The 70,833-nt window shown below is 37.1% G+C and overlaps 7 protein-coding genes, 1 non-coding gene and 4 pseudogenes across 8 annotated transcripts; 5 read left to right on the top strand and 7 right to left on the bottom strand.

Annotated features, from left to right (window-relative positions):
* Nucleotides 1-816, top strand: part of LOC117621942 — a 1,428-nt pseudogene extending 612 nt beyond the window's left edge.
* Nucleotides 817-9,908: 9,092 nt separating this feature from the next.
* Nucleotides 9,909-14,450, bottom strand: LOC117621941 (annotated as a pseudogene).
* Nucleotides 14,451-18,500: 4,050 nt separating this feature from the next.
* Nucleotides 18,501-20,039, top strand: LOC117621940 (annotated as a pseudogene).
* A 463-nt stretch (nucleotides 20,040-20,502) lies between these two features.
* LOC117622650 lies at nucleotides 20,503-24,896 on the bottom strand (annotated as a pseudogene).
* A 4,699-nt stretch (nucleotides 24,897-29,595) lies between these two features.
* On the bottom strand, nucleotides 29,596-31,528 carry LOC117623489 (STOREKEEPER protein-like). The gene has a single exon (XM_034354488.1). It carries the CDS (start codon nucleotides 31,472-31,474, stop codon nucleotides 30,176-30,178), a length of 1,299 nt encoding a protein of 432 aa, XP_034210379.1. The 5' UTR covers nucleotides 31,475-31,528; the 3' UTR covers nucleotides 29,596-30,175.
* Nucleotides 31,529-32,191: 663 nt separating this feature from the next.
* On the bottom strand, nucleotides 32,192-37,275 carry LOC117623536 (formin-like protein 3). Its single transcript, XM_034354553.1, has 6 exons — nucleotides 36,555-37,275; nucleotides 35,008-35,863; nucleotides 34,473-34,923; nucleotides 34,183-34,385; nucleotides 33,566-33,801; nucleotides 32,192-33,416 (listed from the first exon to the last, which is right to left on the bottom strand). The coding sequence occupies exons 1-6, from the start codon at nucleotides 36,711-36,713 to the stop codon at nucleotides 32,565-32,567; spliced, it is 2,757 nt and encodes a 918-aa protein (XP_034210444.1). The 5' UTR covers nucleotides 36,714-37,275; the 3' UTR covers nucleotides 32,192-32,564.
* A 784-nt stretch (nucleotides 37,276-38,059) lies between these two features.
* On the top strand, nucleotides 38,060-38,132 carry TRNAA-AGC. Its single transcript has one exon. It is a non-coding gene; the product is annotated as a tRNA-Ala (tRNA).
* A 148-nt stretch (nucleotides 38,133-38,280) lies between these two features.
* LOC117622040 (putative pentatricopeptide repeat-containing protein At3g11460, mitochondrial) lies at nucleotides 38,281-40,513 on the top strand. Its single transcript, XM_034352548.1, has one exon. It carries the CDS (start codon nucleotides 38,351-38,353, stop codon nucleotides 40,481-40,483), a length of 2,133 nt encoding a protein of 710 aa, XP_034208439.1. The 5' UTR covers nucleotides 38,281-38,350; the 3' UTR covers nucleotides 40,484-40,513.
* On the bottom strand, nucleotides 40,490-43,905 carry LOC117622041 (beta-amylase). The gene is made up of 8 exons (XM_034352549.1): nucleotides 43,645-43,905; nucleotides 43,002-43,070; nucleotides 42,494-42,892; nucleotides 42,236-42,400; nucleotides 41,878-42,141; nucleotides 41,571-41,780; nucleotides 40,943-41,182; nucleotides 40,490-40,863 (listed from the first exon to the last, which is right to left on the bottom strand). Exons 1-8 carry the CDS (start codon nucleotides 43,882-43,884, stop codon nucleotides 40,666-40,668), a joined length of 1,785 nt encoding a protein of 594 aa, XP_034208440.1. The 5' UTR covers nucleotides 43,885-43,905; the 3' UTR covers nucleotides 40,490-40,665.
* A 1,435-nt stretch (nucleotides 43,906-45,340) lies between these two features.
* Nucleotides 45,341-46,227, top strand: LOC117622694 (pollen-specific leucine-rich repeat extensin-like protein 3). The gene has a single exon (XM_034353456.1). The coding sequence runs from the start codon at nucleotides 45,517-45,519 to the stop codon at nucleotides 46,042-46,044; it is 528 nt and encodes a 175-aa protein (XP_034209347.1). The 5' UTR covers nucleotides 45,341-45,516; the 3' UTR covers nucleotides 46,045-46,227.
* Nucleotides 46,228-48,726: 2,499 nt separating this feature from the next.
* On the bottom strand, nucleotides 48,727-50,011 carry LOC117623069 (uclacyanin 1). Its single transcript, XM_034353920.1, has 2 exons — nucleotides 49,662-50,011; nucleotides 48,727-49,533 (listed from the first exon to the last, which is right to left on the bottom strand). Exons 1-2 carry the CDS (start codon nucleotides 49,828-49,830, stop codon nucleotides 48,980-48,982), a joined length of 723 nt encoding a protein of 240 aa, XP_034209811.1. The 5' UTR covers nucleotides 49,831-50,011; the 3' UTR covers nucleotides 48,727-48,979.
* A 1,930-nt stretch (nucleotides 50,012-51,941) lies between these two features.
* On the bottom strand, nucleotides 51,942-54,688 carry LOC117621939 (cysteine-rich receptor-like protein kinase 10). Its single transcript, XM_034352467.1, has 7 exons — nucleotides 53,866-54,688; nucleotides 53,567-53,689; nucleotides 53,244-53,383; nucleotides 52,955-53,165; nucleotides 52,612-52,849; nucleotides 52,383-52,524; nucleotides 51,942-52,277 (listed from the first exon to the last, which is right to left on the bottom strand). Exons 1-7 carry the CDS (start codon nucleotides 54,686-54,688, stop codon nucleotides 51,942-51,944), a joined length of 2,013 nt encoding a protein of 670 aa, XP_034208358.1.
* Nucleotides 54,689-70,833: the final 16,145 nt, after the last annotated feature.

Raw genomic sequence — 70,833 nt, 5'->3', positions numbered from 1 at the left:
TTTCTTGAAGATGCAATCTCAAAATGCAAATTTCTTTTGTGCAATTGATCTAGATGAAAATGGTTGGTTACGGAATGTGTTTTGGGTAGATTCCAGGAGTAGGGCAGCATATGAGGAATTTGGTGATGCCATTACATTTGACACAACCTACTTGACGAATAAGTATGACATGCCATTTGCTCCATTTGTAGGTGTCAATCATCACGGGCATTCAATTTTGCTTGGATGTGGACTGATTTCAAGTGAAGATACTGAGACATTTGTTTGGCTATTTAAAGTGTGGCTGGCATGCATGTCTGGGCATGCTCCTTGTGGGATAATTACTGATCAAGTAGGGCCATGAAAAATGCTATTGAAATTGTCTTTCCTAACACTAGGCATCGTTGGTGCTTATGGCATATAATGAAGAAGCTTCACGAAAAGCTTAAGAGTTATAAACACTATGAATCTATTAAATTTGCCTTGAAGAACATTTTGCATGATTCATTGACCAATACTGAGTTTGAAGATCGTTGGAAAGAGATGCTTGAGAAGTATGAGTTACAGAGTAATGATTGGTTACGAGGCTTATATGATGAACGACGTCGTTGGGTGCCAAGCTTTGTGAAAGGAAGTTTTTGGGCGGGCATGTCTACCACACAACGAAGTGAGAGTATGAATGCATTTTTTGATGACCATGTAAATTCTAAGACTACCTTGAAGCAATTTGTGGAACAATATGAAAATGCATTGATGACTAAGGTAGAAAAAGAGAACCAAGCAGATTATATGTCTTCCTCTGCAAATATCCGATGTAGCACCCATTACTTTATGTAGAAACAAGCTCAAGGTGTTTACACTATTGAAAAATTCAAGGAGTTCCAAGATGAATTAACAAGTAAAATGCATTGTGAGGTGGTTGATACCAAGGAAGATGGTGCGTTTTTAAAGTATCACATATCTGAAGATATGATACTTGTGGGGAAAAAAAGAGTGTAAACTTTACAGTTATATGCCATGAATTTGACAGCGAAGTCAAGTACAATTGTTCCAAGTTTGAGTTTAGAGGAACATTATGCAGACATGCCATTTAAGTCTTGATTAAGCATAAGATGAATTTAATTCAAGATAAAGCAATTGCTCCTCCCAGGAAAGGTTCTGGGTTCGAGTCTTAGCATTCATGTAGCGTGTCTGAGTTTAATATACTATCACTCTTCTCAATAGAAAAGGTCATTAAAAACAAAGAAAAAAAAGAAGAAAGAAAGATGGGACTGTTGTAAATTATAAGGTGGAGCCCACATGTTGGAAGGCTTTGCCTACAAAAGGAACACATCCCTCATTGTAATATACAGAGAATAGAAACCTTCAATACAGAGATCAGTTTCTCTACTTTCTCTATATCTCAATTCTCTCTCTACAATTTCCTCTAGATTTAGAACACGTTATCAGCACGAATTCAATTTAACAATACCAGCTGAATTCTCTGATGAAACCCAAAAATTGGAGACCAACCTAGCACACCACAAGCTCACCAAAGCAGCTAAGCTCTTCCAAGCAAAGAGGCTGATGGCTTTCAGCTTGGGTGAGACACGTTTCGTCGTCACATGCAACCAGTGACTCCCACCTCTTCTCCCCAAGCAAATCTCCGCCTCCGAGCATCAACGGTTCGAAATCGCCGACCAAATGGTTTCCATGATCTCGGCACGTTTCGAGAACAGTTTCTGCGTCCGCGACATTCTTCGGAGAGCTTCGTTGAACAACATGATGTGCTCGATTTTCGGACGTAAATATGAGCTGGGCTCGTCGAACGAAGAGAGAGAGGTCCTGAGACGACTCGTGGATGAAGGCTATGACCTGTTGGGGAAGCTCAACTGGTCTGACCACCTTCCATGGCTCGCCGGTCTGGACCTTCAGAGCGTCCGGTCTAGATGCTCCAAGCTCGTTCCTGAAGTCAATCTGTTCGTCGGCCGAATTCTACAGCTTCAGGTGAAGCTAGTGTTTCTTCCTCTGGCAACCAAACTGCTCCTCCCAAACCCACCACCAAGAAAAAACGTAACTTGCCTGGAATGCCAGATCCAGATGCAGAGGTGATTGCTCTGTCTCCCAAGACCCTATTGGCCCCAAACCGTTTCATTTGTGAAATTTGCAACAAAGGGTTTTAGAGGGATCAGAATCTGCGGCTTCATAGGCGTGGTCATAATCTGCCATGGAAGCTGAGGCAGAGGTCGAGTAAAGAGGTGAAGAAGAGAGTCTATGTCTGCCCAGAGCCCTCTTGTGTGCACCATGACCCATCAAGAGCTTTGGGTGATCTCACTGGGATAAAGAAGCACCAGCTGTGACTGGTCCGAAGGGGAACTGTAGCAGCAGCAACAGCTCAACCGAACTCTCAGCTGCAAAAGCTCAACTATGCTCCATCCTTTTCTCTGCTCAACCGAACTCTCAGCTTGTTAGCACCGAGCTTGACTCCACAATCAACCTCTTAACTATAGCAGAGAGTATATGACAGGACTCGACCCAATTTTTGCTTTGGAATCCGAGTCGAATCCTGTGCGTGTCCGACACCTGGCGAATGTCGGGCACAAAAGACATTTTTACCCTTCTCGTCTCAAATTCTCTTCAAATTTCCCTTAGACTTCTGCCGAAAATTCGGCAGAGTCTCCCCTGTATTTTGACTAAACCCAAAATTTTTCCACCTGAAAAACAAGCAAATAAATCCACACCAACTGCCAGAATATCTCAAATTACAGGTCTCAACTCCAGTTTTCCACTAAAACTAGATATCAGAGCATTTTCTAAGGTTCACAAAGTTTCAGGGATTTTTTTGCAAAACTTTACCTTATTTGGTGGCGCGGAAGCTAGGAATGGCCCGGTGGTGGGTGCCTGCTCTCATCTACGGCCTGTGGGCGAAAAACAAGTTTAAAATTGTGAGTGGACAAAAATACAGTTCTTAGAAACAAGTTAGAACATAATAATCCCCGTTTTGAAATAGCTAAGGATATAAATCGATAATTTAACTATATTCCAATATAAGAAATTCAATAAGCATGAATAAGTATGCTGATGAATATACTTGCATAATTGATCAAATATAAAGATATCAATGCCTGAGAAATCAGAGAAGCTGGTATAAAATAACTGAAAGTCATAATTAAATAAGAGAAAACTCAAAATCCTTTGAAAATACCACCTATTTGTACCCCTGTCATATCCGTCAATTCCCCTGGCAGGTCTCGGGCGCCACGCAGTCTACCCAAGCCGCAAACTGGCGAAATCATGGGACTATGATCAGCCTGATCCGCCGGCAGATTCCTCGATGACACCAAGTCAGCTCGAGTCGCTCTGGCAGGATGCAGGGGACCGTAGTCAGCCTGATCCGCAATCCGGGCAGGTCTCGGGGACACAGAGTCAGCCGAGCCGCAATCCTGGCAGGTCTTGGGACACCAAGTCTGCCGAGCCGCAAATCCTGGCACTCACGGTCCGAGCGTCCACGAAACTCATGAGGCAAAGTCAAGTGCACTGACTGAACTGAAATCGGATTGGATGTCCGTGGACATCGGTCCAACTGCGGGTAATCACCAAAGAAAATGGGTACGAGGTGGTTTTAAAATAAATTCCTTTAGAAAAATATCTGAGTAATAACTGTAAAGCTCAAGTTGTGCTGCGGTCTCAACTGATTCCAACCTCAAACTCTATTTCTATAACTGGTAAATAAGTAGCACAGACTTATAGAACTATTACTGTACTAATCATGTTCGGAACCACAATAAAGCTTACTCAAGATCAAATAAAGAAATTTATTCAAATAAACTCATTTATATAAAATCAATATAAAATCACTTATGAAATCTTATTTATAGAAATCTTCTATATAACTCATTTATATGAAATAATTCATGAAAGAAAGTCCACTCACAGATGGTCCTAGCTAATTGGACCCTTCCAAGGTCCCTCCTGCGGGTCGACTGGACCTCTGGTGCCTGGGTCGACGGAAATGGTGGCCGGAGGAGTGAGATCGGAGGCCTTGAAGTTTCTGTGATTTTGGATGAGCTCCGGTCGTTCTTTCGCAGTTTACGGCCAACATAGGTCACCGGTGGCTGGGGGATCGGTCGGGAAAGGTAGGGGACTCGACGGTGGTTCCAACGCCACCGGTCCCGTGGCCAGGGGTGCTCGGAGGCGGCGCCAGCGAGCTCTGGAAGGCGGCGGCCCGTTTTTTCGCGCGAGAAGAGAGAGCTGCTGGGTTTTTATAGATCCAACTTCGATATATTTACGGTTATGCCACTGAGACTCTTTTGACCATAACTCTTTCGTTACAACTCCGATTCGGGCCCACTACGTGTCTATGAACTCGTTTCGCCGTGCTCTATGCAACGGCGCAAATGGAACTACCAAATTCTTTCTCGATCAAAAAGTTAATTTTTCCCCTATTAAATAATGCGAGGGCAAAATTGTCTTTTTGCTAGAAGATATTAATCCTACTTTTTAGATATTTTGTTATTTCCTTAATATTTTGTTTTGGGTTATTACAGTATAGCCCTCTCTAAAACATGTCTACAAACATAGAGGAAGAAGAAAAAGGCCACAAACCGATCAAGCAAAGGCATTCTGCGCAGCACTCAGACATGGAGGAATAGTTCATAACTGTCGGCAAAACAGTTCATAACTGTCGGCAAAACAGTTCATAACTGTTGTCAAAGATCTGTAAGTCAGATCAGTCAAGTGAAAGCAGTGGGTCTGAGGAAAAGAGATAAGTCCTCTGTTTTTCTTTATCCTATTTTATCTTTAACATTATAAAGATTCATAACGAGATTAGTGCAGGTACACTGGTTATAATGGAAAAGTATAGGCTTGGAATCAAACCTGCACAAGAACCATTTGAATACGACAAGATGTTGGAAACCAGCTTTTAATTTAATATATTATACTAATAAGAAAGTAATTGGCTTGGGGACAGGATAAAAGCAACTGATTTGAAAGCCTGGAGCATGCGTGATATTCCACTAACCACTCTCCATACTTTTCTTATTATATATTAGTATAAGAACATAAAATGATTTGATATATCAGTATAATAATATCATACTATTTGATTGTGGTGTTGATGTGAACCCATAAATAATTGTCTTTGTGTGGTGGTTTTTATCCACACACTTATTTTATTTACTGTATGGTGTAGGTTTATTACCCATACAACATTATCTATTTAAAAGGGTGGTGCGGGTTTATCGTCCACGCCTTTACTTTTATTTAAATGTATGGAGCAGAATTAGTGCCCATACAAGCACGTTTACTTTATCGCAAATTTACTTTTACTTAAAGTATGATGTGGAATTAACCTTCATACTTTATGAATTTACTTTACCGCACATTTAATTTTATTTAAGGTATGGTGCGGGATTAACGTCCATACAGCAAGCAATTTAATTTATGAATTTATTTTACCGCACATTTAATTTTATTTAAAGTATGGTGCGGGTTTATCGTCCATACCAGTAATTTCTTTACCAGTAATTTATTTTATGAATTAATTGTGCTGTATGATGAGTTTTTATAGTATGCAGATGAGGACCAGAAGTTCCTTGATCCTCATCATACAATTACATCAGGACTTGAAGATCCTTGATGATGATATTGATATGAGAGCTGGCAGTCTCTCCGGTACTATACTTGTAAACAAGAGATCGGACAAGATCCTTGATCCTTGACATGTAAATAAGGACTTAGAGTTCCTTGATGATATAACAGTACCATATTGGTTAAAAGTGCCGTACACATGAATAATAAATGTACTGGCAAATGTACTGCACACATAAATAGATATGTATTCATGACTTGATGAATAGTACTATTCACATGAATAGTGACGTATGCATAAATATTAACCATTTTGGGTAAACCGTCACTATATACAAAAGGGAACCTGCAATTCCTTCAACTCATGGATGAGCAATTAAATGAGATGCCATAAGTTACCGGCTCACATGCATAGAAATATGAAATTTGGGGGAGTCGATGTGGTTATTTGAACCTATAAGGCACAAGGTTTCAAAGCGTCATTTTGAAAAGACGTAAAAACCACATGTACAAGTTTAAGAATATGCGCAATTATTATAATAGGAAAGGAGCATATAACAGATAGATTTTTACACCTGCAATGAATGTGCAGGCCCTGTAAAATCTATAAAATTACATTATGTTCTAGAAGCCTCTGAAGGAAGAGGACGGCGCCTCTTAAGCTTAGCCATGAGCCTCTCGTGGTCTCCCAAAATTCTTTCATTTGAGACCTGCAGCATGTCTAGCATTCTCAGTGTATCAACGGAGTACGAACTCACCAGTTTCAACAAGGAATTATTCTCTTCTTTAAGTTTCTCAACTTCATGTTGAGACTCATGAAGCATTCTTTGAAGAGATGAGTTTTCAGTTGTTAGCTTCTGAACCTCGTTTGCTCTAGCACGCAAACGATCAGCCATGTTAGAAACAGAAGCAGCACTCTGAATGCTAAAAGCCATTGAGTCATTCATAGCCTCTTCCTCAGACCTCCTTGTCAACAGCATTTCATCCATTGGAGTAATAAAATTCCTAGCTACTATGACAGCAGTAGCATCATTCATCATCACAGAATCATTAACTGTGAGATGACGATTTTGGGATACAAAGGATGGACTCCAAACTTTGGCGTCACTGGTTGTTGTGGGAGCATCATTTAAATTGAAATAATTTGGGCAGGAAGAAGAGGAAGCCATTTTAAGAAGGTTTCGAAGAAAGTCTTACAAAAACTAAAGTTTCAGAAAATGAAGGAAGTTGAGTTGAAACGCAGTTGCTCAATCAAGTTTTGCAAAGGCAATATCTATAGACGAAAATGTGGCAACATTTCCAGGATCCCAATATCTTCTCGAATCCCCATATTATCTTTTTCTTTCCCAGAGTCCAAAACTTCACGTGGCCTCTAATAATGCCTGTCGGCACTTTCGGCATTTTCAAGTATTATTTTCAAAGCCGATCTTGCTTTACGGATTTCACGGAGCTACTTTTTCAAAAGTATCCCGAGAATCTCGCAATTTTCCTATGGTTAATTTGAAATTCACCGGTTCTACCTATTCATTTTATTTGTGTATAAATGTGTTACTAACGAAATTTTCTTTGCAGAAGACATCCAGTTTTCTCCATACCTAGTGATGCGATATCTACTTGTTTTTCTTATCAGTAAGCACTCAATATGCCCGAGAAGCAAGACTATCTCTGATCATCCATTCAGGAAGCGAGACTATCCCTGATCACGTTTTCGCTACATCAGGGAACTGTGAAGGCGACCTTAAGCTCTAATCTCCTGAGGTCCTTCTAGACTAGGAGAAATGAGAGCTTGTTGTTTGCTCCCACCAGCTTCCTTCCTTGATTGCTTACCTTACCTTGCAATCAATATCACAATTTTTGTATCTTTTCTTTCTTTTTATAACTCTCTGTTCATAAGGGATTTTATTTCTTTAGAATGAACATCCGAAGAAAGAATCCATGCAGTGATCCTAACTCTGAGGGTTATTTGTTTTTGACAGAGAGAAGAATTGTGATTTTTGCTCTTGCAGGATATAACTAGATCATCAAGCGCTACTTTATATTTACTGGGCCGATACGAGCTTGAATGATACTTGAGAAAAGTTTCTCCCACCTAAGGATGTAAGCAATACTTGTGTTATTTTATGCTTATATACTTATTTGATATTTTATCTTGAAAGGTAACCAAATGGGGAGATAAGTCCGTTCCAAAAGAATGGCTTGTATGTATCCATGAATTATTAATGCAAATTTTACAGATTGCAAGTTGGATACATTGATAATACACTGCACAGATTAAAGTCCCATAAGAACAAAATATGGGTATAGCAGTGATCAATATGATGCACGCATGTTGCGTAGCAAATGATGTGGATTGAAGTCCCGAAAGGACAATCCTTTGACATGTCAATATTGATATTGTGCACGCCTAATGCGTAGAAAATTGTATGGGTTAAAGTCCCAGAAATTAATTGACATGTATGTATTAATCTATGGCATGCCTGCAGCATGACAGATATATGGGTTCTAAATGTTCCAACTCCCTAAATGGAGATTATCCACGCCCTACTATAAAATAACGCTCCATTGGAGGTTATAATCCACATTCTCACATAATAAAAGCCCCTGCAGTGGCTTGGGTACCCAAAAGCAAAGAAATGCTTATAATTGATGTATGCGCATGCACATGAGAATGGTGGGATCATGAATTGATGAATGACAAATTTTGATTTTGGAGTAGCTACTCAAATCATCAATGGGCTGTGTTGATTGGAACCACGTTCAATTATTAAATGTCGACAATATCATTAGCCAAAATGGAATGAGGCAATTCCATTATAGATGAGAATGAACGTGAAAGAACAAACCCACAGTACGAACCCCAAAATTTGTTAATACTGAAAGTTATACTTGGGTGTTCGGAATAGAAGGGAATATAACTACTTTGTATGACACAATGTTTTTGGCATAAACAAGGAATGTTGGGTTTTCTCCATATTTACAAATTCAATTGTGCCCCTTATTGCACATTTACGGAGACCAACATGTTATCTTTAAAGGTTATTAAAGGCACGGAGCATATTGCCAGAAGCGATTTCCTAAAGATGTATAAATAGCTAGGTTAAAGCTATATAATGTGTCATAAAGTTTAATCCCTTTAAACAAAATCCTTGAAAGGATTGAAATTGCATGAAGCAAGTCCCTGAATGACATGTGCTTGAAGCACAAAATCTGTACTCAATGTTAATGTACATAAATTGCCTCAGTGAGTATATTGATTATAATGTGTTTGCAACACATTAAAGCTTCTCAAGAGTTCCAGAAATATTTGTCTCGACTTAAAGATCGAGCATTATGCCAACGAGATTCTTGCTTATACTAAGAAAGTATTGAAGCATTTTTATGAGGATTATCTGTTGGACACTTTAAGGATTTTCCGGAAGTATATTGGCCCGAACATCGTATTTTCCAGATAGAACTCAACTCCATCACCATCATTTTGGGATGATTTGAGGCATATTTGATGCTATCTAAGCATAGCAACATATACGGGCATATTTTTGAGTGAATTTCCAAATAGCCCAAGTGTTATTAGATATGCGGACTCTGGAAATCTCTATGGTCACTTACTGGAAAAAGCTAGTCATGAAGTTTTCAGAGGGAGATATTCATCAGGGGGAGCGTGGTATTAATAAAGATCTTCATACACTATTGACTCACAGAAGCAGTGTCAACTATGATATTCAGCAAGCTGATCAACCGTATAGCTTAAAGATATTTTGCCAAGCATCAGGGGGAGCGTGCTGTCAATAAAGACCTTTACACACTGTACTCTTTTTCCTTCGTCCAGGTTTTTTTTATTTTTTTTTATTTTTATCCCACTGGGTTTTTCCGGCAAGGTTTTAACGAGGCAGTGTCGCACGCATGTCAATATACACAGAATTTTATGTTACACATGGTTATGTACTCTTTTTTCCTTCGACCAGTTTTTTTTTGTCCCACTGGGTTTTTACTGGCAAGGTTTTTAACGAGACATATTCCGTATCATTTGTGGTCTCCAAGGGGGAGTGTTGTAAATTATAAGGTGGAGCCCACATGTTGGAAGGCTTTGCCTACAAAAAGAACACATCCCACATTGTAATATACAGAGAATAGAAACCTTCAATACAGAGATCAGTTTCTCTACTTTCTCCATATCTCAATTCTCTCTCTACAATTTCCTCCGGATTTAGAACAGGGACATGGAACTTTATGGGCGCTTTACCCTTTGGGAGCAAGAATTGTTGTAACGGTGAATGCATATTGTTTCTAGTAAAAGTACTTCTAGGATAAAAGTGTTTTCAGTAAAAGCAGTTTTAGCAAAAACGCTTAAGAACAGAAAATTCACATCAAATTGAGTGTTTATAGAATTATTTTCAGCTTTTCAGCTTCGATCAATTTCGGAGGTCTGTAATTAAGAATCTAGTCAATTACAATGAAACCAGTGATCTTTGTCCCTTGTGCTCACGATATATAGGAATAGGATTTGCAATCAAAGAAATTAAACGATCTTTGGTGACCCCAATTGATGTTCCAATACCATCGCCATGTTGAAAGATAGAGTGAGCAGTCCGCGCCATATTGAGTGACATTTTTACAATTGATTTTGGTATCCTGCTAGTTTTTGCACTCTCCTCATTCATTTTCTTCCATGAATAGCAGATCAGATCGTTTATGTAGTGCTGTGCTTTTTCCTCAGATGTGCCTTTTTCTTCCATGTAACACTCTACGGCTTTAGCCACATCACCTCTCTCACTTTCAGCCTTTATAATTTGTGCAAAAAACAGAATAATTAGAAACTTAACTATCAAGTTTGCTAATAAGTTAATTAAGCTTATATATACATTACATATAGAAGATATTAATTATACGAGTTGTGCTAGCATCAATCACGCGTGAACTCGTGATGCAATGTCAATCATTTGCGCGAGTAACAATAGCATTTTTCTTGTTCGTTAGTTAAGTCATACGTTACCTTGGAAGTGCCCAAATCATCACTAAGTCGAGTCATGAGGGATGACCAATATACAATTTCAGAGCCATGCTTAAAGGACTCAAGTGAAGTTTTTGTGAGGTGGCTTCCTAATCCTTGCAACAAATAAGCATGGAGAAGAGCACCAGGGCCACCCACTGAAGTCCATGCGTTCTCTAAGTACTCTTGTAAAGTTGGTGTGTATCCTCTGTAAAACCACCGTGCCTCGACCAAATATGATTTACAAAGATTTACCCACTGCAAACAGACACCAAAAAAAAACAAAAAAACAAAAAAAAAACAAAAAAAACAGAAAAAAAGAAGACGTGTTTACTGTTAGTGGGATACGCAGACTAACATGGCAAATTTAACTTTGTGTGTTTGTAACTATTCTATTAAATTATTGGCAAGTATTAGATTCCTTTTCCTTTATGCATGATATATTATCAGGGGCGGAGGTACTCATAGGCCTGAATTGGCCTGGGCCTTCTACCATCTTCTCACATTATTGACTATATAAAGAGTATAGGCATAGATTACACAAAAAATCTCATAATTTTAAACTTTTGGGTCCCCCAAAACATCAAACTCTACCTCCGCCACTGTATATTTTATATATAAAATATATATATATATCAGTCTCTTTTTATTGAGGAACACCTGGGTCTCATACTAATTTGTTTTCAACGATCCAAACTATCTATTTTTTTAAGTCTGCATTCATAGATCATCCTTGCAAAAAATTGGACAAATTGAAAACTGTTTCGATATCCAATTATGTCCTACAAAATCAATAAATACGGTACTTCAAGAAAGTACTAACATTTCAATAATTCAATTGAGTGATCAAATGATATTGGATTCAAGTGATTTTTTTGTAGAAATGATCTTTAAAGGAGTATATAAAAAATAGACAATTTGGATTAGTAAAATACAATACGGCGTGGGCCCTACAAGAGTGTCCATCAAATAAGCTTATTTGAGGGATCCTTCAACTGAAGCTCTATATATATGAGAAGAGATGTGGATATACTTCCACCGTAATTACCTCTTTCTTAATATAAGGGAGGACGTCCAAACCATTATTTTTAAAAACGTTATCAGCTAATTCGTTGCCAAATTTGAGCATGGCAGCATAAACTGGCTTCATGTATTCCGGAAGCTCCTCCTTTGCTTCCATATTCCATCTGTGTAAAAACAACAACAAAAAGAAAAAAATGAGGAAGGAAAAAGAAAGGTTGAAAACTTGAAATGATTATTTGACTGAAAATTTAATCTAGGTAGGTAAGCTGTAAAGAGTCGGGAAAATGAATTAGAATTAGACTTAAGTCAAGAGTTCAATTATTTTCCATTATAACAAAGAAAAATAAATAATAACTTAGGTAGCATGTGTCTCGATTACCTACTAGTGAAGATGATTTCGTCGTAATTAATTATGTAACTTTGTATAGGTCAAAGAAAGGATTATGTGAAGACAATTGATGATTTAGCTTAGCTACAAGAAAACAAAAGAAAGAGTGTGTGTGTATGTGCTCGCCTCGCAAGCAAAATTCATACAAAAGCGTACAAATACGAAAATATATTATATTTGAATGTGATTGGTATTTATGTATCCCGTGCAGCAATGGCACCATTATTTCTAGGCTAAAAGTCTTTTTGGTCCCTGTAGTTTGGCACTTCAACCACTTTTGACCTTGTAGTTTCAATTTTGTCAATTTTGCCATTATAGTTTCGTATTTGTAGCAATTCAAGGATATGTTAGTATTCTTATCAATTTCTTTCACGATGTAAGAGGCAATTTCGTCAACCCAAAACCCTTGAGCATAAAAGCTTGTCTGAAATTCTCCCCATTTCATATTAGGGCTTGAAATTCAATCACTAATCCCAATGTTTGAAGAACCCTAACATCGTTAAAGAAATTGACAGGAATACTAATTGTCCTTGAATTGCTACAAATACAAAACTATATGGTCAAAATTGACAGAATTGAAACTACAGGGTCAAAAATGGTTGAAGTGCCAAACTACAGGACCAAAAATGACTTTTAGCCTTATTTCTATGATCTATGAATTATTCAGTGATTTTAAAAATTAAAAAGATTCCAAGGGGAAAAAAAAAAACATCTCAACTACATCTTACCGACATACTGCATGTGTAAAGTGCTCAAGCTCATCCAGAAATCCATAGACATCATACATGTCATCAATTATTGTTAATATGCAAACAAACTTGGTGAGGCCAATCCTGCATTCTGAGAATCGGGGCTCATAATTGATCCCCATTGCCCACAAGTAGTTCTCCATCAATCTATCCCTTGAGAAACTTGCCTTGTTTTTGAAATCCAAGTCTCTCCACCACCTGCATCATGCGTTTTGTGGACAACAATCAAATCTGATTAAACACATTCAGTCTAGTTTTTGTCAATGATGCAGTTTGCTTAAAATAATAAACATATATGTCTTGCCTTGATAGCTCCTTTATCTCCATTTGATATACTGATTGGACAAGATTATAATCCAACTTGGCCAATTCAAGCAAAGCCAGGCTCTTAGAATTGTCTCTTTCGTAGATATCGATGAAGTTCCGGGCTTCTATTCTTGGCATCCTCCAATGCAGGGGGGTTTCTAGTGATTGCTCTACTATTTGCTTCAATAAATTATCGTCTTCCAAAGTTCCTATTAATTGTCTCAAGTTTCTGGTACTAAAACTCTTGGCTTCTTCCAAAACATGATCTTCTTCTTCCCCAGGCATCTCAAGGTGTGAGGCTTCGTACAAACTCAAAAGTCCCTCCACGTCCTTGCTTAAGCTGTCTTTGAAGCTTCCGTCTCTACTTCTAAACTTGTTAAACACTTCTGTTCATTTGTCACCATCATCCACAAGTAAAGTAAGAATTGAAATATAGGAAAAACAGATGGTTCGGATAATTGCAGTAAAGAGATGCCATAGTACGTGAAATTTATACCTGGGCTAATGGAGATGCCATGTTCTCTTAGTATCCGGAATTGCAAGGCAACTGTGTGAAGATCATCTGTGGTACCGTGAGTGCTCGAAGAAACGAGACTAAGTAGAGCTGCATCGGTCTCTTGCTCAAAATGGTAGGCCACTCCCAACCGCTGCATTGAGTCGATAAGCTTTAAAAAGGAACAAGTGCTGGCAGAGCCGCCTTTGTTACTGGTGGATGCAGCCAGCAACGTTTCAGCAACGTTCTGCTTTAGACTCTCCAATCGTGTGGCATGTAATTCATACTGCATTGGATGAACATTAATATAAAAAAAATGATCATGATGCGTATGCATGAGACATGTGAAGCATAATCTAATTCAAAAGTATATGATTAATATAGTTAACGAAATGGCGTACGCACGGTGTAGTGAGTGGTGAAGGAGTCGATGAGTTTGTGGTCCCAAATGGTAGGATGGTACTGAGCTAATCGCCGTTGAGGCGCAGGAGGATTACTAATCTCCGTTGATGATGGTGATGATGTCATCGTGTTTCTTGAGACGATGAAGGAGGCAAATTGTTTTCCCCTGGTTCTATGCTGTAGAGCTGTTGGAATATGGATTAATCTTTGATAACTTGTGACAAAGGAGAGAGAGACCAACACCAAGGGCAAGGAGGGAGCAGTGTCTTAAATGCCGATATTATCGGCGATATTTCGCCGATAATATCGTTTTTTTGAGTGGGCGATATTTTAGCCCATATCCACTTAATTATCGTCAATATATCGATATTTTCGTCGATATTATCGCGATAATTTCGGAGGCGATAATTTCCTATTATTCGTGCTTTATTTGGGCAATTTATCGCGATATTATCGATAATATCGCGATTGAAACTGAAAAATACATTAAATTTGTTGAGAAATGGTGCTTTTGCCAACAAGGGGATTCGAACCCCTCTCAATTGCCTCCATCTATTGGGCCTTATCCACCAGGCTGCGAATCAACTTGTTAATAATGTTACGACGTGTAATATTTATAGTGTCTTAAACGTTTTGCAAGCTAATATTTTATCTAGGATAAATTTCCATTTAGAAAAAAAAAAAATCCCTAATATTATTTTATTATGTTTAATTTAGGCATATGTTTAATGTTACGAAGTGTAATATTTATATGGCCTTAAAAATTTATGCAAGCTAATATTATCTAGGATAAATTTCTATTTATTAAAAAAAAAATCCCTAATGATAAATTTAGGCATATGTTTAATTTTATTTATTATTTTATTATGGAGGTTTTTTTTTTTTTTTGTGTGTGGTTATATATTACGGAGTTGTATTATTATTCACTATTGAGTTTTAATATTGTTCATTATATGTGATACTAAGTTTTAACTTTAATAGGAATTCTTTCTATGTGGTAGTAAGTTACTCATATATATATATATTTTGTCAAGCTCATATATCTTATCATATGCAATATATTGTAGTAAATTAATATAACTAAAAAATTGTGGTGTGTTTAATTTTCTTTCACTAATTACTACATATTTTCTAAAGACACGGTGTTTGTCAGGTCGTTACATAATCAACTTAAATCACTCTAACCCACCATGCCATGCATTTTATTCCAGTTTTTTGTGATAAAATAATAGACAATTGACTAAATAAACATCCTCTAAAGTTTCAATAAAAATTTCCAAGTTTTTCTCACAATTTCCTTGATTTTTATTCAATTTTTATCGATATCGATATTTTGTCGATATTTCCATCGATATATCCGTGTTTTTGGACCACCGATATTTCCGAAACTCTCGATATTTTAGACCTTGGGAGGGAGAGAGGGAGGAGAACATAATATGTTTCACGGTTGTGTATTTAAGATTGGATACAATATAACGGAGACTACGAGCTTATATATACAATCCCGCTTACCTAAGTACCGACAACTCTAGATATTATAAGTGAGCAGTTTTATTGAAGCACGTGAAATGAGCATAAATTAATAAACCCAAGTATATTGTGTTGCAGGTTTTTTTTGCACGTTTTAGAGTAGCTTGGACTAGCTCCACTTTGAACCTTTGAAAGTCCTCTTACTTGGACTAGCTCCACTAGGAGACAAATCTTCTGCAAATCGTATTAATTGGGGGAGAGGAAGAAGATTGTAGGTGTTCGACGGGATGATCATTCAAGTAATGAACAGTTTGGGTTGAATATACTCGTTGATAAAAATAAAAAATAAAAAAAATAGGCTAATGGAGTCTAACCTAAGCGCGAAAAAAGATTTTCATTTATAGATGAATGATTTTAAGATCGAACTTCAATAATACATCGTAGTGCATGTGAGAAAAACTCTATTTTATCCTAACTTTGATCTTAACTTTCACAAAAAAAAAAAAAAAGAAATTTGGGATAGGACGGAAAAGACCATTCATGTCTCTATGAAGGACAAGGCTCCAGGTACTGTACTACTAACAAGCTAACCTAGGCTATAGCCTAGGAGACTTGTTTTTTTTTTTTTTTTTTTAAAACTAAAATAATACACTAGCCTTGGCCAATGTTATTAACTAATCTACATACGGCTGGCTAACCAAACAAAAAAAAACCCAACACTTTTATCGATCGGCTGCACCAGTTCCAAGGTTGCTTCTTCTCAACTTCATAGAGGTCTTTTTCCTCCACCATTGTATTGGGCTATTATTTTTTGGGGAATTCTAATAACAATTATGCTAATTTGAAAAATGACTATTTTGAATGTATATTATTTTAATAATAGCGGTATCGGATACGGAGTTTTTGAGGTGTAAGACTCATTATGTACTCTGTGTATTTTTTTGTTATCAATGAAATTTAGCCAACACCATTTTCAAATCCTGATCCGTCCCTGCAAGGCTCTTAATTATTGGTTGGATCTCCCAGCAGGGCAATCTACTTGGTTGTTTCTGTTTCATCTCCTGCTGGCAGTCTTAGTTTATTACGATTCCATACAATTTAGATTTTTCTTTTGATTTTTAGGGGGGACTATAACTTGTTTGTTTATTTATTTCTCCATGCGCAGAAATACATATTCGTTCATATATATCTGATGACGCCCGTTTTGCAGAAGCTCAGTCTAGGAAGGAAGCATGTGCCAAAAGACGATAAAACAACTAAGCACTGGTTCATTGGAATCTATGAATTTAGGAATCTCTACAATTTCTTCATTAGGGTCAACTCAACTATTCAAACAAACAAACAAGGGAACTCTTGTTGGCTCAATGCGCAATTTCTCCCACATGTTTTTTAAGTTTCAATAACACCTCTTTTCAAACAATAGTGAAAGACGGACATATAATTGTCGGTTGCCGACTTTTCAAGAATATAGACTCCCTGCCAAGAACCAGAAAGGCAAGCTAAATTCTGCTTGGGGGAGAGCTTGGCCGGCTCCATAAGTAAACCGTGGCAGAATTGCCAGTTATTATTACTGCCGCGTAGATAGTGCAGGACAGGCGGAAGGAAAACAATCAGGAGGCTAAACAGCTTCTTTATAGTAGGAGCAATGCTATTTAGACACACAACATTCACAGTCTTAGCTGACCACCTTATGTGGGAGAAATTATAGAATGGTACAATATCACCACGTCAGCGGGTGATACTTCCATTTATATATTGACACGTGTCTCTTTAAACCTCCACTAATTAAATTATTTTCCAGCTAGACATTAGGTATCATTTTTACCCTTTAGAACAAAACTAAAACAAAAAAAGAAAGAAGACGCCTGCAGCCAAGGTCTGCAGTCCTATACCCCCTTGCTGCCGCCCCCTTCCCTTCTTTTCCTTCATCTCTCTCTCTCTCTCTCTCAATCAGTTTATTTAATAGTTGGCGTTTATTGGATCATCTCTTGTCAAGGCCATGCGGGATTGCGAGCAAAGTTGGATAAAGAGAACTTGGATCTGGAGTTTTTGAGGGAGATGAAGTCAACCTAGATGAGGAGATTGAAGGATTGGAGAAAGGAATACATACAGGGAGGGAGGGCGCTGCAGAGGGAGACTGTGAACTTGACAGAGGTGGGAGGGACGACGCGACTGAGGGGGGCTGCAAACTGGACAGAGATGGGAGGCTGTGACAGTTTTTTTTTTTTTTTTTCTCTTTTAATTTTTATGAAGGGTAAAATTGTAATAAATGTCTAGCTGAAAAAAAAAAAGTATAAATTTTTTTTTCAAAATACACGTGGCAAATTCTAAATGGAAGTATCACCCACTGACGTGGTGATATTGTACCATTCTATAATTCTCCCTTATGTGGCCGCTAATAAGTCATGCCATATCAATTAATGAATGTTGCCCATGTGTATTTTATTCATTATTTATTCTCTTTTCAATAATCTTTTTTAAAAAAAAAAATTGAAAAAACCCACGTCCCTGGTAAGTGGCCTCACATATGTTCTCAATTCTTCCTCGCACCTCCACATCACTCCCTTCCTCCGTTGTTGCTGCACTGTGATAGGAGTATGGCTAGAACGTGGCTGTGATAGGAGTTTCACGTCTCCACAGCACTCCCTTCCTAATCTAGGTGGATCCTAGATTTTACCCAGGTATATAATATTTATTATATATATATATGTATATTATTTTGGTAGTCCTTCCAAGGTCAGTCGCTTTGTCTTAGCCATACAATACTAAATAAGCAGGATGTAGAAAACCATGTTGCATGAGGGATTGCTTATTTAAACAGCCAACCTTGTTCTTGTCTATCATAATTGTTCTTGTATAAGTGTTCTTAAATTACATACACATGCATACATATACACACATACATATATATATACCACGTCAGCAAACTAACGAAGTTTTTGACGGAACATAACGACAATGACCATTTGTGATCACACATACTAACCTTAAGAACCACGAATGACCAAAAAAAAAAAAGGATGCAATTTGATAGTTTCGTAAACCTTAGGGGCGTTTTGTGATATTAAGCCTATTAATATTTGGAATTATTTGGGATAGAAGAATTCTTCCAGAAGCCATTCAAATTTGGAAATGAGTGAAGAAAATGATGAGGTTGAGATTGGTGAGACTGGACTGGAGAATACAATGAGCCCAGAAGAAACAACACAAGAACCTAAGGTAAATATGATTTTTAACACAGCTGATGAGGTGCTTGATTATATAAAAAATATGCAAATCGAGTAGGTTTCCCAATGAAGAAAAGAACATCGAAGAAATGAGATTGTGGGGAGTTGAAATATGTGACTTTATCATGTTCTCGATTAGGGATCCGACAAAGTACAGCAAGCAATGTCCTAAAGCCATATCCAAGCATAAAATGCAATTGCAAGGCTCAACTTAGGGAAGGTAATGCTTGGATGGAAGGTGGAAAATGAACTAGGTCAAACTCGTTCATAATCATGGATTGAATCAAGACAATGATCGATATTTTTGAATGAATCGTGCAATAAGTTCATATATGAAAAGGAAGATTGAAGTGAATGATAGAACTGGAATAAAAGTAAATAAGAATTATACTTCAATGGTAGTTGAAGCCGGAGGGCATGAGAATATGGCATTCATGGAAAAAGATTGTAGAAATTACATCAACAAGGTTATAAGATTACAGCTTGGGGAAGGAGATGCAACTGCAATTCAAAAGTATTTCTTGAAGATGCAATCTCAAAATGCAAATTTCTTTTGTGCAATTGATCTAGATGAAAATGGTTGGTTACGGAATGTGTTTTGGGTAGATTCCAGGAGTAGGGCAGCATATGAGGAATTTGGTGATGCCATTACATTTGACACAACCTACTTGACGAATAAGTATGACATGCCATTTGCTCCATTTGTAGGTGTCAATCATCACGGGCATTCAATTTTGCTTGGATGTGGACTGATTTCAAGTGAAGATACTGAGACATTTGTTTGGCTATTTAAAGTGTGGCTGGCATGCATGTCTGGGCATGCTCCTTGTGGGATAATTACTGATCAAGTAGGGCCATGAAAAATGCTATTGAAATTGTCTTTCCTAACACTAGGCATCGTTGGTGCTTATGGCATATAATGAAGAAGCTTCACGAAAAGCTTAAGAGTTATAAACACTATGAATCTATTAAATTTGCCTTGAAGAACATTTTGCATGATTCATTGACCAATACTGAGTTTGAAGATCGTTGGAAAGAGATGCTTGAGAAGTATGAGTTACAGAGTAATGATTGGTTACGAGGCTTATATGATGAACGACGTCGTTGGGTGCCAAGCTTTGTGAAAGGAAGTTTTTGGGCGGGCATGTCTACCACACAACGAAGTGAGAGTATGAATGCATTTTTTGATGACCATGTAAATTCTAAGACTACCTTGAAGCAATTTGTGGAACAATATGAAAATGCATTGATGACTAAGGTAGAAAAAGAGAACCAAGCAGATTATAAGTCTTCCTCTGCAAATATCCGATGTAGCACCCATTACTTTATGGAGAAACAAGCTCAATGTGTTTACACTATTGAAAAATTCAAGGAGTTCCAAGATGAATTAACAAGTAAAATTATTGTGAGGTGGTTGATACCAAGGAAGATGGTGCGTTTTTAAAGTATCACATATCTGAAGATATGATACTTGTGGGGAAAAAAAGAGTGTAAACTTTACAGTTATATGCCATGAATTTGACAGCGAAGTCAAGTACAATTGTTCCAAGTTTGATTAGAGGAACATTATGCAGACATGCCATTTATGTCTTGATTAAGCATAAGATGGATTTAATTCAAGATAAAGCAATTGCTCCTCCCAGGAAAGGTTCTGGGTTCGAGTCTTAGCATCCATGTAGCGTGTGTGAGTTTAATATACTATCACCCCTCTCAATAGAAAAGATCATTAAAAACAAAGAAAAAAAGAAGAAAGAAAGATGGGACCTGGAACTTTATGGGCGCTTTACCCTTTGGGAGCAAGAATTGTTGTAACGGTGAATGCATAATGTTTCTAGTAAAAGTACTTCTAGCATAAAAGTGTTTTCAGTAAAAGCAGTTTTAGCAAAAACGCTTAAGAACAGAAAATTCACATCAAATTGAGTGTTTATAGAATTATTTTCAGCTTTTCAGCTTCGATCAATTTCGGAGGTCTGTAATTAAGATTCTAGTCAATTACAATGAAACCAGTGATCTTTGTCCCTTGTGCTCACGATATATAGGAATAGGATTTGCAATCAAAGAAATTAAACGATCTTTGGTGACCCCAATTGATGTTCCAATACCATCGCCATGTTGAAAGATAGAGTGAGCAGTCCGCGCCATATTGAGTGACATTTTTACAATTGATTTTGGTATCCTGCTAGTTTTTGCACTCTCCTCATTCATTTTCTTCCATGAATAGCAGATCAGATCGTTTATGTAGTGCTGTGCTTTTTCCTCAGATGTGCCTTTTTCTTCCATGTAACACTCTACGGCTTTAGCCACATCACCTCTCTCACTTTCAGCCTTTATAATTTGTGCAAAAAACAGAATAATTAGAAACTTAACTATCAAGTTTGCTAATAAGTTAATTAAGCTTATATATACATTACATATAGAAGATATTAATTATACGAGTTGTGCTAGCATCAATCACGCGTGAACTCGTGATGCAATGTCAATCATTTGCGCGAGTAACAATAGCATTTTTCTTGTTCGTTAGTTAAGTCATACGTTACCTTGGAAGTGCCCAAATCATCGCTAAGTCGAGTCATGAGGGATGACCAATATACAATTTCAGAGCCATGCTTAAAGGACTCAAGTGAAGTTTTTGTGAGGTGGCTTCCTAATCCTTGCAACAAATAAGCATGGAGAAGAGCACCAGGGCCACCCACTGAAGTCCATGCGTTGTCTAAGTACTCTTGTAAAGTTGGTGTGTATCCTCTGTAAAACCACCGTGCCTCGACCAAATATGATTTACAAAGATTTACCCACTGCAAACAGACACACAAAAAAAACAAAAACAAAAAAAAAACAAAAAAAGAAAAAGACGTGTTTACTGTTAGTGGGATACGCAGACTAACATGGCAAATTTAACTTTGTGTGTTTGTAACTATTCTATTAAATTATTGGCAAGTATCAGATTCCTTTTCCTTTATGCATGATATATTATCAGGGGCTGGCCTGGGCCCCTACCATCTTCTCACATCATTGATTATATAGAGAGTATAGGCATAGATTACACAAAAAATCTCATAATTTTAAACTTTTGGGCCCCCCAAAACATCAAACTCTACCTCCGCCATATATATATATCAGTCTTTTTTTATTGAGGAACACCTTTTAGGGTCTCATACGAATTTGTTTTCAACGATCCAAACCATTTATTTTTTTAAGTCTACATTCATAGATCATCCTTGCAAAAAATTGGACAAATTGAAAACTGTTTCGATATCCAATTGTGTCCTAAAAAATCAATAAATACGGTTATTCAAGAAAGTACTAACATTTAAATAATTCAATTGAGTGATCAAATGATATCGGATTCAAGTAATTTTTTGTAGAGATGATCTTTGAATGAGTATCTAAAAAATGGACAATTTGGATTAGTAAAATATAATACGACGTGGGCCCAGAGTGTCCATCAAATAAGTTTATTTGAGGGATCCTTCAACTGAAGCTCTATATATATAAGAAGAGATGTGGATTAGGGATGGCAACAGGTCGGGTAGGGGCCGGGTATGACAATACCATCCCCATCCCCGCTCTCCATCTCCGCCCCCGTCCCCGAACCCATCCCCGTTTATTAGGTTTTGGGGAATCCCCGTCCCCGTCCCCGTCGGGGGACTATGCCCCATACCCACCCCAAATCCCCTATTTTTTTGCATAAAAAAAATATTTGTCATACATTTTAACATTAAGTTTCATATTAAAATATCATTCAACACATCCAAATTAACTATAAAGTTCAACTCAACTATTCAAAATCACATAAATATGAAATTCCATGGAAAATTAGGAAGAATTAGGAGAGGCAAGTTAACTTATGGTTAAACATAAATATTATAATTATTTATTTATTTATTTATTTATTTAAATATAAACATATATTTTCGGGTCGGGTTCGGGGATGGGGAAGCCAATACCATCCCCTCCCCATACCCGTCGGGGACTTTTCAAGTTCGGAAATTCCCATACCCGATACCTATTTAGCCCCGAAATTTCCCTTTGTTAAGGTCGGGGACCCGACGGGGACCAGCCCCCACGGGAATTTTTGCCATCCCTAATGTGGATATACTTTCACCGTAATTACCTCTTTCTTAATATAAGGGAGGACGTCCAAACCATTATTTTTAAAATCGTTATCAGCTAATTCGTTGCCAAATTTGAGCATGGCAGCATAAACCGGCCTCATGTACTCAGGAAGCACCTCCTTTGCTTCCATATTCCATCTGTGTAAAAGCAACAACAAAAAGAAAAAAAATGAGGAAGGAAAAAGAAAGGTTGAAAACTTGAAATGCTTATTTGACTGAAAATTTAATCTAGGTAGGTAAGCTGTAAAGAGTCTGGAAAAATGAATTAGGATTAGACTAAGTCAAGAGTTTAATTATTTTTCATTATAACAAAGAAAAATAAATAATAACTTAGGTAGCATGTGTCTCGTGCGATTAGCTACTAGTGAAGATGATTACATCGTAATTAATTATGTAACTTTGTATAGATCAAAGAAAGGATTATGTGAAGACAATTGATGATCTAGCTTAGCTACAAGAAAACAAAAGAAAGAGTGTGTGTGCGCCATGCAAGCAAAATACATACAAAACCGTACAAATATGAAAGTATATTATATGGACGTGACTGGTAGCTCATGTATCCCGTGCAACAATAATGGCACCAGTATTTCTATGATCTATGAATTATTCAGTGATTTTAAAAATTAAAAAGATTCCAAGGGGAAAAAAAAAAAACATCTCAACTACATCTTACCGACATACTGCATGTGTAAAGTGCTCAAGCTCATCCAGAAATCCATAGACATCATACATGTCATCAATTATTGTTAATATGCAAACAAACTTGGTGAGGCCAATCCTGCATTCTGAGAATCGGGGCTCATAATTGATCCCCATTGCCCACAAGTAGTTCTCCATCAATCTATCCCTTGAGAAACTTGCCTTGTTTTTGAAATCCAAGTCTCTCCACCACCTGCATCATGCGTTTTGTGGACAACAATCAAATCTGATTAAACACATTCAGTCTAGTTTTTGTCAATGATGCAGTTTGATTAAAATAATAAACATATATGTCTTGCCTTGATAGCTCCTTTATCTCCATTTGATATACTGATTGGACAAGATTATAATCCAACTTGGCCAATTCAAGCAAAGCCAGGCTCTTAGAATTGTCTCTTTCGTAGATATCGATGAAGTTCCGGGCTTCTATTCTTGGCATCCTCCAATGCAGGGGGGTTTCTAGTGATTGCTCTACTATTTGCTTCAATAAATTATCGTCTTCCAAAGTTCCTATTATTTGTCTCAAGTTTCTGGTACTAAAACTCTTGGCTTCTTCCAAAACATGATCTTCTTCTTCCCCAGGCATCCCAAGGTGTGAGGCTTCGTACAAACTCAAAAGTCCCTCCACGTCCTTGCTTAAGCTGTCTTCGAAGCTTCCGTCTCTACTTCTAAACTTGTTAAACACTTCTGTTCATTTGTCACCATCATCCACAAGTAAAGTAAGAATTGAAATATAGGAAAAACAGATGGTTCGGATAATTGCAGTAAAGAGATGCCATAGTACGTGAAATTTATACCTGGGCTAATGGAGATGCCATGTTCTCTTAGTATCCGGAATTGCAAGGCAACTGTGTGAAGATCATCTGTGGTACCGTGAGTGCTCGAAGAAACGAGACTAAGTAGAGCTGCATCGGTCTCTTGCTCAAAATGGTAGGCCACTCACAACCGCTGCATTGAGTCGATAAGCTTTAAAACGGAACAAGTGCTGGCAGAGCCGCCTTTGTTACTGGTGGATGCAGCCAGCAACGTTTCAGCAACGTTCTGCTTTAGACTCTCCAATCGTGTGGCATGTAATTCATACTGCATTGGATGAACATTAATATAAAAAAAATGATCATGATGCGTATGCATGAGACATGTGAAGCATAATCTAATTCAAAAGTATATGATTAATATAGTTAACGAAATGGCGTACGCACGGTGTAGTGAGTGGTGAAGGAGTCGATGAGTTTGTGGTCCCAAATGGTAGGATGGTACTGAGCTAATCGCCGTTGAGGCGCAGGAGGATTACTAATCTCCGTTGATGATGGTGATGATGTCATCGTGTTTCTTGAGACGATGAAGGAGGCAAATTGTTTTCCCCTGGTTCTATGCTGTAGAGCTGTTGGAATATGGATTAATCTTTGATAACTTGTGACAAAGGAGGGAGAGACCAACACCAAGGGCAAGGAGGGAGAGAGGGAGGAGAACATAATATGTTTCACGGTTGTGTATTTAAGATTGGATACAATATAGCGGAGACTACGAGCTTATATATACAATCCCGCTCACCTAAGTACCGACAACTCTAGATATTATAAGTGAGCAGTTTTATTGAAGCACATGAGATGATAGATATTTTAAATGAGCAAGTTTTATTGAAGCACATGAAATGAGCATCAATTAATAAACGCATGTATATTGTATTGCAGTTTTTTTTGCACGTTTTAGAGTAGCTTGGACTAGATCTACTTTGAACCTTTGAAAGTCCTCTTACTTGGACTAGCTCCACTAGGAGACACATCTTCTGCAAATCGTATTAATTGGGGGAGAGGAAGAAGATTGTAGGTGTTCGACGGGATAATCATTCAAGTAATGAACAGTTTGGGTTGAATGTACTCGTTGATAAAAATAAAAAATAAAAAAAATAGGCTAATGGAGTCTAACCTAAGCGTAAAAAAAGATTTTCATTTGTAAATGAATGATGTTAGGATCGAACTTCAATAATACATCGTAGTACATGTGAGAAAAACTCTATTTTATCCTAACTTCGATCTTAACTTTCACAAAAAAAAAATATATATATATATTTGAGATAGGACGGAAAAGACCATTCATGTCTCTATGAAAGACAAGGTTTCAGGTACTGTACTACTAACAAGCTAACCAGGGCTATAGCCTAGGAGACTTTTTTTTTTTAAAAAAAAAAACTAAAATAATACACTAGCCTAGGCCAATGTTATTAACTAATCTACACAGGGCTGGCTAACCAAACAAAAAAAAAAAAAAAAACCAACACTTTTATCGATCGACTGCACCAGTTCCAAGGTTGCTTCTTCTCAACTCCATAGAGGTCCTTTTCCTCTACCTTTGTATTGGGCTATTATTTTTTGGGGAATTCTAATAACAATTATGCTAATTTAGAAAATGACTATTTTGAATGTATATTATTTTAAATACATGTTATTTTAATAGCGGCATCAGATACGAGATTTTTGAGAAATAAGGCTCATTATGTACCCTGTGTAATTTTTTTGTTATCATTGTCCTGATCCGTCCCTACAAGGCTCTTAATTATTGGTTGGATCTCCCAGCAGGGCAATCTACTTGGTTGTTTCTGTTTCATCTCCTGCTGGCAGTCTTAGTTTATAACAATTCCATACAATTTAGATTTTTCATTTGATTTTCAGGGAGGACTATAACTTTTTTTTATTTTATATTTCTTCATGCGCAGAAATACATATATATATATATATATATATATATGATTGGAGATGTAACTGTTGGCTACCATAGACATATATTGAAGTTTATCAAGAATTTCTTGTTCAGAAAGACCATCAATATTCCATTCATATAATTTATCGAAAGATATAGAAAATTGGCTTTGAGTATTTCGTTCTTCGAACTGGATATCAGGTGGCGTGGGCTTAGGATACCAATTTTTTGTGAGGCTAGTAGGGCTGACTCTGTTCGTTAATCTTTGTACTTGTGGACTTTGTTTGAGCTCAAGATTTTTAAACGCATTTTCAATTTTGGAAATATTACTAGACTCAGTATCTATGCTAATTGATTCAGACTCAGAGGAGTGATGAAAGGTGAATGATGGCTCAAAAGTTCCTAAAACTTTGACGCTTGAATCGACTTTCTCTTTATCCTTCCGTTTGGTTGGAGTTGATTCTTCTAACATTTTTTCGATTTTTGTCATTGTAGTTTTTTTTTAAAAGTTGGACTGGATTTTAGGTCCTGAAAGGTGACTAGTGGTTTCTGGTCATGTGGCTTAATAGAAATCTCTTTTGGAAGCAATTTGTCAACTTTTGTTTCTATCTTGTCTAATTGTTTACCTATGACGACTAGGCTTTGAGTTTTCTTCATCTGAGTTAGTGGGACTTTCTGGTTTAGACTCAAAGATTTTCTTTTTCTAAGCAGTTAATTAGATATTATTTTATCTCATAATTTTCAGTTTGTAATTTTTGACTTATTTGTCTTAACTCATGATTTCTTTTTTAACTGATTTTACTTCTAATTGTAAGTCCTGTAAAGTAACTTCTTTCTTTTTCTTAAATTTTTCTAAGGTTGTGTTCAGATTTATCTTTTGAGTAGACTGTTTCGGTTCTTCTTGGCTAATGACTTTTCTTAATTTCTTTAGGTATTCAGATTTTAATTCTGGATTTTCAACTTTACTTATTAGATCGATTAGTAATTCTTCTTGTTCTTCCTGTTTGGTAAGGACATTGATTGACTTAGATTTACAGCAATTATCTTGGCAACCAAATTGGATTCTGGGGGAACTGGGTTGTGACTCAGAAGAATATATTTCAGAGGACTGAGTATGGCTAACCATGGTTTTGTCTTCACTAGACTCAGAGTTTCTTAACTCAAGGACTTGGATTAATTTGTTTTTATCTTCATTCGTGATTTTCAATTGTTTGATTGTATCTTTAACTTTACAATTATTAGCGTAATGGCCATACTTTTGACATTTATAACATTTTACTTTTCTTTTGTCGGTCTTTTTCTTAAAGCTGCTATTCTTATCTTTACTGTAATTCTTTTTCCAATTTTTCTTAGGGGAAAATCTCCTTTTACTATAAAATTCTTTATTTTCATTATTGTGTTGAAATGACTGTTTTTTACGAGAATAATGACGAGTTTTTCTAAATTGTCGGCTAAAATTATTCTTTCTAGACGGAGGAATAGACATCAACAAGGGGTTTTCAATAGACATAAATGTAATATATATATATATATATATCTGATTACGCACGTTTTGCAGAAGCTCAGTCTAGGAAGGAAGCATGTGCCAAAAGACGATAAAAAACCTAAGCACTGGTTCATTGGTATCTATGAATTTAGGAATCTCTACAATTTCTTCATTAGGGTCAACTCAACGATTCAAACAAACAAACAAGGGAACTCTTGTTGGCTCAATACGTAATTTCTCCCACATGTTTTTTCTCTACGAAGGAGGAGTATTTTTAAGTTTCAATAACACCTCCTTTCAAACAATACTGAAAGTACGGACATATAATTGTCGGTTGCCGACTTTTCAAGAATATAGACTCCCGCCCAAGAACCAGAAAGGCAAGCTAAATTCTGCTTGGGGGAGAGCTTGGCCGGCTCCATAAGTAAACCGTGGCAGAATTGCCAGTAATTATTACTGCCGCGTCCAAGAGTGCAGGACAGGCGGAAGGAAAACAATCAGGAGGCTAAACAGCTTCTTTGTAGAAGTGAGGCAAAACTGGCACAAAAAAAAACTGCCTAATTCTAAATACAAACATCCTGCATAAACATCAGCGGCACAACACAACTATTTCGAAAGTGCATCACTATGAACCTGTCGGCCCAGATACGACAGAGGAGGACGCTGTGGAAAGTTTCATATCAATGCAGATGCAGAAGGGACTAGTATCCAGCACATTTGAAATCATAGACTTTATACAAATGCTTACCTAGATGTTCAAGCTCTAATTAACCTATATGTTATGCATTATGTTTTGAAAGGGGAGGTGTAGATGCAAGGCGTTTTTGGTCTCGTAAGGTGAGGCGCAAGCCTTGAAGCGTTGAGGCGTAAGCCTTTTGAGACATGAATTATTTTTATAAGAACATTGATAAATAATACAATATAATTAAAATGAACCATTAATTGAAGCTTAATAATCAATCAAATATAATTAAATATAAGTAATAATTATAATAGTCAATCTTAAAACTCAATTGGTCATACAATTGGGAGGGAGGCTGGTTCCTAAATTGGGGGGAAGGTTAGAGCTGAATAGATATGCGGCTGAGAAGAATGAATTTGGGGTTTAGGTATGTTTGATTGTATTGGGTAGGAGTGAGAAATTGATTTGTTAAGGCAAATAATAACTTTTGGAAAAAACTAAAAACAAAAAAGTTTAAAACAACACCCAAAACGCACAACTTCATTAAAACCCAAAGGTAACCCAAATTCCTCGCGCAGCTACGCCTCACATGGCAGAGCACATGCCTTTCTACACCTCCTCGTCGATGCACGCGCTAAGTGTGCAAACAGCTAAACAAGGGAACGCCTGAGGCAATTTGCTCCCGCCTCGCTCAAACGCGCGCTTCGAGGCGTGCCTACACATGCCTTTGAAAACACAGGTTATGCATACCAAGCACATAATGTTCATTCAACTTAAGCATCATAGCCAGCTTCCCTATTTGACACACGAGATAAGTGGGAGGATTTTCCCTATCCTATCCAAGTTAAAAAGACCCCTTACTATATGCTGGTTCTATCATGTTAACCATTAACTCTACTCGCTCTTACGAACGTGTATAATAATTAAAGACCACATTTGAAAGGAATCTCAATTCCATAAAGAAAGCTTAGTTAGTTAAATTACCAGTCCCTACACTGGTTCTTCAGACAACAGAAAGGAATCTATTCAAGACCCTCAAGAATATCAATCAGGAATAAGATTTAGAAAAGCATCACAATTCCATTAAAAAAAACTTGTATCATGTGCCTCTTGTAAATAAACATCGAATTAGTAGTTAGTACATGAACTATTGGACTTGCAAGCCAGTTTTACAGAGAGAAGTTCTCCCCATGGTTTCCTATCATTTGGTACCATAGCATCCACATGCAGGGCATGGGCTACAATTCCATTGTAGAGCAACCTTAGGGAGGACTTTTATCTGTAGAAAGAAGGACGCCCCCCTATAATTCCACATCTAAGAATGGGGTTAGAGTGCCATGTAAAATATTCGGCTCCCTCCTTTTTAGTGGGACAAATTCTTCACCTGAGTTCATATGAACTTGATAAATTCTAGTGGGTCAAATTATCTCTCATTTCCTACCCTGAATCTTCAGACTACAGATACTTAGAAGTTAAAACCCTATAAAGATCTCTACCACCAATAAAACAAATTGTTACCCCTGATTCTTCAGATAGATAGAACCTTATAAAGATCTCCACCACGCCACCAATAAAACAAAATGTTACCACGCAACAAAGGAAATCTTGTAACATCATATTTTCCAATCAACAAGAATATTTATCAAACCCCATCCAGTCTCAAAATAAATTGCAAAAGACAGAGCTAAAATACCATAAAGAAATTACTTGAATCATACGGAAATAATCTCCATGTAACATATGGTATACTTTAGGCTAATAGCAAAACAATATTCTTTATCAAAATTTGAGAACCCAATGGATAAAACAAAACAACTTCCATCTGAAGAAAATACCACTAAGTTTTCAACTCAAATATTAACAAAAAGTCCAGAAAAACCATGAATTTACCTTCAAAGTAACCTCTAATCCTCCGAAGACTTCATTGAATCCAATACGAATTTAGCCTGTTCCTGCATCAAAGCAAGCTTCTTGACAGACAACTCCATTTCAATGAGCTGCAAGGCCCTCCACTTTCCCTCCAACTCTTTAGCCTTCGATTTCCCAATCAAAGGCATTTTCTGAACCATAAGGGTAGTTAAATCTGACCTCGGTGTGGAATTGTCCAACCCCAAAGAACCACTCAGACATGGGTATTTAGACCAAAAGTCAACTGGGTCAGCCTTAATTCCACCATTAGCTACATTCAGCTCCTCTTTCTTCTCAGCTACATCTGAAACAGGTAAGGCCAATACTGTAGCTTTGTCAACCTTATTGCTCTTCCTTGGCTTCCTCTTGCTGTCCTTTGCGTTATCATCGACCCCATTAGCCTCAACACCCCAAACCTTCTTCGATAGATCAAAGGACTTGACTTCGTGGGTCTTGGAAAACACCGGGTCCTCGCCATTCTCGCCCTTCTTCTGGTACTTCATCTTCAACCTCCTGATCTTATCGCTCAACTGCAGCTTGCTTACATCGACCTGCAATTTTTTCTTGATAAACTCGTGGAATGCGCCCATAGTCGAATTTGTTACGGGGCCATTTTTGACTTGGTACTCTATCATGCCCTTCAAGATCGCAATTTCATCATCTTCGCTCCAAAGCCGTCCCTTTTTCCCATCATCGTCATCGCCACTGTTCACGACCTTCTTCTTCTTAGAGTCCTTCGAGTTGGGCTCGGTCTCCGCCCGGCGCTTTGACCCGGAATTGGACGAAGATGGAGCATTCTTCTTGTTGAGCTCGGTCTCCGGGCGCTTTGACCCGGAATTGGACGCCGGCGCGGGCTTCGCCGGAGCATTCTTCTTGTTGGGCTTGACGGGGTCGTTCATGGGCTTCGAAACAATAGGCTTGATGGTGAATTCGGAAGCTGATGGTGATTGGCTGTTGTTTTCGGACTCTGTTTCCGACCCGGATCCGGAATCGTCTTCGGAGGCAGATGGCCATTGGGGATTTGAATTCGAAACCGCCGATGAAGAAGTTAATAGGGCCTTCTCTTTCTTTTCCTCATTGTCCTCTTCGTCTTCGTCTTCCTCGTCGGCGTCTTCTTCTCCTTCTTCTTCATCACCGTCATGGTTATCATCTCCCGATTTTGCTTTGCCGTCTTCAGCTTCAACGGCGTCGTCTTCTTCCTCTAGTTCTTCTTCGTCAACAGTTTCTTCGTCGACAGTTTCTTCGTCGGAGTCTTCCACCACAGGTGGATCATCTAGAAGCTTCTTCGGAGCCATCGGAGAGAGAGAAGGTCTTGAATTGAAGCTTTTGATTTGCAAGCTATCGAGGAGTTCAGTGTATAACTACAACAACAGTAGAGGGTTTATATAGAGTTCGTAGTAGGGTTTTGACCAGGGACTTTGTGACGTGTCGCGTTATTATTGGGCCAAGGACTGCGGGACCAGATCCCTTGGGCTACTTTCCCTTTTCTTTCCCACGTTTATTAACGGTAATGTCCTCGCGTTTTTTTTTTTTTTTTTCATACTTAATGTCGTTTAATATATATATATTTTGTATATTCCTGTTTTTGAGGAATTGATTGATTTAAATTAAAAGATGGGAGCATAATTTTGTTAAAATAAAATAAAAAGAATAAATGGCGAATGATAAAACAATGTTTTTTGGTATATAGGACAAGAACAAGTCCCTAACATATAGCAAACAATTAAAAAAAAAAATCAATTTGATCTAATTTTAATTGTTGTCTGATATCGATTTAATCTCAAAATATTTGGGTGTGTGACCGTTACATTGTCATGAATACATGTGTTATAAATATGGGTGGACCAAAACAGCAATGGTTTTACTGTTGTTTTGGATTTCACAAGTCTTTATGTACATTTTGAAAATCCCATTTGCCTTTGGATCGATGGAGCCAGTGCTAGACACACGAAAAATTTCGAAAGCGAATTCTGTTGCCGGATAGAACTGACATTTTTGGTCATCATGCCATCTGAAGAATGTGCAGGCGACAATGAAAATAGTGAGGGAAAGGTACATTGGTGGAAAGCCAAACAAATAGCATTATGCCAGACATTGCCATTGAGCTTGGACTTTGAACATAATAAAAGATTTACTATAGCTACTTCCACAAACATTGTCTTATAAATCCCAATAAGATTTTAAGGCCAATTTCATTCTGCACACATGTTTTCAGCACTATCGCCTTACTTGACTCAAAAGTAACCTTTGATTTCCTTGAAAACACAACCAAAGAATACGTAATAGGTGATTGAAATTCTTCCATTCGTTTCGGATTACCAAACCAGAGAGGAAAACAATACGCTTCCAAGCCAGAACTCCCATATACTTATTCTAAATGAAAAGCTAGGCCTCATCATCCGAACTGAAACCATCCTCCACTCGCCGTTCTGCAATTGCTGGAAACAGTCGCTGACGCATATCTGTAGCCGGCTGGCGGTTTTCTGAAGCTGCCTCTATGGGGGTCTCTTTCTTGGCAGTCTTTGCTGACTTCATTGCTGAATTTCGAACCTCCGTACATACCTTGTTTAGAATTACCAAGAAATCTCGTATGATCACAAACAAACGAATACCTTCCTCCTTCCCTGCATTCCCGTGGAAGTAATCCGCTGTGCTCTTCACAAGAGCAGTTATCCTCTTTTCTTCTTCCAACAGCCATGTTATGTCAGATTCTGCACGCTCCACAAAACTGGCTAGCGTACGTTGGAACTCACTGTCTTCGTCCAGATTCTTCATCTCAACATTTATAAAATTTCGCGTTTTTATTAGTGATTGGCCAAGAACTCCTACTGTTGACGTTAGGCCATCAGCATCTACAAGAGCTGCCTTCCTCACATCTTGAAGTTCATCGCTTAAACCGGAGACAACTTGAAGACCGAGGCTACCATAATGCTCTTCTGATTCCTCATTGACATCCTCAGCTAAATCCTCTGCACTCACATTGGACATGCTCCGGCTTGCTCTGGTTGTGCGGACAGCTCTTCGGCCCTCAGAACGGATGATCTCTTGAACAACAAAGTGCAAGAGTGTGGTCTTGCCATCAGTGCCTTTTACATCAGCCAGTTTTAAGAGTGTATCAAGCCTAAATGCCTGCGCACCACCACGGTAGGTACCATCATTCATGCGGTTTCCAGTTTTCAGAACTGCTTCTAAAAGTTTTAGGAACAGCCTGCTCTTTCTGAGTTTGTTGCAAGCAACCTGACATTTAAGATGTGGAATGGTCAGATAAGACAGAAATATTGAAGGTTGCTGTCTTATTAAACATTAGACATGACTGACAAATATCTAAAGAAAGCTTGCAACATATGATTGGATATGAATACGCATTCATGGATCTAGTGTCTCACCTCTAAAGTTACAAAGGACTCTTTGGTGGTAGTGACCTCTTCTGGGAGGGAACACATGAACACCAGTGACTCTATGCGCTTAAAAGCAAATGGTATGTCAACCATGGCTTTGAGGAACCGCTCTGCAGGGCCAAGTTGAGCAATATCGCCGGTGTATAACCTAAGCTTCAGTTCTTCTTCAGCAGTCGGCGCCATCTTCAACAAGGTCTGGAGAAGCTCCAAAGGAAGTTCATTACCTGATCCAATCAATAAAGGTAAGTCAGTGATGCCTTTTAAACCTGACAATCTCAATGGTTAAAAAGTTAAGAACCATATAAGTGATAAGAAATAACACATTGACCAGCCCATCATCCAGGACAAATGATTAAAACAGGGTATTTCTTGTTTTTACTTGATTAAAACATCGTATTTCTAGTTTTTATTCTGTGTAACAAGATAGTCAAGTTTTGTACATGGTGTTGATTTATTCATCCTCTTTTTCTAAACATATTTTAGTACTTAAACCAAAATGAAGAAAAACATAACATGGAACTTCAGAGTGGCAAACAATCGTGTAAAGTTTTTCACCACGAGAAATGTCTTTTAGTGTAGAGAGAGAGAGAGAGAGAGAGATTCACCTTCTCGGAGGGCATCAGAAACTTCTTCCGTGGTCACATTCAATGCTCGTAGAAGAATTGATAGATTTTGTGCTTTCTTTCTGTCAATAATTTGAATATACTGGATTGCAGGTTCTAATGATGATGCTTCCTTTCTGCGATCATTTTTGGCTTTATCCGCAGCATTATAACCAAATAGAGACTCTATCTGCTCCTCATTGAATCTGTACAGAAGTTGGAAGTTAAATTGGAGTATTTAAAGTTAGTTTATTTATTGAAAATTAGATTTATCATGAGAGTTACAGCCTTACTGAAATGATCCTGCACTGATCTCATGCCAGACCATTGATTGATCAGAATTGGCAACAACCTTATCCCAGAAGAATGGCTTTAACTTGGCTTTTTGAGATCCAGACTCACCATCAACATCACCATCAACACTGTTTCCTTTGCGATGTGGTCCTAAAGGTGGACGTTGGATCTTACCAGGCAATGGCTTTAGTGGAGGTGCAACTTTTGGAGGCGGTGGGGCGCGAAGACGAGGAGGAGGTGGTGGTGGTGGTCCAGGAGGCGGAGGAGCTGGTCTTCCAGGGGGAGGTTTTAGGGGAGGCAATGGCCCTCCTGCTGTGCTTTCTGATGTACTTGCCTCACCCGGCGAAGGTTCATTTTCAGTTTTCGCGGGCATATTGTTTACAAAATCTCCGCTAGTGCTGAACTCTTTGTTATTGGAATTTTCTAAACCAGTAGACTTCTGTGAAGAGCCTGTGGCATTACAAATATAGTGAAATGCCTCAGAATGTGAAGATAGTCATCCGTCAATAAACGAAAAATCTAAGAATTGCATACCAGCAGACAATGTGAGAAGAGGCCTGTCATCATTTTGTCCATTTCTTGGACCAACTTTTCTGCTTCTCCTTTTCTTAAGACAGCAAAAACAAAGAAGCGCAAGAATGATAAGTGTAACTACTGCAGTTCCGGCAATAGCAATTAGTTTGATCAGACTGCTATTATCCTTGGCAGGCGGCTTTTCAGTTTTTGATTCCTTTGATGGTGGACTTTTCTTTTTTGGTGAGGGATTCTTCGGTGGTTGATTTTTCTTTTTCGGTGAGGGATCCTTTAATGGTGGATTTTTCTTTTTGGACGAGGGATCCTTTGGTGGTGGATTTGGACTAGCACGAAAAGTAGTATGGATATGTTTAGAAGGAGAAGGAGAAGGTGCTTGTTGTCTAGGCAACTTAGCTGCAGGGCCTGGAGCTAGAAGCGGAGAAGGGCTTGGAGCTAGAAGCTGAGAAGGGCTTGGAGCTAGAACCGCAGCAGTCTCTGGAGCTAGATCAGGAGCAGGCCCTGGAGCTAGGTCAGGAGCAGGAGTCAGTTCCATTGGCCTATGTGAATCACCGGCCAAATATCTCCTAGGAGAATGAGGCCAACTTAAAAGCCACTCTAAGTAGTCGATGAACCAGTTTTTGGAGCTAGCCTTTTTGCCAGAAGGACGAAACAGAAGCCCTTTCTTTCTTAAGCAATCAAGAAGTGTTTGTTTCACGTGAGGAGGAAGAACTAAAATAGCATTATGTTTGTTGCTTTTTGTTAAGAACATTGTTTCAGAGTCACTGATCGCCTCCTGTGGGATATACAAGTTAAAGTTTTCGACAACATCTTTGCCATCTATCAGTTCTTTCCTGCAATGTACCCATGCCTGCTCTGCCTGCAGTCAGAATATCTTGTCAAATATTGGTGATGATCCTCTTATATCAGAATGATACATGTTTGCATGTAGCTTCAGTATAAATAACACAATCTTGCTTTCAAGTGCCAGAAACTTGTACATTGATCTTCCCATGCGTTAAAAAGCCTATATAATTGTGTCACCTAAATAGATTCTTAGCTTTGTTATAACAGGAACCTGCTAGTGTTACATGTTAGGCAAGATCGCAGACCGATTGACTTTAATTTCTCTTCTCATTAGCAACCAAAGGTTAGTTCTTGCTTGATTTTAAGAGAATAAACACTACTACAAATTTCCTAATAGACTACACTGCATAGGCATTGGAAAAATTGAAAAACGATGCCATTATGGTATTAGGCATCCGACGGGAAAAAAAAAAAATCATGTACATTGCAGAGATAAGAAAAAGCTTAGATTTAAAAAAAAAAAAATTATTTTGATACAAGTTTTAATCAATTTCTAATTAAAGGTAAAACAGTTTGGCCGATTTTCTGCATTATAGTGACCAAGAAATTTCAAGAAACTAGAATTTCCACAAGGCTATGCCTACCATCCCAATTGCAAAATGGAAAAATGGTTTCAACCTTGAAGGTTAGAACATAGCTCATAATCATGAAAGAGGAAAAAACCAGCAGAGAAAAATTAGAAGGAAATTCAAATTTATTCATACCATGTCTTCGTCTATCTCCTGCGTAACCCAACCACCTCCATTGCCTATAAATGTTTCCTTTGTCCTCCTCACCCCCTCGGAGGCCCCTATCACCAATGCACAAAGCAGAATCCCAAAAACAACCGCACAACTGCCTCTTCTCATTTCCATCCCATCCATATATTTTCCTTCTCATTTCATCGAACTTGACACAAAATCCTGCAATTTCCCTCAAACCAAACAGAAACGATTCGAAAGCACCGCCCTTTCTGGCTTCCAACAACAATGGCCGCGCCCCCTTCTGCCCCTTGGTCTTGGAATGACGCGCACCAGGTAAATAAAATCTCCAAATTTGGCAATAACCCAATTCAAATTTCTCAGCTTTAGGAAGAACCCACAAGTTTCCCAATGATTCTCAATCGTAAAGCTGAGATTTTTCAAGATTTGAACGTGGTGATATGACATGCAAGCAGCAAAACAAACAATGTATGCAGCAAAGAGAGGCTATTAAATTAGCGCCCAAGATTATACTTCTGTGTTTTGAACGTGGAGGAGATGTATTAACCAATGCAACATTGTCTTCACGATCAGAAATGTAAGAAATTCACGGAAAATGGAATCAAAACAGAAAGTCATGCAGAGCTCTAATCCAATCCAACCCAGAAGAAGGATTTAGCTAATTGGATATTTTGATAATATGTTTTTCTGTTTAGATTTTTTTTTTCTTCGTCAGGATGTTTCTTGTTTTTCGGGGGGTTTAAGAGGAGAGAGAAAGAAAATCCCGCGTAATATAGACGTGCGGAGAACAATGTGGGACAGCCATTGGTTGTCTTGGACTTATTTGGTCTTTTGTCTCTTGACCTCCTCTGTTTTTTTTTCGATATTTGCCTTCAACTAATTTTTGTTTTCTCATTTTCTTGTCTAATATTATTTATATTTTTAGTCCAAAATTTATTATACTATCTATACCATTAAGAGCCTGCGCTGCCATTTGGGCTAGTTCTTTCCCACCTTAATTTTTTTTTTTTTTTCTGTCCAAAAAGAAAATTCTATCCTATTAATAGCAAGCAAGGACACATGACTTCAAAATGGGTTGGGTTGAGCCTTGAAACTCAAGAAGAGTAGAAGGGATGAGGGAGGAAGAGGCTACATTGAGAGAAATTATTGTATAGTATTGGAGTATGATTACGTGATATAACGCGTTAATGTGTTATAATATAGGTGGACGACATAGTTAAGATTTTTCTTTTTTAAAATATAAAATCAATAAATATCAACTTATATTACAATACGTAAATGAATTATACAACGTAACCATATTACAATACTAAACTATAGTTACTCGATGAGGAATAAAAAAACAAAATTTCACACCTGCATGGTTAGCCCACACAGAAACAAACCAACTAAACAATATGATGTAAATACGGTAACATAACATTCATCAAAAAATTGATGCGCCTCTTACAATTGCTGACAAGTGGTTTTGTATTTATATAAGAAATAGGTGCATTAAAAAATCAGAAGGGGATGTAGCTCAGATGGTAGAGCGCTCGCTTAGCATGCGAGAGGTACGGGGATCGATACCCCGCATCTCCAGATTATTTCCTTTTTTTTTCTTCACAAATTTTGTTACTGCAGATTCAATTCAAGAGATAGAAGCTCAAAAACCTCAAAACTTGTTTTTAACAAAACTAAAATGCCCGCCACCTTCTACTCTTCTACTTCTACTACACCCACACTGCCGTAGTATTCGATTGCTTCTGAAGGTTTTTTTTTTAAAATTCTTTATTTTACGTTTTCCAAATTCATTTGTCATGAATGGCGGCAATAGCAATCTCAAACTCCTCAAGAAATCTCTCTGCACCACCACTGTCCATTTCAAGGAACAACCTCTCAGCCCGCCACTCACTTCCCTACAATGTGGGAAGATCTTGCAATCGCTCACCAACACCAAATCTTTCCCAAAAGGCCAGAAACTCCATGCCCTCATGGTCACTTCTGGCAATCTCCTAAACAATACATATCTAAGTACGAAGCTCGCTGCTTTTTACGCAAACTGCGGAAGGATGGCCCAAGCCCAGATGATTTTTGATGGTATTCTGTTGAAAAATTCGTTCTTGTGGAATTTCATGATTAGGGGATATGCTTGTAATGAATGCTCATTAAAGGCTCTTGTTTTGTACCGTGAAATGCTTAGTTTTGGACAAAAGGCAGACAATTTTACGTACCCTTTTGTTCTTAAGGCGTGCGGTGATCTGTTGCTTGGGGAAACTGGGAGGAGAGTTCATAGTGAGGTTGTGGTTAGCGGGTTGGAGTCAGATATTTATGTGGCTAATGCTCTTCTTGCAATGTACTCGAAATTTGGGGATATGGGATTGGCGAGGATGCTGTTTGATAGAATGCTTGAGAGAGATTTAATTTCTTGGAACACAATGATTTCGGGTTATGTGAAGAATAATAATCCGAGAAAGGCTTTAGAAGTTTTTGAGGAAATGGGAAAGGCTGGATTAAAAGCAGATGGCACAACATTGCTTGGAATCCTCTCTGCTTGTGCTGAGTTGTTGGCCTTGAAGCTGGGGAAAGAAATTCATGCATATGTGGTTCGAAAGAGTGTTGAAATACATAATGAGTTTTTGACAAATTCTCTTATTGAGATGTATTGTAATTGCAAGTCTCTGGCTTATTCAAGGCGATTATTTGATGGGGTGAAATTGAAAGATACCGTGTCATGGAACTCTATGATTAGAGGCTATGAGCAGAATGGAGATGCTTTTGAAAGCTTAAGACTTTTCTGTCGAATGATTATGGAAGGTGCAGAGGTTGATGAGGTAACTATTATAACTATACTGGGAGCTTGTGACCAGATCAATGCCTTGCAATTTGGCATGTCTGTTCATTCATGCCTCGTCAAGAAAGGCTTTGGTGCAAATATCATTGTGGGAACTGCCCTTATAGACATGTATTCTAAATGTGGAAGTTTGTCTTGTTCACGTCGTGTTTTTGATGAAATTCCCAGAAAAAACTTGGTTGCTTGGAGTGCTATGATTTCAGGATATGGGGCTCATGGGAGGGGAGAAGAGGCTATCTCCTGCTATCATGAACTGGTAGCAAACAATTTTACTCCAGATGAGGGGGTTCTTACTTCGGTTTTGTCAGCATGTAGCCATGCAGGCCTAGTCAACGAGGGGAAACATATTTTCAACAGAATGACCATAGAATACAATGTGAAGCCTGGGCTTGCTCACTATTCATGTCTGGTGGATCTTCTGGGAAGAGCAGGGCATGTGGATGAAGCATATGAGCTCATTAAGACCATGGAAGTAAAACCTAGCAGTGATATATGGGCTGCATTTCTTTCTGCTTGCAGGCTACACAAAAATGTCAAGCTGGCGGAGGTTTCAGCGCAAAAGGTTTTTGAAATGCATCCAAAAGGAGTGGGGAGCTACATTTGCCTTTCCAATATTTATGCTTCTGAGAAGCGGTGGGATGATGTGGAAAGAGTGAGAGCCATGGTGAGAAGTAAGGGACTGAAAAAACCACCTGGCTGCAGCTTTGTGGAGGTAGATAAGATGGTTCATAGGTTCTTAGTTGGAGATAAGTCACACCCACAGACACATGATGTTTATGCCAAGTTAAAAGAGTTGAATCTGCGGCTCACGGAGGCTGGATACAAGCCAGACACCACTTCAGTGTTCTATGATGTTGAAGAAGAAGTAAAGGAGAAGATGCTTTGGGATCATAGTGAGAGATTGGCAATTGCTTTTGCCCTTATTAACACAGGACCAGGGACCACAATCAGGATTACCAAGAATCTTCGTGTATGTGATGATTGCCACACAGTAACGAAAATGATTTCTGAGCTTATGAATCGAGAGATTATAATGCGAGATATCCATAGGTTCCACCACTTTAGACATGGATTTTGCTCTTGTGGGGATTATTGGTGAACAGTCTTTTGTTATAAGACATCTCTACATTCATTCCATGGGAAATATTCTTTTATTCACACAACAAACATCTCAAATTGTTTTGACATTGCCACATTATGCCAATTTATTGGTTATCCAGATCGAACCACCACTTTATTTAATTCATTACCAGCTACTTCTCTTCCCACTTGGCTGTTGTATCACTTAAATAGAGAAAATAATTTCCCTATCAAATTAGAAAGTAGACCACCACTGACACTCATATCTGTTTCCTTATCCCATGGGAATGCATCCTCTGCTTTGGTTGCTTCCAGAAGTTGTTCGATTGAAATCTCTGGTTTTGACCGCTCCAAAGGACCTAGGTGGTGGTTGTACTTCTTTGGGTCTGGACAGTAATCCTGTAGAAAAGAGGGACGGAATGACATTTTTCACCATGAAAGAGCACATGCTTAAGGCACATACATGAAGATTGCTTACCTGATCAGCATGCATCTTCTTTACAAATGTCTTGAATAAGTTGAGATTCGTCTTTTGTAGTAGTTCATCAGACAAACGAAGGTATGTCACTCCATACATCCTCAATTTTGGTTGGCCGTCTCTATTGATGCCATTTGGTCTAGCATTTAACAGGATTTGATTATAAGCTGTACTGTCGTACCTTGAAAGTGCATTTTCCCCTGCAACTTCTATGTTTTCTCTCCAACCTCCACTCAAAACCTGCACATGCATGTTGCAAACTATAATTTTCATCGTATGCAGTTGTACTTTTTGAAAGCATCATTAGAATAAATTTTTTTATTTGCTATTAAAGTGCTTTTTACTCTCCATATGTTCTTCAATTGAAGGGTATAAATTCGGTAAGAAGCATATTTGATATGTTCTAGCTAGAACCTGGGGTTTTACTGGAATTGGGGAATTGAATTTCATGTTTCTGATACTAATTGTCAACACAAAGAAAGATGTATTTTTGTAGGTTTTCCAGAAAAATCATTTTTGGCATGTTTTGAGGGGATTGTACAAGCAGATAACACTGCATCAGCATTTTCTCAATGAGAAATGAAACTGAACAAGGAAAGCTGGTCTTAACAAAATTTTCACTTTTTACCTGCTGAACAAGTTCCTGAGGCGCACTTTTGGCATCAGCACTTTGTTCAGAGTCCCTCATCTCTAAACATGTGAAATTCAAAATAGCACGATGCCTTGACAGCATCCTTGCTATAGGTCGGTACCCATCTCTATCTTTCAAGTTGTAGTATCCTGCAGTAAGCTCCGCGGCATGATTATCAGCTTTATACCACCAGTGGATTCCAGATACCTGTTTTGATAATCAATCATGTACTCTTGGATTAACATCAGGTGGAAGATGGTATGTACTGCTAAATATGAGTTAGTTATGATATTAGAATATTTACTTTGGCTGCTAGCTTTAATTTACACCCCACAAAAGCTTTGTTGGCTTCATCCAGGATCTGATCGCCATGGCTCAGTAATTTGTTAGAGTACCAAGTCAAGAAGAACTTCCCTTTCTCAGTAAGGTATGTCCCGTTTGATTTGAAGAACTCTGTAGATTCAGGAGCGTCATTGTATTCTCCTGCATTATCTGGCAACTCCCATTCAGGATGACCTGCAGCTGTTGCAGCCTCTTTGAAGTCTGCTTGGAGATACTTGTCATAGCACTGCAATATGAAATAGGTAATGTGTTTTGAACTTAATTTTGCTTGAATAGGGCCAATAAGCAATAGGATTGTCAAATTAGTAAATCAGTCCCACCTGAAATTCTCCAATGCCTGGGAAAACCCATCCTTGACTTTCTGGATAAGAGGGATACCTGAGCTCTCCTGCAGGGCCAAGCCCCACTTCAATGTCTATAATAAGTCCAGTTTCTAGAAAATCTGCAATGTTCTCTCTGAAGCTCTTCATATAATCACTATATATCTGTAATATAACGATTAACATATACGTCACCATAAAAGAATGAATACTAGCTGACTACGTGAAGATAACACTTTGAAATCTTGTGAAGCTTACCTCCACAGCAGTTCGTCCACTAAAGAGACGCCGGTTATCCACACCTAGAGTGAGGTATTCTGGGTTCCTGTTACCTTTGAGATTGGTATAAAAGATATCAGGGTCCGATTCTCCGATATCAAGTACCCACTGGGGGAGTGGGATGGTTACAACATCTCCTACATTCCCACCACATTGGTGGAATGACATTATAGCTTGTAATTTCAACCCACGTTCCTGAACTGCTTGAAACAAGCTCCTGTAAGCAGTCCAATCATACTGCTTAGGTCCTTTGGATTCTATGATCCCCCACCACACATCTATCATGACCCCATCAACACCTGCTGCTCGTAGCTCCTTCAGCTCTTTCACGAGTTTGTCTTTGTCTTCTAAAACGTTATCAACCGTAATAACTCCCAACTGGTATGAAGAAAAATTAGCGCTTTTGCTCAGTGATGATTATTATATTTTATAGTAGAGTGCATACATAACATGTCAGTGAATAGAAGAAGAATTGTTTATGACTTACAGGGAGCATCACAAAGATTGGCACATAATTTCTGAGCATCTTTTCTTCATAAGTGAGAGTAGTTGTAGCCTGCATTGTTGAGTAAGAGAAGAAGTTTTAGACTTAATTTCTTTGAAAGGATGAGACTGGTGCAAAATACTACTCCAGCATGTTGCCTTTTATAGAAAATAGATTGCTATCTTGATGACCAAAAAAGCAAAAAAGAAAAAAGAAAAAAAAAATAAAGCACTTGACCTTATCTTTGCATGAAAATGGGTGCATAAATTATTGCTGGCCCCTAATGGGGGGCATATCAGCTAAAATCGACATGGTTACTTTGTTTGCATTCTGTATCTGCCATTTGGGCCACTTCTAAGAGTCTGATCCATACATGCCCTCAAACATCTTTACAAAAGTAGGTCATAGATGCATGATACAATGGGTATTAAGGTCATTTCAGCCCTCACGGGCTATAGGACCATACCTACCATAAATTAATCCTAAAGTGAAAAAATAAACTTGGAAGTGGCTCACTTCCTTCAACATATGTTCAAGGCAAATAAAGTTATTTCAAGCCCATTATTTTGTTTTTGTCAATATCTCAAACTCATAAGATATTTATGGCAGAATTTGTACATGAGAAAATTGTGAGGCAGTTACTTACCTTTGGTTCTGTGGTGGAAATTTCGGATGCCACAGCTTGCGGAGGGCTTCTGCTGATTATACTGCGGCAGCTGAATGTAGGAGCATTCTTCGTTCCTTGCCTCCATACTTTACTTGCTCCTTCTGCATTCTCAGGTACATTTATGAAAAGAACATTTGGGCAGAAGCACCTGCTGTGAAGCCTTATTTTCTCTCCCAAACTACCTAGAGTTACGCTTGTCATGGCGCCGATTATATACATGGCTTATTTTTACGTGTGGTATGTGGGGTTTTGTGTCTAATTCCTAATCCTATTTTCTTGCATGAAAACTCCGCTTTCTTGTTTCTTACATTGATAGATTATATAGGTTATGCTTATGGAATCTTTCTGGAGACTTCTGGTTCGAAACGCAAAGAGAAGAGACGGTGGATGCAAAGTGAGTAGACAAACACGTACCATCCTACATTCTTTTCTGGCCATGCTTATTTTGATTATTGTCTTCTTTCAGGTCATTGTCTTCTCGATTTTTTGTGGAATTGAGAGCATCTGCTGTAGGATAGGGACAAAAATGAAAACTGTAAATGAAAAAAACAAACTAAAAATGAATTTCCCGATTTGTATTCCTTATAAAAATAGGGATTTGTTAATTGTGATACGAAGATTACCCCTTCAAAATAATTAGATATTGCAGAAGCTAATAATTTTGGAAATTGGGCTAGACCCTGATGATTAATCAAAGTTTTCTTTTTTATCTTATGTTAGCTAAACTCAAACTAGGAAACTCTTTTGATCAAGAAATTTTTATATGTTCTGGGTAAATCACGTGGCTGGTGTATCGTCCATAATTTTTTTTTTTTTTTTTGGGGTCATATGTATATAACTAATTTTGGGGAAGAACTGATTTCCAATATGCTCATGAAAGAAAACAGGTAATTCTTTTATTTTATTTTATATATATTATAATTAAAAAGAGAATTAAAAAGAATTTTGTTTTTGCTTGGGTTTGGTTGCATGACAGAAAGCCCATGATATACAAGACTATGAAGTTGCTTTTGAAAACATTGGAAGCCCATCAGACAAGATTGTAAATAAGAGCAAACCAAGGGTGATTTTGATTATAAGCAAGTCTTCCAGCTCAATCCCAAGAGAAATGACATGGCACTCTGTCAAACGTAGTTGGCGGCTCGCCTCCCAACATATCCTCTTCAACGGCTTTACTTTAATGTCCCCTTATGTACTAACCAGCCTCGTTTAGTACTGATTAAATACTCCTCACCTTTTCATCCACATACCCAAAAGAGCCTCTCTCCTCTGAATGAACACCATGTGAGTGATTAATTGCAAGACCAAAAGCAAGTTTCCATTGATATACCAAAAATGCGCCTCCCTTCTGAATTAACACCATGGGCGATTAATTGTAAGAACGAGAGCGAGGTTTATAACTTAAGTAGTTAATAGCAGTTATCCGTAATTTTGTGTTTGAACCTCCTTCCTCAATAACACTCATATTAAAAAATAATTGACAAGACTAAGGGTATTTTGGGAAAGTCACTCTCTGCTACAATGCAGTTAAGCTAATGGTACTTGGCGTCGGTAAATGGCAAGAACAAAGCCATGCTACCTTTTCTTTTTATCTGAATTGAAGTTGGGCTTCACGTGCCTCACTTAATTCTCTCCCAAATCCTAAAATCCACAAAAGCCAAAACAAAACAAAAAAAGACCAAAACCAAAATGCACACTCACACTCACACTCACACTCACCCTCACTCTCTTCTCTCGTCTTCTTCACCATGAGAAGAGGACGAAAAGGACCCAACAAACCCCACCACCCCCATTCTATCTGTCAATCTCTCAGACTCTGAACCAGAAAACCCAGAAAAAGGAAATACGAAAATGTGCTATGTGGGAAAAGCAACAAAGATCTTCATTTTCGTAGTCACAGTGCTTGTGGTTCTTGGGCTCGTTTTGGGATTTGGGGTTTTGCGGCATGGCCTCCAGAAAACCCACAAATGCTCCGCCGATTCAGACTCTTGCCACTCTCTCTCTTCTCCTCCTCTCATCTTCCCCAACCCCAATTCCAGTTCGAACCAGCCCAACCCACCATCCACAGATCCCACCTTGACACAGCCCAGCCCACCTACCCCCAATTTAAACCCACCTCCACCTAACCCAGATTCAAACCAGCCTCCGCCGACCTCAATTTCAAGCCCACCTCCTCCACCGACCTCAATTCAAACCCCACCTCCTCCGGCGACCCCAATCCAAACTCCACCTCCTCCGGCGACCCCAATTCAAACTCCACCTCCGCCAGACCCAACTCTCAATCCGCCATCTTCTCCGCCTCCGCCGGCTTCAACGGCGCCGCCGCCGTTCAATCCACCAAGGCAGCCTCAGGTGACGCCAGGCCCTGTCCATGCTTAGCTCCAATTTCGTTCTGCAAATTCATTTCCCCACAATTTTTTTCTTCTTTTTCAATCTCTTTGATTCTTATTATTGGATAGGTGGGTAGGTAATGTTGGGTTCAGATTGTACATAATGTGTTTGTTGATTTTGTAACGGTGGATTTGATTTGGAGAGGAAAGAGAGCATCTTTGTCAACAGCAGCCAGTCTCTGTGTTCTTCTTTTCTTACAATGATGACTTTTTCTTTTTCTTTTCATCTTTTGGTGGATTTCGATGTCCGTCTATTTGCCGCCTGTCAATCAGGTTGACTGCGTTGTGTACATTGTGGTATCAGACAATCATATGTTCTGGATATTAGAGTACCACCAAATTCGTTCTAAAAACCACAATGTTGTTGCAATATTTATACTAACTAATATGCAAATAAAATGAAAAATTATGAAGTTATTTCATAAAAATAATTACTCTTATTATACAAACTAAACATTGGAATGAGAATAAAAATTATTTTTCTAATTAGCATAACCATCATTTTCAAGTACGTTAACAAGAATTACTCATTCTCATTCACAGTAAAGGATGTAGAGAGTTCCAAATTATGTTGAAAGGAGCCAACTTCTTCTTCTGTACGTGGGCCAAAATACGGTGACTATATTATGGCGACGACATCGTTTCACAACGACTGTTTCCACGTCACAAAATAAACTAACAATCTTAAGAAAAAAGAGTCACTTAACACTCTTCTCAACTTACAAATGTTGTCCTCATTCATATTTGTATTTTGATTTTTGTGTAGTATATCATTAGTTTTGACCTTTCTAGTGCATACACAAACCAAAAAGTTCAAATTTACAGCGAATTTGGGAGGATCAAGGAATTTGGTTATTTATCAAATAATGAGGGAGGAACAACGAATTTGGTATTTATCACATAGTTCCATTACTTGTGTCACTTCTACTAATGAATTGTGCATTCGAGTATTTTATGAGGCAACTTTCATACCAAATTATAGCACCTCGACTAGAAGGACAACGTTTGAGAAGATGCTTCACGTGTGCATGTTTTGCAACGAGTGAGCATTGGGCTAGCCCAAATACATGATTCAGTCCATCTTTAGAAGTTCTGTCCTTAACTTGGTCCCATCGAAATCCTAAAGATGAAATACTGTTGGTTAATCTTTCCGTTAGTAACAAATTCAAGTTCTTATCATATATCGTCCCAAAGGTGGAAACTTTTCCTCACCAAAACAGTTATGTCCCACATGAGGAGTTTCGAGGGTCGCATGTAGAAGAAGGGAGAAAGATACGAGAGTCAAACAGATGAACGATCGTTATCATTTATCGCATCTCCCTCAGCTTCCTCAGCCCCAAACCCATCCCAATGAAGCAGGTGGGTTCCTCTGCTCTGAACAGATCATCAATTGACTCAACTCCATGGAACAGAACATCAGTTACAAAGTGAATCCAAGAAGCTGAAAGAGACCATTGAGCCTTTGCAAGCAAATATTAAAGAATTGAAGGCGAGCTTTACTTCCTCACGCCTACTTGGATTTCAGAAACTGAACTACTTGAATGCTTTGTATGCATCTCATCTTTTTCACCATGTCCTGAATACTAGAACCAGGTGAGTATGCATAACGGTTTTTAGTTTCTGTGTCTCTACACAGGCTGAGAAGAGTGAACTTCAAGATGAGCTTCAAGATGAGAAGCAGAGGCTAAGGGTAGAAAAAGAGAAGTCGGAGCAGCAAGTCATAGCCATGAGTACACAAGCTTCTGGAAACAAGCTGATGCCTTTCATAAGTTACCCTGGTGTTCCCATGCGGCAATTCATGTCCCCTGATATGTAGTTGACATATCACAGGATCATATCCTTCGCCCTCGTACGGCGTAAGCGTAGAGTGCAGGGCATCCATAATTTGTTCACTGTCACATCTCGAACAAAAATGTTCATTTGTCCTAAATATCTATCATTGTTTTCAACTACAGTAGTTCAACAAAGGCATGTACAAATCTGTAACAGATGTTTTGTTCATCATCTTTAAGCAATTTACATTTTCAAATAACGGCATGGATCTCAATTATAGCATGTGCTGCAAATGGATCAAGAATCATGTTAGAGTGCACTTGCCCAAATCTCCATCATCAGCAAATTGATCAAGTAATGATTAGCAGGGAAATACAACCTAGGGGTTTTGTGGACGCCACCATACAGAAGGATTCTGCATTGATTGAATTCGATTGGTTTTTCCTGCATTTGATCTTACAATGCCTATAATTGCAACGTAATATTTTTGGCGCTTTCTCAGAGGACTGCTTGTATTTGAATGGGTTTGTGCCATCAAGGCTTCAACAGGTTTGGAAAAAGAGCATGTCAGGAAATGGTGGGGTGGCAGTTGGCAGAGGGTTTGTTATATATTTGCTTCTTAAAAGATTTTGAAAACAGAACAAAACAGGGTGTATTGACCAGTGCTGCCGTTGGGTCTGCTACAATTTAAACAATGGTGTTGCAGTTGGCTACTAGCATACTATGATGTTTGTTGTCACTTTGTGGCGTTGCAGTGAAGTTCATACAGTTAATGGGGTATTTCTATTTTCCAGCAATCTCGAATGTTTCAATTAATCGATCGTCGGTCCATGACAAATATTATTTAGCACTCTTCATGTATGTTGATGATCTCTTGAATCAAACAGTTTATCAGACCTAAAAATGGTTTCTTAGTTATAGTTTCTGTAGTATTATAGCAGTCTGATCCAAAACGGCTGAACATGCTGGTTCAAGCCCTAACATTCATTTCTTCTAAATAGTAAAACACTTTGCACAACAGTTTCTTTTCTATATGCAAAAGGAAGCAATCATAAAATTGGAATAAAATGCACAAGAAATTTTGTCACACAGAAAACCCAATGAACATAAACTTCTTCACAAACAATCTAAATCTTCCTTTGTTTAAAAGCCTAGGGAGATAGAAACAACATGATCACAACAGCACTGAACCCCACAGTGAGACTCGCCTGGAGGCTGCCTAATTTGCAGTTAAGTGATGAGGAAGATGGTTGTGCTGAAGATCCAGTTCGAGAGATGGAAGTAGGAGCTTCAGTTGAAGGAATGTCGGTTGGGTTTGATGCAGGACTGATGGGCAACTCAGATGGCAAAGCAGGGGACAAAGTGGGAGCAGATTCTGGTGATTGTGCCGGTGATGCAGTCGAAGCTTCTGGAGCCAATGGAGTGTCCAAGGAAGAAGGGGCTGGGATTGAAGGAGATTCTTGTGGAGCAGGGCTCAGAGGAGAAGCAGTTGGTGCAGCAGAAGTGGCAAGAGTGTCCACTTCTAGCTTCATTCCTTGGCTACAATGTCCAGTTGTTCCACAGATGAAGTACCTCTTGCCTGGAGAAGACAGAGGAATGGTAGTGCTGCCACCACTATAAGACTGAATTGAGTTACTTGCTTGGCAAGAATCATAGTCTGCCTTTGGAACTTCAACAACATCATGGCTTGGTGCGTACTGAAAATCTGCGCACATAATAAAGATACCAATTTCTTAATTCAAGTATAGGAAAATAAGTAAAATCAGATTAAAAATTGTCCCATATTATGTAAGATGTTCCTTGTCAATATCTTTCGGTGTGTAAATAACTTACTGAGATTATCTCCTACTAAGAATGTCTGGGATGATGCCCAAGTTTGAAGGTCGGTAGTGGAATCCCACCCGCCATTCGGACCTCCTACATTGTAACTGGCTGCCATGGCCAATTCTATGAGCATGGTCACAACAACCAAGCTCACTAATGTTGTTCTTGAAGCTGCCATATTTTTGCTTAGTGGTAGAAAGGGAAAAGAAGTTGAAGGGTAGAATGAGAGGGCAGAGAGTCAACCACATAGATCTCCACTTAGGAACTTCATTTTTATAGACGTTGAAGGAGAAGGGAGAAGACACGTAAGAGCGAAGATAATATTGGTTTGTGGTTTAGTTGTTTGAGTTGGTCAAGTATCATGATATAAGGCAGTGACAGGTTGTTCGCTCTTGGATACCAATATTATTCTTCTTCTATTTTTCTGCTACAACTATCATATTTTTTTTCTTGTTGTAGACTACGTGTATATATATATATATATATTTGTGAAGAAACGGGACTAAAGCCTGACAGAGAAACTAAACAATGACTCGAGCCCTATAGACTCCAAGAAGATCTTCACTAAGAAAAGACCTACATGTTAAAATTGAAGTAACAGTTAAACTTTTGGAGGCATTTTAATCGTGATATAGTTTGATGTGAACTATCCGAGCAATGAATGTGGGTTCATATATTCAGGTTCTTGACATGATTGAAATTATCTTTGTAATTAAATTCTGTGAATTCAAAGGAAAAAAAGGACCAAAAGTATACAGTGGAGTGGTTTATGGCATCCACGTTAAAGGACAGGGTGGGTGACTTCATCTTAATGTTCAGTAGGTGTATCCTTTTTGGCCAACGTTTAGTAGGTGTATCTTTTTTGGCCAACGTTTAGTAGGTATATATCGATACACCTAATCTAATAATCCAACCCAGAATCTCAAGGAATTTGTACATATATACAGCAGTTTTTTTTCACCTTTTTGTTTTTCTTTAAGAACTTAGAAAAATATGGACATGTCGTTCTCAAATCTTTGAACAATTAACCAAACCAAAGACCCCATCTTCTCTTTCACAAGAAAGACACATAGCTTCATAAGAATATGATTAAGGCAAGTGGGGTTTGGTTGAAAAGGAGAAGTTGGGTGCCTTTGGAACGAAAAAGAATTCGGGGGCGGGGGCGGGGCGGGGGATCAGGATCCAAGTACTATTTCTGAGGTTATACATATAGAAGATTATGATTAATTTGTTATTCATTTGATAAGCCACAACTGATCAGGATCCAACTTCTAGACTGCGCAATTAAATCGGTGCAGTTGATTTGCCTTTGTCACGAACTCTCCGCACACACCCCAACCACATGGACATTTTGGGAAACAAGACACTAACTCTCCAAAAATACAAAGATTAGAAGCAAACAAAAAGAAACCCAAAATCGCAAGAAAAGAAAAAAAACTAATCATCGACAAATGTGTAAAGTTGAAATATGACAAAACAATTTCCATAATAAACACGTCCACCACTCTTTTCATAACCAAATTTTCGAAGATCACATGTTACTTTATCAAAATATTTCTTACAAGAAATCTCGACAAGGTCCCTAGTACATTGACCCTCACCATAAAGCCAGTTTAAGCGATATCTTCACATGCGAATACAATATTCGACTCATAGAAGCTTTAATAAGTTTTGATAAAAGTGCTTGAAGCGAAAATTACACTAAAACAAAAGGAGTTTTGCTTGATAGTTGATACCACCAAAGAATTAAATGAAGCTATTTTTTTCAAAATGATCACACACCAAAAAAAAAAAAACAAAACAAAACAAACAAACCATCCCCGACAATTAGTTGTTCGTTTTGTTGTTCAAAAATATTTTTAGATTACTGTTTTGACAGTTTGATTGAGCAAGTTCACGGTACTCATTCAAAAACTAATTTTTCTGGAGCAAATACTATTCTGGTGAAAGAAGCAGTCAAAGGTTACAAAACAGGCTAGTGGCTAGTGGCTAGTGGCCGGCCTACAGAACAAGAAAATAAATTTATTGTATTGTTGCTGCGAAACAAGTTGTTGTAATTAATTTGGTTTGCTTATGATAATATGCACAATCTTTTGCTCGTCAACCTAATCACCACAAGAAAAGACAAAAAATTTGTCCAAACGTAACGGGTTTTAGTTGTCCTTTAATTGACAATATGCGCACGAACAAAAAATTTGTACAACCAAAATAAGAATCAGTAGCAGAATCTACTTTCTGGCTGAAAAATACATTTCTAATTATTATGACATTGCAATTTGCAATTGCTAGCTAGCGAGGACAGAGTTCAGTGACTGTTAGAGTTGCTTCTGCTAACTGATCAAGTTCTAATGCACCATAACTTTCGAGGCGAGCCACCGACTGCTGTGAGTCTGCAGAGCTCTCTTGCCGGACATAAAATGCTGGCTGTGACGGGACGGTGGAGTTTATGGTGTAACTATTGAGCATCATAACAACCTCAGACATGGTAGGTCTTTCAGCAGGAGCTTCTTGCACGCATAATAACCCAATGTGGAAGCACTTCAGAACTTCATATTTAGGCCACTGGTCACCCAATCTTGGATCCAATAACTCCAAAGATGTTCCATTGGCCCAATGCTGCCACGCCTATATGACAATTTCCAAGTGTTCAATTCAAGTCAATCCAACTTTAAGAAACATGTGCTCCGTCAATTTAACATATTGCTCCCATTTATTATTTTGCATACTTACATAACTCTGAAGATTTGAGAAATTGCGGAAGCTGGAATTCTTTCGACCTGTAATAATTTCCATAACTAAAACCCCAAAACTAAAGGCATCAGATTTAGTCGAAAATTTCCCATTTTTAGCATATTCCGGTGCCATGTATCCACTGCAAGTCATGAATAAATGAGTTAGAGAAGTGTATGTCAAGCAATAAACATTGTATTTCTAACTAGGAATTAAGTTTGTGACGTACAAAGTACCAGAAATCCGATTTGTATTGCCATGAGTTTGGCTACCACAAAACAGTTTGGCTAAACCAAAATCAGATATTTTGGGATTCATCTCTTCGTCTAGCAGGATGTTGCTGGCTTTCAAATCTCGATGAACAATCCTAAGCTGAGAATCTTCATGCAGATAAAGTAGCCCTCTAGCAATTCCAACAATAATTTTGAACCTTCCTTCCCATTCTAAGCCAAATGGTCTCCTCTGATCTAGATACAAAGTTTAAGTTTCAGACAAACAGAATTTAATTGTGAACAAGAATGAATACCAAATCTACACTAAAGTGAACAACTCAGGGACCTTATAGTTCATACCAAACAAGATCTTGTCCAAGCTCCCATTGGGTAGGTATTCATAGACGAGTAGCTTCTCTTCATCTTCTAAGCAGAAGCCTAACAGTCTTACCAGATTCCGGTGCAGTAACTTAGCAACCAGCATCACTTCCGTTTTTAGTTCTGCTAGGCCTTGCTCTGAACTACGTGACAGCCTCTTCACGGCTATTTCTTGTTCATCGGGCAGTGTTCCCTAGAGGTGCATATGGACAGTGTCATTTACACTAATGTCAAATAGAGAATGCCCTGATTACGAATGAATTGTAAGTACCTTGTAAACTGGACCGAATCCACCTTCTCCAAGTTTATATGCTTCTGAGAAATTGTTGGTTGCGACTTTAAGTGTACTTAGTCCAATCAAAAGTGCATCCATGCTATTATTACCATCTTCACGTAAATCAGGAACATCATCTGCATGATAATATGCTAAGGTAATATCTTGGGACATATAAAATGCAACAACCACTGGCCTAAACAGAGAACTTTCAGCATATAAATCTCCACTAATTGGTCAAGATGTTAGAAGAAAGCTCAGATCTTACAGCTAGAAACGTGATTAAATTCTGTAATTGATAAGAGCTATGAGCTACGTACCAACCCCATTTCTCTTGGCCTTTTTCCAGAATAAGTAACCAGCGCAGCCTGTGGCTATCACAGTCAATGCTAAAGCTAGTGGGATTACTATGATAAGGATGATTTTTGAATTGCTCTTCTTTCCTGCAAAAACATGAAATGATTGCATCTCCAATTCATATTCGATTGTTTGCTGGAAAAGCACTCAGTTCATAGTATTAAAAGCTTATTATATGCTAATTAAATGAATTATCTGATAATTGATGCAATTGATTCATCGCAAGAATAACATACTAATTTCAGGGATGTGTCAAAAGAACCTAAGAATTTACCAGCATGTCCAGCCTTAGGCTCAAGCAAGGAAGGAGATGGAGGAGATACCACTGGAGGTGGCTGATGCGCTATTGGTGACAGAAAAAATGAATATGTCTCGTACCGAAGATAACAACTTTTAGAAATTAGTGTAGCCCCAACATATCCATCACAGCACTCAGGAACATGGCTGGCAATCTCTTGCAGGCAAGTTAAGCAGGTGTTTTCTGCTAAGTCTTGGGTGCACTGGGCCATGCCATATATATCATTAAAATCTGTGTAACTGGTGAACCCAAGAGCAAATCTGGAAGGAGTAGAAGCAGCTTCTGATGAAAGGTTCTTAACCAAGTTGCCTGACTGGCGTTTAAGAAGAGCAGGATCAGTTGCTGTCTTGGTGTTATGTAACTGTACTCCTGGAAAACTGTCAAAAGTAGAGAAGAAACGCTGAGCCGAATATTGTAACGAGCAATTTATATAACCAACCGAAGCCTCCTTCTGGCTAAAACAGAGTTGCCTTATCTCAGTTGCAGCTGTATTTGCACAAGTATGGCAATCAACTTTAGAGAGGTCTCCCCTGCACTGAACAAGGCCATAAACCACATCACTGTTCTCACCAATACTTGTGGTGTAGAATCCTGTTAGAGAAGCATTAGCAACAAGATAACTGAGGGTAAGGTTTAGGTTTTGCTCATAAAGACTCCCAGAAGTGTAATTCAAAGTAGTGTTACAGTTCGAAAACTGGTTGATCTTTTGGGCTATAGTGGGATGGGAAACTTGAAGAAGGCATAAAACAAAGAGAAAATAAGGAGCATATAATGCAAGAAATTGCATTTTACAAGATGATGAAGGATTGAAAGCAGAGAAAGGCGGCAAAGGGAAAAGCTGGATTTTCAGTGATGAATGCTAATCAATAGTTAAGCAAACAAGTGCATTGACTTGTTCTTTTATTCTTTCCATTAAAAACATGGTTAGAATTTGAGCAAGTTGGACTTAGAATGATGGATGCAAGTCTGCTTATGTGGTGTTTTCTTAGAGGCCTTCATCAAACAGCGACGTTTGCATGATTTTAATATCACTAAGCTTTTCAACATCTAACTAAATCCAAATGTCTCGACTATGAAAGAGTCAAAGGTAACACCCTACACGACCATTCTCCATGTTCAATTGAAAACCAAGTTAAAAAAACTTCACCAGCAACATTATTATTCTGGTGTGAAAAAAGTATTCATTTCTTATTATAGTCAAGAAGTTTGAAGCAACGACTTGGAAAACTCGGTCGTTGTGTTCTTCTTTTAAAGTAGAATCAGGCCCGGCCGGCCTACAGGGAAAAGACAATTAGTCAGGAGATGTTTCTACAATACATCACAATATAATTAATACCATTAATCTAATGATAATTGATCTTACTAATTATATTGTGTTATTAATCAACAAGGGTTTACTTCCACCACTCTGGGTTGAGTAAACCCAGAGTTATTAATAGATTCCAAGTCTTTTGTCGAACGTTAAAACGCTCACTATAAACCCTTCCAATCTCAATTGGCCGTGAAATCGCATTGTGAAGACATGTTTTACAATCACAACTAGAAAGGTCACTAGGGCATTGAACCGAAGTACGGATCTTTTCATATACTTCCAACGGCTCCAAACACCCAGTTGTAGGCCTCATCAGGCTCGACCCGTTATGGGCTTTGAGATGGTCCGGCCTGTCTTGGGATGGGCTAGGCTTGGGCTTGGGTGTCGAAGCCCAGCTCGGCCCATAGACCCAGCCCGATCAAAAAAGCCTAGCCCGGCCCGCCCACAAAAGCCCGACCCATTAGGCCCGCATATATATATATATATAATTATGTATAAATAAGAGTTTAGGTTTATGATTATTTCATTTAAATCACATATATAATTTGTTTCATTTCATTTACTTTACTAATTCATAGTTTATAATTGGATGATTAGCACATTAATTTGTGTCAATTATTAATTCAACAATTATATATATATATATATATATATATATATCTATATAAATAAGATGAACAACATATCACATCACCAAATATAATCCTATCACGAAACATAATCGTACCACCAAATATAATCATACTTTTCTTGAACACATCACCAAATATTTGCAAATTTATTCATACCATCTTTTTAAAAAAATATTTTTTTGATACTTATTATTTTTTAAAACGTCTTACGGTCTAATTATGTAATAACATCAAGAATAATATTTGATTTTATTATTTTTGTGGAAAATCTTATTAAGTTGTGTGACTTTATTGGGTGTTTTATGAATTTGGTTTAATGTGAAAATATTGGAATTAAGTGAGTTTAATATCAAATTTGGACTAAAATGCCCTTATGATTAAGTTTATGATTTTTTTTTTTTTTAATGAAGTAGGCCCGTTCAGGCCTGGCCCATTGGATTTAGTCTGGCCCAATGGGCCTTCTCAAGCCCGGCCAATGAGTCGGGCTTGGACTATGAATTTTCTTAAAAAACCCGGCCCGGCCCAGCCCAATAGTTTCTCTCTGCTCTTTAAAGCCTAGTCCGACCCATTGACAAGCCCTACCCAGTTGCTTCCAATTTCATTGTATTCGCAGCTTCGGTGACTAGATTGCTAAACAAACCTACTTTCATCCGAATAAATGACGTTGGATTGCTTGTGTTTTGCTGATTCATAACGCACACCTTCGTTTGGTTCTCAACTACTGGACCAAAGAAATGCTTGTTTGTCCGAATACTTATATAGACAATTTTCGTACAACATAATTGCAACTTTACTATATGAACAATGTTGGAGGATATAGTTAGTGGCATCAGAAATACAAGCTGCGCAGACTAGGGCTGAGACTCCAACTAAGGGTCGGCCCATATGCTCTTTCTGTATCATGAGTGCCTTTTGAACCAAGAGCAAACCCTGTTGGGTAAAGGGCTTCATAGCTAAAATAACATATGAGCTCCTTCAGGTTTGTGTGTCGTAAATGCCATTGGCAGTGAAATTCTCAGGGTTGAACAAAATCAGTAGATCCTTGGGAGAATGAGAAAGAAAGTTAATTAGGCAAAAAATAGAGATTTTTTTTTTTTTTTGGGCCAGAGTTAGAAAAAGGGAGTGGGAAAAACTCATATACACGGGTACATGGGATTTTGAACCCATAACCACTTGGGAGCACACCAATGACCTAGGCCAATCCAACACCCCATTGGTTGCAAAAAATAGAGATGGTGAATCTAAAGAAAGACATATTTCTGATTGATTTGTGACTCATGTGTGGCATTTATTATATAGTCTTTACGGAATCTTAAAGTCTAAACTATGTAATCTTTAGCATGAAGATTCAATATAAATTTGTTTCTGAACCACCCATTCAGATGAACATGTTGCAGTTGAGTAGAAAGAATTTTGTGAAGGTTTTATGGGAAAGATATATAGGTTAGAATATATATATATATATATATATATATATATATATAGAGAGAGAGAGAGAGAGAGAGAGAGAGAGAGAGAGAGAGAGAAGGTAATGGTGACAAGTGTGTTTAATTATAGTGTTTTTAGACAAGTTTTATCATTATGTTGGTTCAAAGTTATTTGGTGCCTTTTCACTTGTATGGGAAATTCCGTTTTTTAATTGATGTCATATTCAAGGGACTTCGAAATAAGATGGTGAATTCAAATTCACCATATGTTTCTTTGACCACAATTAATTCAACACATTATACGTGCAATTGTCAAACCACAGAAATGCTCGTCTGAATACTTAGAACATCCACAATGGTGGGTGTATTTTTAGGGGTGTAAAGCCATTTTTACATTCCTTTTACACCTTGGGGGGGTGTAAATACGTTTTTTCTCCAATGAAAAATGATGTAAATCTAAATATGTATAATTGATTTGTTTGTCTTAATTCGTTTTTGTATTAAATTTGTATTTTGGGTTTACTTTATAAAATTATTATTTTTTGTATTAGGTTAAATTTTTTTTTTTCAAACAAATAGACTTAAAAATAATTAAATTCGTTGAAGATATGATTTCATCCCAAAAAAAAAAGCTGCTGCCTAATTAAATGTTGGCTATTGGCTGTTGGCTGTTTGCTCTTTTTGAAAATTCAATTGGCTGTTGCAAACTAGCCGTTTTGGGGGGAACATGACAACCAAAAAATTGCCCCGCATGTGAATTTTTTTCCAGCAATTACTGTAGCCACGGGTGCCAGCCTTTTGTGCTGACTTTTCTTCATTTTTCCTCTCTTTTCTCTGATGGATCTCGCCTGCAAAAGATGTAAAAATATATACAAATGTGCATTTTATTTTACATCTTCATAGTAGTGATGTATGTTTACAACTCTTTACATCTCCTCATTGGAGATAATTCCAATGACAAAGAATGTATATTTAATATATACCCCCTTATACACCCTTCTATTATGGATGCTCTCATACGTGCAATTGCCAACCGCAACTTTACTGTATGTGCAGTTTTGGATCATGTAGTTCCTTGCATCAGAAATACACGTGGCACAATCTTCGGCTGATGCTTGCAGTGTACGCCCATGGATTCTGTCTAGATCCTGACCCTTTGAACCAAGAGGAAACTATGTGGGTCCATCTCTCTCTCTCTCTCTCTCTCTCTCTCTCTCATTCGAGCTCCCCCCCTCCCCTTTGTAATTTGTATCTTCAATTACAACAAAAGGGAAAAAGATGAAGTGGGTGTGCCCCTCTGTTTATTAAAATAATTATATATATATTATTTCAAATTTTAAAAGGACCAATTTGCTCTCATATTTAACGGCAAATTAAATGAAATGTTGAGATTTAGACGGTAGAGGGGAATTGATAATAAAATTTAGTTTGAGTCTTTAATTATCTAAAAAAAGAGGTTACGGGGTAAATTGATAATTAGATACAAATTCAGGGGCATTTTGGCAATTTACCCTATATATATGAGCTTGCTTTATGTGCACATACTCATAAAACAGCCTAACCTCTTCAGGTACACATCTGCTCTCTTTTAACCAGCTCTGGTGTAGTGGTATGGAGTATTTACTCCCTTAGGTAAGGTCCTGGGTTCGAGTCCTAGCATCCGTGTAGTGTGTGTGAGTTTAGTATGCTATCGCCCCTCTCAATAGGAAAGGTCATCAAAAAAAAAAAAAAACATATATGCATATTCTATATAACTTGGTATGCATTTTTGAACTGTTTTCTTCATATCTTAGTGCCGTTTGATATACCATTTCAGTTTCGTGCTAGTCATGGGATGATGGGAATTTGGCTATATATATATATAATTTTCATTTCCTTTATATGGGTTCGATGTTCAGCAATTTTGTTTTTCTTTCTCATGTGTGTGTATATATATACATAGGTTTGAAGACTTCTCTTCACTTCTTGGGAATTAGTTGGGAGAGAGCAACATATATATCATGGCTTGTAGCACTCCAATTATAACAAAGGACTTCTTCATGAAAACAGACCAAGAACTGTATGGAGAAGACGAAAATAAAAATGGTTCTGGTTTTGAAAAAGTTACAAGGACCCCAGATGACCAGCAAAGAGACATCAGCTTAAGATCAATGGATGAAGAGAATAATATGTCTCAAAGTGTTTGGTTCTTCAGAAAGTATCTTCTTACAAGAAGTTAAAATAACGTGGCTAAAACCAGCATGAAAGCTGAATTTGAATCATAAATTATCAAAAGGCATTCATCACCCCGCCCTTTATTACCACCTAAATTTCTTGGTAGAAATTATTTTCCAGGACACCGGCTATCTTTGCTAGAGCAACAGTTGCTTCCTGGATTGCGGTATGTTTTCCTTATAGTCGTCGTTATATATGCTTATTATATTGGGAGATTCACTATTATACCCAATATGGGGGCCCAAATTATAAAAATACCCTATATAAAATGGACTTTAGAAACACACCCAAAGCCCATTTACAACATAACAAAAAAGCTTTTAACTTCTTATAAATTACAAAACTGCCATCAATTTCTTAAAACAAGCCCAACCCCAAAATCTCATAAAAATACCCAAAGCACTCAATAGGGCATCAAAGTAATTTAATAATCAATATTAAATTCAATAAGGCTAGCTATCATTTTTTGGGTTTTTTTTGGGTTTGTTTATAGGAATTCAATTGTGTAGGGTTTATTTATAATATTAGTGCTAGAAATGGATATATCACTAAATATCTCTATTATATTTGGGTAGCAATGTTGGCACTCTCCGTTTATGCTTCTGGAACATCCACTGAGATTATTTAAAAGGAATTAAATTGAATTTCTATAAGCTAAGAGTGCCAAAATCGTTACCCTAATTATTTATTGTGTTATAACATTAGTTTCCCTTTTGAAGTTAGTCCTCTTCAATTTTTGTTGTGTGTGTACATACACAGATGTGATGATCAATCCAACAGGACTTCAGAACTTACAATATTTTATGATGGGATTATCAATGTCTATGACAATATTCCTGCTGATAAGGTGAATAGTTTAAAGAAATGCACACAAATGTTTAATTTTCAGGAAATAATAATGTGCCCAAAGCTTGAAATCCATGATGTCTATGTTGTGACTGCCATATTTGACTGTTCAACTTCTTTTTCCTGAAAATAATTTTCTCAAACAATTTATTATAATGTTATATCTTACCAAATTGTGAATAATTATATAAAATTATCCGCTATATTGATTCCCATAGATATTGTCATTGTAGGCTCAAGCGATTATGCGTCTTGCCAGTGAAAACTCATTGGTCAAACCTCTTGTTGCAGAAAGGTTAAAAACAGACAGGCAAAAACCACCTCTCAAACCCAAATCACTATCAGTTTCCAAAATAAGAGCTAGATATGAGTAGTTCATTTCGATATGTACCTCAATTAATTAAGAGCATTCACTATATACCCGAAATTTTGTGTATTGAATACTCAGCATTGCTCATATATCAGGTGATTTTTGGTTTGCCATAAAAAAAGGTTAAAGGAGAACAATTTACATGAATACCCCAGTTTCCTAACTTCACCCGCCCCCTGCAAAATCATCCTTGTGTCTACTAGTTGATTTTTTTTTTTTTTGAAACGACTGCTAGTTGATCTTTAGTCTTCACAAAAGGAATAATGTTAATCACATTTGCTCTAGTTTTTCTTTAACAGATCTTCCCTAACTAGTTTTTTCCTTTACCTATTTCAGGACTTCCAATGGCAAGAAGATATTCCTTGCAGTGTTTTCTTGAAAAGCGCCATGACAGGTAAAGATGTCTTTGTTTGTACGTAGACTGTAATAAACTACAGTTAAATCGCAAGAACGGAAACTTTTACCAAATTGGAACTTCATCCAAACTACAGTGCCAAAATCATACTTTATAAACAAAATCCATACATGCCAAAGATCATATCTATTTTCATAGAGAAAACGATGTTGGTACCCATAAATTTGCTCACTATACCTGCCTAAATAATTGATGGTCAACAATTTTTTTTACTGTTTGACAAAAGAAAAAATAATAGAAGAAAAGAAAGGAAAACAAATATGAAAGGAGATCGAGTTTTTTTAAACCGTATAATGAGCAAATTGTTTGGCATCAATAGCTAGAGTTTGCCCTTTCATTGTAGCCCTAGAAAAAATTTAAGATTAACATGGTTTCTATTTCTTTATTCTTAAGGCACAAAATATTTGATTTTTTTTCAAAACACATAAGATGTTTAATTATAATTGATAAATTTACATAGCACTTTACACATGACTTTTGTTTTTGCAGGATCATCAACAATTCTCATTATGCCCTTCATTCTAAAAAACAGGAAGACATTTATGAGGTAACTGCAAACAATGAGTCGAATGAAAGCGATAAACTTTCACTTTTACCATTCCCTTCATGTTTAGGATACTTTCTCCTACGTCAGTTAATCGAGGTTCTTGTTGAGGGGATATTTACATACCTTAGGTTCTTGTCAACGCAATTACCAATTCATTGACTGGCTATATATACAGTCAGATCGATGTAGTTCATGTTTTTTTTAATAAAAGAAAAAAGTATATGTTTTATGATAGATTATAACTTTATTTGAGGAGGAATATGAATCATATTATAAATGGTGTGGTTTGAAATTTTCTCCAATTCTCCATATTCCCTCGACATGTTGTTCTATTAATACTTTAAACCTAAACACAAACTGAAACTTATACAGTCTCCTGGCCTGTTCCTTATCCTAGACTCATTGTAATAAATATTTCTCTGAAATTTTTTATTAAAAAAAAATGTGAACAATTGGAACTCTAAAAAAGTTATCATGCACTCATACTCCGGAAACATCCCGCCCAAGGCTCAAGCCCAGCTTGTCCATTGATATTGAGCTCAACCCGACCATTTGGACCCGAGCTCAGCTCGGTCATTTGTACTTTAGCCTAACTCGACCAAGAGGTATTTTACCTCACAAATAGAAATCCCCCAAGTCCCCATACAAGAGTTTTGTGTGGGGAGTTGCATCTTTTGGACAACTCCTTCTTGGGACCTTGGTTCCCTTTTTACGTTTTGTGAATTTGGTATGCTAGCTGCATGCCAAAACTTGTATATGTTGCTTGTGTTTGTTATACCAAATACCCATTGGATCATGTTTGTGAAAAAAATGGGCACATCAATGTACACCTAAACTGAGGCAAAAATCCAATATTTGTATGCAATTCCATGTGCTTGCCAATCTGAAACTTGACCCATATTTCAAAAATAGAAATCCATGAGATTCTGAAGGTGATATGAATCTGCCAATACTTCATCAACCAACTCCAAACCCCTGCCTTCATTCCATGAGTGCCATGCCAGACAAAATTTCATGTATGTTGGCCAGAATTGTTAAACTCTGCTGCATTTAGCTTCATATAGGTTGCCTAAGCTGTATGAAAGATACGATTTTGCATTAAGATTTAGAGTGTGAGCTTACAAAAGCTAGGAAGCCTATATGTTGGTCACTGGAATAGAAGCTGGTATTCTTTTTGCCATAATAATCTCCAATTGCAAGACTCCGAAGCTGTAGCCATTAGATTTTTCAGAAAACATCCCGCCCATGGCATATTCCGGAGACATATAGTCACTGTACAATCAATTGAGAACTGACGAAATTGTTACTTTGTTTATAGTCTTGAGAAAAATTATGCCAGAAAAGAAAATCTAAACGCCATGCAATGCAACTAATTTTTAGTCAATTATGAACACAAACATAAGGGAACTGGAGTCAGTTAAAATCGCAGAGTTGTAAATTGAAGTGCTGGCACACCTCGATTGACCAACATGTTAATCCCAATATTCGAAAAATCACTATGCAGTAAGGGGGCTGCAGGCAGGGGCCTAGCGCCTAGAGGAGTAATCGGGGCCTATGTGAATGCCTATGCTTTTTAAAATAAATTACTTAGTATTATAAATTATAAATTTATACCAAAATCATGAAAAATAAAAGGATATATAAATTATATATTAAACAAATAGTATAACACTTTAATTTTTTATACATATTAAAATACAAGTAGTAAATAAGGTAATTCAAAAAGGCTAAGATATTGCTCAATCACATATATTAAATAAAAGAAGTAGATCAAAAAAGGAAAAAAAACTAAATTTTTTATAAATGGGATTAAATTTTCTTTTTTAAACATACAGTCGCACGGCTATACTATTTATATATTTAAAAAATGGGATGCCCCGGCGCATAGGTGCCGCGTGCCACAGCCTACTTTAAAAAAAATTGGGGAATATAAGTATAGCCGCACGGCTATACTAATTCTAGAAGAAAATTCAGAAAGAATCCAGTACAGCCGTGCGGCTATACTCTTATTACACCGGCCAAGGCCTATGCGCCACGTGGCAAACGGTTACAGCCGGGCGGCTGTGCTATTTTTAATTAAAAATTTTGAAAAAGAGTATCGCCGCGCGGCTATACTATTTTTAATAAACAATTAAGGAAAAACTGAGATTTTTTTGAAAACATATATTATTTTTATTCAATAATATGTTAGAATTATGTGTATAATACGTGAATTTTGCGTATTACTGAAATTTTGGTTAAAATTAAGTGCACTAAACATGAGAAAGACGTGTATAAAACATTATTAAACGTGAAAGTGCAAAAATCTTTATGGGAGTAATAGCTTTGGAAAAGTAAAAAATCAAAAAGAGACAGTAGATACTCGAGCAATGGCCTAATAATAACATATAGGGCTCTTGGGCTATGGAGAAATTTAATTAAGACACCCAAACGAGTTCACAAAAGCCTTAATAAATATAAATTAATTATTTTGGGGACTTTTACTTTAATTTTTTTATACATATTAAAATACAAGTAGTAATTAAGGTAATTAAAAAAGGCTAAGATATTGCTCAATCACATATATTAAATAAAAGAAGCAGATCAAAAAAGAAAAAATAATAATTTTTTTTAAATGGGATTAAATTTTCTTTTTTAAAAGTACAACCGCACGGCTATACTATTTATATTATTAAAAAAAGGGATGCCCCAGCGCATAGGTGCCGCGTTTCACAGCCTACTTTAAAAAAAATTGGGGAAAATAAGTATATCCGCACGGCTATACTATTTGTAGAAGAAAATTCAGAAAGAATCCAGTATAGCCGTGCGGCTATACTCTTATTACACCGGCCAAGGCCTATGCGCCACGTGGCAAACGGTTACAGCCAGGCGGCCGTACTATTTTTAATTAAAAATTTTGAAAAAGAGTATAGCCGCGCGGCTATATTATTTTTAATAAACAATTAAGGAAAAATTGAGATTTTTTTTTAAACATATATTATTTTTATTCAATAATATGTTAGAAGTATGTGTATAATATGTGAATTTTGCGTCTTACTGAAATTTTTGTTAAAATTAAGTGCACTAAACATGAGAAAGACGTGTATAAAACATTATTAAACGTGAAAGTGCGAAAATCTTTATGTGGGTAATAGGTTTTTGAAAAGTAAAAAAAATCAAAAAGGGACAGTAGATACTCGAGCAATGGCCTAATAATAACATATAGGGCTCTTGGGCTATGGAGAAATTTAATTATGACACCCAAACGATTTCACAAAAGCCTTAATAAATATAAATTAATTATTTTGGGAACTTTTACTTTAAGTTTTTATACATATTAAAATACAAGTAGTAATTAAGGTAATTCAAAAAGGCTAACATATTGCTCAATCACATATATTAAATAAAAGAAGTAGATCAAAAAAAAAAAACTAAATTTTTTATAAATGGGATTAAATTTTCTTTTTTAAAAGTACAGCCATGCGGCTGTACTATTTATATATTTAAGAAAAGGTAAGCCCCAGCGCATAGGTGCCGCGTGTCACAGCCTACTTTAAAAAAATTGGGGAAAATAAGTATAGCCGCTCGGCTATACTATTTCTAGAAGAAAATTCAGAAAGAATCCAGTACAGCCGTGCGGCTATAGACTTTTTACACAGGCCAAAGCCTATGGGCCACGTGGCAAACGGTTAGAGTGTACTACTTTTAATTAAAAATTTTGAAAAATAGTATAGCCGCTCGGCTATACTATTTTTAATAAACTATTAAGGCAAGAATCCAGTACAGCCGTGCGGCTATACTCTTTTTACACCGGCCATCGCCTATGCGCCACGTGGCAAACGGTTACTGTGTACTACTTTTAATTAAAATTTTGAAAAACAGTATAGCCACGCGGCTATACTATTTTTAATAAACAATTAAGGAAAAACTGAAATTTTTTTTAAAATATATATTATTTTTATTCAATAATATGTTAGAATTATGTGTATAATACATGAATTTTGCGTCTTACTGAAATTTTTGTTAAAATTAAGTGCACTAAACATGAGAAAGACGTGTATAAAACATTATTAAACGAGAAAGTGTAAAAATCTTTATGCGGTTAATAACTTTGGAAAAGTAAAAAATCAAAAAGGGACAGTAGATACTCGAGCAATGGCCAAATAATAACATATAGGGCCCTTGGGCTATGGAGAAATTTAGTTAAGACACCCAAACGAGTTCACAAAACCCTTAATAAATATAAATTAATTATTTTGGGGACTTTTACTTTAATTTTTTATACATATGAAAATACAAGTAGTAATTAAGGTAATTCAAAAAGACTAAGATATTGCTCAATTACATATATTTTAAAAAAAAAAAAAAAAGTAGATCAAAAAAGAAAAAAAAGAAAATGTTTTATAAATGGGATTAAATTTTCTTTTTTAAAAGTACAGCCGTGCGGCTGTACTATTTATATATTTAAAAAAAGGTAAGCCCCAGCGCATAGGTGCCGCGTGTCCCAGCCTAGTTTAAAAAAATTGGGGAAAATAAGTATAGCCGCACGGCTATACTATTTCTAGAAGAAAATTCAGAAAGAATCCAGTACAGCCGTGCAGCTATACTCTTGTTACACCGGCCAAGGCCTATGCGCCACGTGGCAAACGGTTAGAGTGCACTACTTTAAATTAAAAATTTTGAAAAAGAGTATAGCCGCGCGGATATACTATTTTTAATAAACAATTAAGGCAAGAATCCAGTACAGCCGTGCGGCTATACTCTTTTTACACCGGCCAAGGCCTATGCGCCACGTGGCAAACGGTTAGAGGGTACCACTTTGAATTAAAAATTTTGAAAAAGAGTATAGCCGCGCGGCTATACTCTTTTTAATAAACAATTAAGGAAAAACTGAAATTTTTTTTTTAAAAATATATATTATTTGTATTCAATAATATGTTAGAATTATGTGTATAATACGTGAATTTTGCGTCTTACTGAAATTTTTGTTAAAATTAAGTGCACTAAACATGAGAAAGACGCGTATAAAACATTATTAAACGAGAAAGTGTAAAAATCTTTATGCGGGTAATAACTTTGGAAAAGTAAAAAAACAAAAAGGGACAGTAGATACTCGAGCAATGGCCAAATAATAACATATAGGGCTCTTGGGCTATGGAGAAATTTAGTTAAGACACCCAAACGAGTTCACAAAAGACTTAATAAATATAAATTAATTATTTTGGGGACTTTTACTTTAATTTTTTATACATATGAAAATACAAGTAGTAATTAAGGTAATTCAAAAAGGCTAAGATATTGCTCAATTACATATATTAAAAAAAAAAAAAAAAGAAGTAGATCAAAAAAGAAAAAAAAGTAAATGTTTTATAAATGGGATTAAATTTTCTTTTTTAAAAGTACAGCCGTGCGGCTGTACTATTTATATATTTAAAAAAAGGTAATTCCCAGCGCATAGGTGCCGCGTGTCACAGCCTACTTTAAAAAAATTGGGGAAAATAAGTATAGCCGCACGGCTATACTATTTCTAGAAGAAAATTCAGAAAGAATCCAAAGATACCCAAGGCGGGTTATACTTTTTTTATTAACCGGCCAAGGCCTATGCCTATACCACGTGGCAAACGGTTAGAGTGTACTACTTTTAATTAAAAATTTTGAAAAATAGTATAGCCGCTCGGCTATACTATTTTTAATAAACTATTAAGGCAAGAATCCAGTACAGCCGTGCGGCTATACTCTTTTTACACCGGCCATCGCCTATGCGCCACGTGGCAAACGGTTACTGTGTACTACTTTTAATTAAAATTTTGAAAAACAGTATAGCCACGCGGCTATACTATTTTTAATAAACAATTAAGGAAAAACTGAAATTTTTTTTAAAATATATATTATTTTTATTCAATAATATGTTAGAATTATGTGTATAATACATGAATTTTGCGTCTTACTGAAATTTTTGTTAAAATTAAGTGCACTAAACATGAGAAAGACGTGTATAAAACATTATTAAACGAGAAAGTGTAAAAATCTTTATGCGGGTAATAACTTTGGAAAAGTAAAAAATCAAAAAGGGACAGTAGATACTCGAGCAATGGCCAAATAATAACATATAGGGCTCTTGGGCTATGGAGAAATTTAGTTAAGACACCCAAACGAGTTCACAAAAGACTTAATAAATATAAATTAATTATTTTGGGGACTTTTACTTTAATTTTTTATACATATGAAAATACAAGTAGTAATTAAGGTAATTCAAAAAGGCTAAGATATTGCTCAATTACATATATTAAAAAAAAAAAAAAAAAAGAAGTAGATCAAAAAAGAAAAAAAAGTAAATGTTTTATAAATGGGATTAAATTTTCTTTTTTAAAAGTACAGCCGTGCGGCTGTACTATTTATATATTTAAAAAAAGGTAAGCCCCAGCGCATAGGTGCCGCGTGTCACAGCCTAGTTTAAAAAAATTGGGGAAAATAAGTATAGCCGCACGGCTATACTATTTCTAGAAGAAAATTCAGAAAGAATCCAGTACAGCCGTGCGGCGATACTCTTGTTACACCGGCCAAGGCCTATGCGCCACGTGGCAAACGGTTAGAGTGCACTACTTTAAATTAAAAATTTTGAAAAAGAGTATAGCCGCGCGGCTATACTATTTTTAATAAACAATTAAGGCAAGAATCCAGTACAGCCGTGCGGCTATACTCTTTTTACACCGGCCAAGGCCTATGCGCCACGTGGCAAACGGTTAGAGTGTACCACTTTGAATTAAAAATTTTGAAAAAGAGTATAGCCGCGCGGCTATACTCTTTTTAATAAACAATTAAGGAAAAACTGAAATTTTTTTTTAAAAATATATATTATTTGTATTCAATAATATGTTAGAATTATGTGTATAATACGTGAATTTTGCGTCTTACTGAAATTTTTGTTAAAATTAAGTGCACTAAACATGAGAAAGACGCGTATAAAACATTATTAAACGAGAAAGTGTAAAAATCTTTATGCGGGTAATAACTTTGGAAAAGTAAAAAAACAAAAAGGGACAGTAGATACTCGAGCAATGGCCAAATAATAACATATAGGGCTCTTGGGCTATGGAGAAATTTAGTTAAGACACCCAAACGAGTTCACAAAAGACTTAATAAATATAAATTAATTATTTTGGGGACTTTTACTTTAATTTTTTATACATATGAAAATACAAGTAGTAATTAAGGTAATTCAAAAAGGCTAAGATATTGCTCAATTACATATATTAAAAAAAAGAAGTAGATCAAAAAAGAAAAAAAAGTAAATGTTTTATAAATGGGATTAAATTTTCTTTTTTAAAAGTACAGCCGTGCGGCTGTACTATTTATATATTTAAAAAAAGGTAAGCCCCAGCGCATAGGTGCCGCGTGTCACAGCCTACTTTAAAAAAATTGGGGAAAATAAGTATAGCCGCACGGCTATACTATTTCTAGAAGAAAATTCAGAAAGAATCCAGTACAGCCGTGCGGCTATACTCTTGTTACACCGGCCAAGGCCTATGCGCCACGTGGCAAACGGTTAGAGTGCACTACTTTAAATTAAAAATTTTGAAAAAGAGTATAGCCGCGCGGCTATACTATTTTTAATAAACAATTAAGGCAAGAATCCAGTACAGCCGTGCGGCTATACTCTTTTTACACCGGCCAAGGCCTATGCGCCACGTGGCAAACGGTTAGAGTGTACCACTTTGAATTAAAAATTTTGAAAAAGAGTATAGCCGCGCGGCTATACTCTTTTTAATAAACAATTAAGGAAAAACTGAAATTTTTTTTTTAAAAATATATATTATTTGTATTCAATAATATGTTAGAATTATGTGTATAATACGTGAATTTTGCGTCTTACTGAAATTTTTGTTAAAATTAAGTGCACTAAACATGAGAAAGACGTGTATAAAACATTATTAAACGAGAAAGTGTAAAAATCTTTATGCGGGTAATAACTTTGGAAAAGTAAAAAATCAAAAAGGGACAGTAGATACTCGAGCAATGGCCAAATAATAACATATAGGGCTCTTGGGCTATGGAGAAATTTAGTTAAGACACCCAAACGAGTTCACAAAAGACTTAATAAATATAAATTAATTATTTTGGGGACTTTTACTTTAATTTTTTATACATATGAAAATACAAGTAGTAATTAAGGTAATTCAAAAAGGCTAAGATATTGCTCAATTACATATATTTAAAAAAAAAAAAAAAAAAGAAGTAGATCAAAAAAGAAAAAAAAGTAAATGTTTTATAAATGGGATTAAATTTTCTTTTTTAAAAGTACAGCCGTGCGGCTGTACTATTTATATATTTAAAAAAAAGGTAAGCCCCAGCGCATAGGTGCCGCGTGTCACAGCCTAGTTTAAAAAAATTAGGGAAAATAAGTATAGCCGCACAGCTATACTATTTCTAGAAGAAAATTCAGAAAGAATCCAGTACAGCCGTGCGGCGATACTCTTGTTACACCGGCCAAGGCCTATGCGCCACGTGGCAAACGGTTAGAGTGCACTAATTTAAATTAAAAATTTTGAAAAAGAGTATAGCCGCGCGGCTATACTATTTTTAATAAACAATTAAGGCAAGAATCCAGTACAGCCGTGCGGCTATACTCTTTTTACACCGGCCAAGGCCTATGCGCCACGTGGAAAACGGTTAGAGTGTACCACTTTGAATTAAAAATTTTGAAAAAGAGTATAGCCGCGCGGCTATACTCTTTTTAATAAACAATTAAGGAAAAACTGAAATTTTTTTTTAAAAATATATATTATTTGTATTCAATAATATTTTAGAATTATGTGTATAATACGTGAATTTTGCGTCTTACTGAAATTTTTGTTAAAATTAAGTGCACTAAACATGAGAAAGACGTGTATAAAACATTATTAAACGAGAAAGTGTAAAAATCTTTATTCGGGTAATAACTTTGGAAAAGTAAAAAATCAAAAAGGGACAGTAGATACTCGAGCAATGGCCAAATAATAACATATAGGGCTCTTGGGCTATGGAGAAATTTAGTTAAGACACCAAAACGAGTTCACAAAAGACTTAATAAATATAAATTAATTATTTTGGGGACTTTTACTTTAATTTTTTATACATATGAAAATACAAGTAGTAATTAAGGTAATTCAAAAAGGCTACGATATTGCTCAATTACATATATTAAATAAAA

The sequence above is a fragment of the Prunus dulcis genome, chromosome 3, assembly GCF_902201215.1.
Source record: "Prunus dulcis chromosome 3, ALMONDv2, whole genome shotgun sequence".
NCBI classification, from domain to species: Eukaryota; Viridiplantae; Streptophyta; class Magnoliopsida; order Rosales; family Rosaceae; genus Prunus; species Prunus dulcis.
This window is presented reverse-complemented; position numbering and strand designations above follow the sequence as displayed.

What these genes read in the sequence shown, in the direction of transcription:
- LOC117623489 (XM_034354488.1), bottom strand. Translation starts at nt 31,474, where the DNA reads ATGGCTCCGAAGAAGCTTCTAGATGATCCACCTGTGGTGGAAGACTCC.
- LOC117623536 (XM_034354553.1), bottom strand. Translation starts at nt 36,713, where the DNA reads ATGGATGGGATGGAAATGAGAAGAGGCAGTTGTGCGGTTGTTTTTGGG. An exon ending in AGGAGATAGACGAAGACATG is followed by an intron (nt 35,864 to 36,554) that starts GTATGAATAAAT and finishes TTCTGACTGCAG; the next exon opens with GCAGAGCAGGCATGGGTACA. An exon ending in ATCAGTGCAGGATCATTTCA is followed by an intron (nt 34,386 to 34,472) that starts GTAAGGCTGTAA and finishes ACTTCTGTACAG; the next exon opens with ATTCAATGAGGAGCAGATAG.
- LOC117622040 (XM_034352548.1), top strand. Translation starts at nt 38,351, where the DNA reads ATGAATGGCGGCAATAGCAATCTCAAACTCCTCAAGAAATCTCTCTGC.
- LOC117622041 (XM_034352549.1), bottom strand. Translation starts at nt 43,884, where the DNA reads ATGTATATAATCGGCGCCATGACAAGCGTAACTCTAGGTAGTTTGGGA. An exon ending in CAGGCATTGGAGAATTTCAG is followed by an intron (nt 42,142 to 42,235) that starts GTGGGACTGATT and finishes TTCATATTGCAG; the next exon opens with TGCTATGACAAGTATCTCCA. An exon ending in AGAAGATGCATGCTGATCAG is followed by an intron (nt 40,864 to 40,942) that starts GTAAGCAATCTT and finishes TCTTTTCTACAG; the next exon opens with GATTACTGTCCAGACCCAAA.
- LOC117622694 (XM_034353456.1), top strand. Translation starts at nt 45,517, where the DNA reads ATGTGCTATGTGGGAAAAGCAACAAAGATCTTCATTTTCGTAGTCACA.
- LOC117623069 (XM_034353920.1), bottom strand. Translation starts at nt 49,830, where the DNA reads ATGGCAGCTTCAAGAACAACATTAGTGAGCTTGGTTGTTGTGACCATG. An exon ending in CTTAGTAGGAGATAATCTCA is followed by an intron (nt 49,534 to 49,661) that starts GTAAGTTATTTA and finishes TTATGTGCGCAG; the next exon opens with ATTTTCAGTACGCACCAAGC.
- LOC117621939 (XM_034352467.1), bottom strand. Translation starts at nt 54,688, where the DNA reads ATGCAATTTCTTGCATTATATGCTCCTTATTTTCTCTTTGTTTTATGC. An exon ending in GGCCAAGAGAAATGGGGTTG is followed by an intron (nt 53,384 to 53,566) that starts GTACGTAGCTCA and finishes ATTATCATGCAG; the next exon opens with ATGATGTTCCTGATTTACGT. An exon ending in GATTCGGTCCAGTTTACAAG is followed by an intron (nt 53,166 to 53,243) that starts GTACTTACAATT and finishes ATGCACCTCTAG; the next exon opens with GGAACACTGCCCGATGAACA.